The sequence below is a fragment of the Plecotus auritus genome (genome assembly GCF_963455305.1).
Source record: "Plecotus auritus genome assembly, chromosome: 1".
Taxonomy (NCBI): domain Eukaryota; kingdom Metazoa; phylum Chordata; class Mammalia; order Chiroptera; family Vespertilionidae; genus Plecotus; species Plecotus auritus.
This window is the reverse complement of record NC_137770.1, coordinates 147,873,131-147,945,219: the sequence shown is the minus strand read 5'-3', so window position 1 is coordinate 147,945,219 and position 72,089 is coordinate 147,873,131. Positions and strand designations below refer to the sequence as shown.

The following is a 72,089-nucleotide window of genomic DNA, read 5'->3' as shown; positions in this document are numbered from 1 at the left end:
AACTTTTGAGATTAAAAACTCTGAAGTGCTGTTTTCCATTTTTACTAAGAGGTATCACTAAATTAAAATTAAGTAACCTGATCTAAATTACTGTGTTTAATGTCTGTTGAAAGTGGTATTTCTGTGTTCCAAATATCACTGTGTTATGCATAGTTATGAAATTTAAAAAAACCTTAAGTTTTATGGGGACAACGAGTATGGAGGCACAGTATCAAAACTTCAGCAATGACACACTTAACAATGGATTGGAACCTAATAAAAAGCACAGTTTTACACATCTTAAATGGTTAATAAATATATGAATATTACAATAAATATGGCACTTGACCTTGAAAAAGACCTGAAGTGTGCCTCGTGAAGTGGGTGCTGGAAAGGTTGTAACTCGTGAGTTATTGTGAAGGTGGGAGGAAGGACTGCTGAAATTGGAGATCAGGTTGTGACACTGGATGTGAGTTTAATTCAGCCCTGGCAGTGAACCGAGGGTACTGGTGCTGGTGGGAGGTGGTGTGTGTGTGTGTGTGTGTTGTGTGTTTTGTGTGTTCCTGCACAGCTCATTTCAGCTGGGTGCGGTTTTTTACATTTCACCTAATGTTTCTCCTGGACAAAATCATGCACAAACAAACTGAAATCTGCATTTTACTGATGTTTCCTAGTATATCAATCTGCAACATGTTTGTGTTCTCCAAACAAATATATCAAAACTTACTCTAAAAGTTATTTAGAGATGGAGAATGAGTTGCTACTCCCCATTTGTTTCTAACTTTAGAAAAATACCTTTTTTGATTTTAAGCAATTGATAAGAATTAAGGACATCTAGGATATAAAATCTCCCTCTTATCAGATCTGAAAATATCCCAATTAAACAAGTGAGTACATTCAAAGAATAGTGTATTTTGCTTAAATACAGCCTGTGAGAAATTATGCCCTAAAATCCTGCCCTCTCCCCACCCTCCTAGAAAAATGGAAAGAAAAGAGCAAGATTAGTGATAATCATAATTTTCTGAGTTAAATGGGCATAGATATTACATCATTATTTTCATTAATTTTTATTTAACTATTCTTTAATTTGCTTGACTTTTGAGTGTATATCAGGTTTTCAAGGTTTACTAATTGCTTTAAAAATTTTTACATGTCATAGAATAAATATTGTAGGTATTTATTTAAATGCCTTTATAAATCAGAAAATATGAATGCAGGTTATTTACAAATTTGTTTTGATATCAGTAGATAAACTTACTAAAAAATAATAAAGAAACATACTAAATGTGGCCAGTCATGACAAAATTTGATATACCAGTAGGTAGGTTATGAGATCTTTTACATGTCATGCCTAATTTATGTTCCTTGAGCTTATTTGTAACCTAGTACTGAGAAGCATTTGAGTGACAATGTTGAACCAGTGATTAGAATGCCAGGCTAGTACCTAAACCCTGTTAAACCCATGATATAACCAAAGTGCAGCATTGTATTAATGGTGTGTTAAATTTATATATCACTAGAGGCCTGGTGCACGAATTCATGCACCAGTGGGGTCCCTTGGCCTGGCCTGCGGGATCGGGCTGAAACTGGCTCTCCGACATCCCCCGAGGGGTCCCAGATTGTGAGAGGGTGCAGGCCAGGCTGAGGGACCCCACCATTGCACGATTGGGGCTGGGGAGAGACATGGGAGGTTGGCCAGCCAGGGAAGGACCATGGGAGGGTTCCAGAGTCTATCCAGCCCGTCGCACTCAGTTCCGATTGGCTGGAGCAGCAAGCTAATCTACTGGTCTGAGCATCTGCCCCCTAGTGGTCAGTGCACATCATAGCTACTGGTCAACCTGTCGACTGTCTGCCACCTGGTGGTCAGTGCATGTTATAGAGAGCGGTTGAGCAGCCTTAGCATATCATTAGCATATTATGCTTTGATTGGTTGAACAGACGGCTAGAGACTGGACACTTAGCATATTAGGCTTTTATTATATAGGACTAGAGGCCCAATGCATGAAATTCATGCAAAAGTAGGCCTTCCTTCCCCTGGCTGCCAGCACCGGCTTTCCTCTAGCACCCAGGACCCGGGCTTGCTTCCCTCTGCTGCCCACAGGCACCCGAGACCTGGGCTTCCCTCTGGCCCCAGCTTCGTCAGGAAGGACGTCTAGTCTAATTAGCATGTTACCCTTTTATTGTTATAGATCAGTGGTTCTCAACCTTCCTAATGCCGCAACCCTTTAATACAGTTCTTCATGTTGTAGTGACCCCCAACCATAAAATTATTTTCGTTGCTACTTGATAACTGTAATTTTGCTACTGTTATGAATCGTAATGTAAATATCTGTGTTTTCCGATGATCTTAGGCGACCCCTGTGAAATGGTCATTCGACCCCCAAAGGGGTCGCGACCCACAGGTTGAGAACCGCTGTTATAGATGGTTGCTTTATAGGAAGACACTCAAGAGTCTGAATTTAGATTGCCTGGAGCAGATCTCCTAATTCTAGTTGGTGGGTTTTGAGACTTCCATCTGCTCATAAGCAGTGGGGCTTACCTCATTCCAGCCCTCGGAATGCCCAATTTGCTCTCCTGTTCTTTTGGAGAGTCACAGAGATGAATCTACCTGTCTTCCCCCATTTTCACAACTTGCAGCTCCAGGTCGTTTTCTCTTAACCTGACCCATTGGAGGACTAATGTCTCACAGCTCCTCCCTTGCTCCAAAGCACCTTTTTAAGTAGTTTTCCGATTGCAGCTGGAAGCACCAAGGCTGAACTGAAACAGAGGCCCCAGGCAGGCTAATTTGATGTCTGTTCAACATGATGCTTAAATTTGTTTACCTTTATTTCACAGAGGCTACACCTTGTATATTCACCTAGGGAATCCAAAGCACTGTCCAATTGGACTATTGAAGACTTGTAATGGAATAACAATTAAGGAACTGAATTTTAAATCTGATTTAACTTAAATTTAAAACCTGAAGCAGTGTGAAAATAGTTTTTCTGTTAGCTATCATTTTGGTAGGACTATATTTCACTGCTATTGTATCACACACATAAAGTAGTATTGTAATGTGTGCATTTAAATTTTTTTTAATGTAGCTATTAGAAAACTTAACATCGCACATGTGCTTCACATTCTATTCCTATTGGACAATGCTAATGTAAGGCCTCCAGGACCTGACCATATAATTCTCAAGAATGTGTCTGGTGCGATGTGGCAGACAGACTCCAGAGGGGATCCCCCATGATCCCATCCTGCTGATGTTCATGCCTTTGTTTAATCCCGTCCCTTTAAATGTGGGCAGGACTCAAAGCTTGCTAATAGCCAATAGACAGTGGGAAGGTGATGGGCTATTGTTCCTGTGTGTGTGCTATGTAGGCTCCTTCTTGCTAGGTGATGGGGCTTGGGAGCAGACCCTGATTTGTATCTCTGGAGGAGAACCGGGCTCTGGCCACCATCTCCCGTGCAGCGGGCTCAGCTGTGCCAGGCTCCTCACCCACAGAGTCTGAGATAATACTGTGTGTTGTGCTAAGGCTAAGCCATTAAATGTGCATTAATTTGTTATGCGGTAATGGGAAACATAGAGCCTGGGAAAGGAGGGGGCCCCGTGGAACTGTGGAAGTGTACCAAGAGGCTCTACTGGGAGCAGTGAAGCTTAGCCAGATATTTGGAGTATCCTGGCCCCTAAACTAAACTGTTCTTCTGGTCGTGCATAAGGCTTGGTTCAGGTTAGCTTACCTGCCTTGTTTTGGTTTCATGCTCACAGAACAATTTGTTGATTATTACTTGCTCCCTCTGTAGGCCCCCTTCAGGTAGAGGAAGTTCAGGTTCATTGGACTTTTGGTGGTGAAGCCTCGTGGTTTGCAGGATTTGTTTAACTGAGTGCAGGCTCTTGGGACATGGTTGAAATTGGCCTCATCCTCCTGCCTGGTTCCTGCTGACTATAGTTTTAATTAAATGTTGCATGAGGCAAACAGATTGATCCCAGCTTCTGTCAGGCACATTAACCATAGTAATTGATGGAATGTTAATATTCATGAAAATTTGCCAAAAACTAAGATGGTGTAGAAATGAAAGCTAGAAATTATCCTATATAACAAAAGCCTAATATGCTAAGTGTCTGGTTGTCCGGTGACCGGTCGACTGTTCAACCAATCAAAGCGTAATATGCTAATGATATGCTAAGGCTGCTCAACCGCTCGCTGTGACATGCACTGACCACCAGGGGGCAGACAGTTGACTGATTGACCAGTTGCTATGATGTGCACTGACAACCAGGGGGCAGACGCTTCAAGCGGTAGGTTAGCTTGCTGTTGGGGTCAGGCCGATCGGGACTGAGCAAGATGGGCTGGACATGCCCTGAAGCCCTCCCACAGTCCCTCCCCAGCCCTGATTGTGCACCAGTGGGGTCCCTTGGCCTGGCCTGTGCCCTCTTGCAATCTGGGACCCCTTGCAGGATGCCGGAGAGCCAGTTTCGGCTCGATCCCACAGGCTACTCCCCTCAGGAGGGCACCAGAAGCAGGGCTTACAGCTGGCGAGCGCTGCTGTGGTGGTACAAGCCTCTCCCTGATCAGGACTGATTGGGCGTGAGCCCGTGGCAGGCACAGTGGGGCCGAGATGACTAGGAGTGGCAGGTAGGAGCTGCGGGCGGCCTTGGACTGTGGGTTTTGTCCTGATCCCTACAGGCCACCCTGAGGGACCCTACCCATGCACGAATTCGTGCACTGGGCCTCTAGTTTAAAGATAATTCTCCATAGTTCTTTCATGGTTCTTCATATCTAGCATGCAGAGACACCAGCTTTTTTCTAAACTATCTTTTCAAGGATGTTTATATTGCACATAGCCTCAGAAGACAGAGATGGTGTCTCCCTTTAGAGCAAAGTGCTGGCAAGCTCACCAATGTAAAATATTGGGGTTCCTTAAACTCAGGGTTTCTCTTTTGTTTTGCAACTCACTCGTGTGCAGGTGTCAGCTGACTGTCTTCTTACATTCCTGTGCTCAGGGAACTGGCACAAGAAAATGCTGATATTTTAGCTACTGCTAATGCTATAAATAATACAGCCCTTAGTTTTGGACCCATGCATCCTGTATCTCTGTCAGCATTCATGGAATAGTGCAGGGCTCACTGTTAGCTTGCAAGTAAGGTAAAATCTCAGAGTCTTCATGTGGCTGACACTTGCATTGGATAATAATAATAAAGTTAAGACATTTCTAGTGAAATGGAAATTAATCCATTCATGACTAAACCTTTTCCAGAATGGATTGGGTGCCCATATATTTTCCTACTCTGAGAGAAAAAGATGTGTTTGTTTTGTTGGATAAGATCACGCCATTTCTTTCCGAAGCATCCTGTGTCAGTAGATCTTCCTAGGAGTGAGGTTATCTGGGGCAGTGACACCTTCTACACTAGCTTATTGCATTTACTTCTCCTGGGCTTCAGTTCTCTATAATAATAAAAGCGTAATATGCTAATTAGACTGGACAGCCGAACGACCTTCTGGATGAAGCTGGGGCTGCGAGGGCTGAGGCAAGCTCCCGAGCCTGCAAGGGCCAAGCCCCTTGCATGAATTTCATGCATCGGGCCTCTAGTATCATCTATAAAATGAAAGAATTAAGGTCATTTGCAGCTACAGCACTTCCAGGCAATGTAAAAACACCACTTCAGCCCTAACCGGTTTGGCTCAGTGGATAGAGCGTCGGCCTGCAGACTGAGGGGTCCCAGGTTCGATTCTGGTCAAGGGCATGTACCTTGGTTGCGGGCACATCCCCAGTAGGGGGTGTGCAGGAGGCAGCTGATCGATGTTTCTCTCTCATCGATGTTTCTAACTCTCTCTTCCTCTCCCTTCCTCTCTGTAAAAAAATCAATAAAATATATTTAAAAAAATAAATAAATAAAAACACCACTTCAACTTGGTGTATTAATAGGCATTTACATTGTACTTACTGTGGGATAGATACCACTTTAAATGGTTTTCAAATAACTTACTCAAACTAGGGTGGTGTTATAGGAGAGGAAAAATAAGCAGAGAGTTTAAAGATTTGCCAAGGTCATCTAGCTAGAAAGTGCCAGAGCTGGGTTCATATCTAGGTAAAGTTCGTGTTCTCATCCACTATGCTGTACTGCTCTCTGCTTGTCATTGAGAAATGATTCACTCCCTACCTGAGAACTCTGGAAGCGACAGGGGAGAATGAGAATGAGGCAGGTGCCTGCTCTCCAGAAGCTTCACATTAGGAGAATTCTGTGCTCCTGTGTGTGTGTCTTCCACAGGAGGACTCCCAGGTAATCATTTGTGCATGAGAATAACACATTATGATACAAAAACATACCCTTTCAGGTTAAGCAATTGGTTCCAGGTTTTTAACTGATTTAAATTATTTAAATAAACCTTAACATTCTAATCTGGGGACTATGGAGACATACTTGGCCAAAGGGTTACCTAATTGATGTCCAAGATTAATAAAATTCTAGAAATTAAATAGTTATGCTGAATCATTTTCCTTAAAAATTTTACTCAACTCAAATCTTATCTATGTGAGCTTCTTGAAGATAATAATGGGATATTTTTCATATTTGTATCTGTATTGTCCCTAGAGTAATGTTTTTTCAATTTAGTCACTTAAGTGTTGAGTGAATGATCAATTCAGCTTTATTGTATGCAAGATGATTCTCCACAGAGCTCTATGTATCTGTTAGGGCCCTGGCAGGAAGCAGAATTGCACTCAGGAGGTTCACCTGAACACGCTTTTGTGAAAGAACTATTTCCCGAGGACTAAAGGGACAAACACCCGTGACTGTCATGACTCCTAGGCCTAAGGGGCAGCTGTTTGAGTTACACAGCAACTGCTTGGAGCCCAGTGGGAGCTGGAGTTTATGGAGAGGGACAGAGTGACAGAGCTGTAACTAGCACAGCAGGCAGGACAGGGGGACAAGGGGACAAATATCCCAGTGTCTCCTGCTGCCAATCCTCTCATTGGATGAACCCAACTGAAATACCAAGTGATGGAGAATGCATCTAGGGGTAGTGGGACAAAAGGAAAAGAGCCAGTATCCTAGAGCAATATCTGGACATGTCTTAGTCCAGGCTACAAAACAATACCATAGACTAGCTGGCTTATAACCAACAGAGATTTATTTCTCACAGCTCTGGAAGCCTAGAGGTCCAAGATCAAGGTGCTGGCAGTGCTAGTGTCTGGTGAGAAGCCAAACTTCCTGGTTTGTAAACCTTACCTGGCAGTAGGCAACTCTCTGGGGCCTCTTTTATAAAGGCACCTCCCCAAAGCTCCACCAGCTAATACCATCACAATGGTGGTTAGGTTTCAACATGAATTTGGGGGGACACAACCATTCTGTAGCAGGATTGCAGCATGTACTGCTACCTAATGCAATTTGATTTGTCACCTGCAAAAATAACTAAAATCTTCCTCTATCAAATATGTACTTTTATGAAAAGCCAACATGTTCTGGGGGGTTTTCAAGTTAATTGTTTAATATTAACATTACTAAGAATTTACATAAAGTACTGAATTAAAATTATCAGTAGGTGGTGCTGCTGAGATAAAATCCTGAAAAATCTAAAATAGACATTTAACTGAAGATTATGTAGGATTCAGACAGGTCATTTGGGAAAGATAGGGTAGTCAGTTTATAACTCACTGTTTCTCGTGACATTTGTAAAGCATTACTTTTTACAATTTTGATTTACTTAATAGATGGAATATTTTGGACTTGCCCAAAAATCAAAGCAGCAGCAACTGATGTATCTTTACAGAATCGGAAAGATGGGCATGCTATAGAACATATTATGAACAATTTTCTGACATGTTGTATTGGGAAGGTGACTATTGCCTTTTTGCTCTAATTAACTTTTAGAGATATAAGTAATGAATCATGGGCATGTGTCGAGATTTTAAAAGTGATTCCATTTCCTGGAGAAGAGAACTACTTGCAAGGAACTTCACAGCTTTATTTTCTGGTAGCATCATCTCAGGAGACAAAAATGAACATTGACTTGTTGACACTGGGAGGTACCATTTTTCCTGTCAAACCCCAGCAAACAGAGATCATAATAAGCCCATAAAAATCATGGCATTTAAAAATATCTAACCTAGCATGGATTGTAATGATGCTTCAGTCTTCTATCCCCCAAATTACATCATGGGGTTAACTGGTAGAATACAGATCCCCAGGCCATTTCTGATTCTGTTGCTCTGGGATAGGACAGGAAATCTTTAATTTAACAAGTTCTCCAAGTGATCCACATGGTCACACTAGTTTGGGAAACAATGATACTATGCAACTTCCTTTTGAGCTAAGTTTCCATAAGCACTTGGCCCTTGCCTTCACAAAAATTCTGAGGTCACACTCACCTTTGAAAAGGTGAAGAATGGCACGGGCCCTCCCCCCAGAAATATGTTCCTACACAGAGTTTTACATGTAATTTTGGGTGCTTCAGAGACTTTTTGGTATCCTATCTTAAGAACCCCTGTCCTATTGAATTAGTTTGAAACTGCCAAGCCTAGATTTTAAGTCTTCATAATCTTTTTATAAATGTTTTTATTGATTTTAGAGAGAGAACAAGGGAGATGGAGAGATAGAAACATCAATGATGAGAGAGAATCATTCGATCAACTGCCCCCTACATGCCCCCTGCTGGGAATCAAGCTTGTAACCCGGGCATGTGCCCTGACAGGGAATCGAACCATGGACCTCTTGGTACATGAGTTGACATTCAACCACTGAGCCGTACTGGCTGGACAAGTCCTCATAATCTTGGTCCACCCTTGATCAAGTCTTTGCCCACTATGCCCATCATAGTCAGGAGCTATGGAGATGAATAGATTTTACCATTCATATTCCTGGACACATAAAAAAATAAAATCCAAGGGACTTGTATGAGTTCTATATGAGTTCTTAACAACACAGAATATAGTTTATTAAGAAAATGCTCAGACAAAATTTCATAGTTTGAGGTCATTGGCATCTTCCAGAAAAAAACAGAAGTAGACTGTATTGATCTGTCAAGGTGTGTTTCAATTTCCTTTATTTTCAAAGATAAGCCTCTCGTGTGGGGTATGTTATACCACAGTAAAAGTCATTCCTGCAGCACAGAGCTCACCGTCTTCTACAAAAACATCCTTCAGCATCAGGCTTGATTCCACCAGCAGATATATTGTTAAGTTACTCAAAGGTGTTTTTGTTTGTTTGTTTTTTATTGATGTTAGAAGAAGGGAGGGATGAGGGGTAGGGGAGAGATGGAGAGAGAGAGACACTGATGTAAGAAAGAAACATCAATCAGTTGCCTCCCACATGTACCCCTACCAGGGATTAAACCCGAAACCTGGGTATGTGCCCTGACTGGGAATTGAACCTGCCCCACCTCTTGGTGTACATGAGATGGCCCAACCAACGGAGCCACCTGGCCAGGGCTCAAAGGTTTTTAATTACTGAAACTAATAGGTTTGTTACTAGTCTAAGTTGGTTTATCAGCAGTTTGATAATGACTGTAATATAAGTTCAAAGTATTACAAAAGAAGGTCATATAGATTAAATACCTTAGGTCAGATCCTAAATAGATGTTAAAAATAGAAGTCATATCTAGGCCATTACCTCTGTGGGGTTGATTTAACCATTACATTTTGTTTACTTCTGTATTTAGTGTATTTAGCTATTTACATGAAATGGATTTATCCAAGCTTAAGTAATACAGGAAAAGTAACTCATAAAGTGGCAAGACACACGTGGTTTTTTAAAATATATTTTTATTGATTTCAGAGAGAGGAAGAGAGAGAAACATCTTTGATGAGAGAGAATTATCAATCAGCTGCCTTCTGCACGTCCCTTTTTGGGGATTGAGCCTGAAACCTGGGCATGTGCCCTGATTTCCTGGTTCATGGGCCACACCTGCTGAGCACTCCACATGGTGTTTGAAGCACCCACTAACAGTTTTAGCTGTAAACATGTTTATTTAGTTCCCAGTGTCTCAGTTGAGCAACAGCGTATAGTTGAAAATGGCATGCAGCTGATGTTTGAGCACTAGTAGCCCTAACAGTGACTAGGTGGGCAGGAAGGGCATGCATAGCAGGCCTGACTGCTGTTTTTGAAAGTCATGTTTACAAGATTGGCCCTTGGCTGGCATTTGGGAACTTGGATTTTGGGAGTGTTCCACCATTCCCAGCACTGATAAGAGTGGCTCACTGTGTCCAAACTATTTGCACAAACAATGTGGTTTCCTTCTGGCAGTCTGAAATTTGGGTACCTGACAGGCAAAGAGTGCTTACATGACCAATAAAAGCCCCAGGCACTAAGTCTAATTAGCTTTCCTGGTTGGCAACATGTCACATGTGGTCACAGCTGGTTGCTAGGGAAATTAAACTCAGCCGTGTCACTCTATTGGGAGAAGACTTTTGGAAGTTTGTACCTGGTTTCCCCTGGACTTTCCCTCATGCACCTTCTCCCTTTGCTGATTTCCTGTTGTGTCCTTTTGATGTAATAAGTCATAGCCATGAGTACGGTATGTTGAGCCCTGTGGGTCCTCCTGGTGAGTCATCAAAACTAAGGTGGGGGTTTTGGGGTTTCTGCAACACAGCAAGATACTGTCACTGTCTTTAAGGAAGTCATAACTGTGTGAGGAAATAAAAACATCTACATTTAAAAGTACAGCACAGGGTAGGATTTAGTACAGTGTTAAGTGCTACCAGAAGAGGTAGGGACTAATATTGCTCGCAGTTGGGAAGTCTGATATAGTCTTTAGTCATTTCAATGGAGCAACTTTGTTGAAGTAATAATCTATATATATAAAGAGCCAGTGTCCATAACATCCAAAATGACCAAAGGCTCGACCGAATGCCAGGCTACGCGCACAGCATGCTGAGCGGACTGAACTGCTGACCCCTCAGAGATAGAGAGAGGCGGGGACTTGCAGCAGTGACTTGCGTGAGGCTGCCTCATGGTACCGCGAAGCCCTCCCTGATGAACCACTGCGACTCCAAGCCAGCAAGGGCCACCTCCAGGCCACACCCCTAGGTCCCTCATCCGCACCCTAGGCCTGAGAGCTTGGCACCGGGCAGGGGCGCCTGGGGGTCCGGGAATGCAGCACAAGGGGCTGGCACGGCATGGGGGGGGCTATGTTTATACCACCAAGTTCCCCACTTCCACCCCGGCCCACACATCCCTCCTCCCTCCCCTCAGTGGCCCAGCTCCTGCCTACATGCTTGCCAGGCAGGCCTGACTGCACTGGGGAGTGAGTCATGGCGATTGGAATGGCTACTTCCTGGGATGGGATGGCCAGGCCGCAGCGATTCACGAGGGCGATGAGGCCCGCGGGTCACGCGTAGCCCTCGGGTGGCAGGGGTGGCCCGCCAAGCCGAGACTGGCTTCGGTGGGGCCAGCAGGAGCCCGAGGCCACCCAGCCCCCACAGGTCCCAGGCCGGACAGTGGCTCAGCGGCGAGTGGTGTCTCCATGCACAGCGCCTGGGGGCGACTGAGAGCTGCTGCAACCCCACCCTATGCTTCAGGGAGGGGGAGGAAGATCCTGGCCACCCGGCACCCTAGGCCGCACCGCCTGCACTGCCACCTGCTGGGCTGGCAGGTCCAGAGCGGGTGAGCTGCTCCCGCCCCCCACCCCCTGGTGGTGGAACAGGGAGGAGGGCGCTGGGTGCAGGAAGGGGACCTCAGCCGGGATTCTCCCGGCGTAGGGAAGGGGCCCGCCTGGGGCCCGGTGAGGAGCTTAGGAAGTCTGGCTGGGCAGGCGCTGGTTCATACCAACTCTTACTCTGCCATCTTCCTCCAGCTCTCCAAGCTAGCCCCCCTGCCCCACCTGCCCAGGGGAACAGGCTCTGGGTGACCTTCCCGAGTGCAGACTGTGGACCTGGAGACCTTAAGGAAGAGTGCCGGGTGGGGCCTGGGTGGGGGCCGGTGCAGAACTACCAGGGCAGAGCTGCTTCAGTGTTTCGGTGAAGTTTGCAGCAGACCCAAGGAGGAAACTGAGAGGGGAAAGACCGGGAGGCATGAATTCCCAGCACTTTAGCCACTTGAAAACAGCCCCATTTGGAATGTGAGGCGGCTGTATGTTCAGCTGAGAAGTGAGGGGGCTGAACCCCACCGTCGCTGGGCTCCTGTCGGTCCGAGGCCTGAGCATCCACCACAAGGAAAAAACGGAGGGAGGGGCTCGGAGGAAGGGAGGACAATTGAAGGAAACCGTGTCTAGACTTTCCCCAGCCCTCTCTCTCTTCCTGCTGCCTACAAAAGCTCCAGGCCCGGCCACAGTTTTCTCTCCACCTTTTAGTCCCCTGTTCTTTAACCACAGAGGAAAGAAATAAGGAAGGAGTCTGTGCTGCCTTCAGAAAGTATCTATATACCTGATCCGCCGTTTGCCTCCCATGGGGAGTGGGCCTAAGCTGTCAGTAGGACATACCGTGAGGTCTCCCGGACTGTGAGAGGGAGCAGGCCAGGCTGAGGGACACCACCTCCCCCAACCACCAGTGCACAAATTTTTGTGCACCAGGCCACTAGTTGGTATATAAAATTTGCACACAATATCTATAATTTTGTGAGTGTGGACATATGTACACACTCATGTTACCATCACCACAGTCGAGGTAATAAACATATCAATCACTTCCAAAAGTTTCTTGTGTTTTGTTTTTGTAGTAAGAATATCTAACATGAGATCAATCCTCTTAACAAATTTTTAAGTGTACAATATCTTGTTGTCTATTGGCATAATGTTGTACAGCAGCTGTCTGGAACTTACTCATCTTGTGTAACTGTAACTTTCTACCCATTGAACAATAACTCCTCCTAGTTACCTCCATCTCCTGATACCCACCATTGCCTACTTCCATACATTTGACTATTTTAGATGCCTCATGTGAAAGGAACATGTCGTATTTGTCCTGTGACTGGCATTTCAACTTGGCATGTCTTCCAGGTCCACCATGTTGTTGCTAGTAGTAGGATTTCCTTTTTCTTTTAAGGTTCATTAATATTCCATTGTATGTATATACCACAATTTCTATATCCATTCATCTGTTATGGACATTTTGGGGTATTTTCATATCTTGACTGTTGAGAATAATGCTGTGATGAACATGGGAGTCAACAATCTCTTCAAGATCCTGATTTCAATTCATTTGGAAGTATACCCAGAAGCAGGTTGCTAGATTATATGGTAGTCCTGTTTTTAATATTTTAAGGAAGCCCCATAGTATTTTCCATAGCAGGTGGACCATTACCAGGAGTAGTGTACAGATGTTCCAATTTCTCCATATCCATCCTAAATAATATGTATAAGATAGGCATCCTAACAGGTGTTGTCTTGTTTCAGATTTTAGGGCGGGTGGGGGGGGAAGGCAGAAGATTTTGGTTTTCTACCATCTCATACGATGCTAGCTATAGGCTTTTCATATGTGGCCTTTATTGAGTTGAGGAAAGTTCCTTCTATACTTTTTTTTTTTTTTTGACGAGGGAGTGTCATGACAAGCTGCTGAATTTCATCAAATGCTTTTTTCTGCATTTATTGAAATAATCTTGTGATTTTCCCCTTCATTCTGTTAACGTGGTGTGTCACATTGAATTATTTATGTATGCTGAACCATCCTTGCATCCCAGTGATACATTTCCCTTGGCCATGGTATATAATGCTTTCAATGTGCTGATGAACTAAATTTGCTAATATTTTATTGATGATTTTTACATCCATGTTTATCAGAGATATTGGCCTGTAGTTTTCTTGTAATTTTGTCTGGTGTTGTTATCAGGGTGATGCTGGTCTCATAAAATGAATTTGGAAGTATTCCCTCTTCTATTTTTATGGAAGAGTTTAAAAAGAATTGGTATTTAAGTGTTTGATAAAATTCACCTGTGAGGCCACCTGGTCCGGGGCTTTTCTTTGTTGGGAGGTCCTTAATTACTGACTAATCTCATTTGTTATCAATCTGTTCAGTCTTTCTATTTCTTCTTGATTTAGTCTTGGTAGATTTTGTGTTTCTAGGAATTTATCTGTTTCTTCTAAGTTGTTCAATTTGTTGGTGTGTAATCCTATCTAATAAAGAGGGAATATGCTAATTGACCCTCACACCATCACAAAGATGGCAGCACCCACAGCCAATACGGAGGGAATATGCTAATTGACTGTCCTGCCTTCAAAGATGGTGGCACCCACAGCCAATAAGGAGGGAATATGCTAATTGACTGCCCTGCCCTCAAAGATGACAGTGCCCATAGCCACAAGATGGCGGTGCCCAGTCCCCTCAGCCCCACCGGGGCAGCAGGTGCACGGCTGCTCCGAGCACCTGCCTCCGGAGTCCCCCAGTCCCCTCAGCCCCCCAGCCACCCAGGGCTGGCCTGAGGCACAGGCAAGCCTCAGATGGCAGCTGCCCAGCTGCCCAGGGCTGGCCCAAGGTGCAGGCAAGCTGTGGATGGCGGCTGCCCAGCTGCCCAGGGCCACCAGAGGCTCAGGTAACCAGGGCCGGCCAAGGCTTGTGCTGCTGGCAGTGGCAGCAGCAGAGGTGTGATGGGGTGTTGCCTTCCCCTGATCGCTGGGTCACCTCCTACCCCTGAGGGCTCCTGGACTGTGAGAGGCGGCAGGCCAGGCTGAGGGAATCCCCCTCCAGTGCATGAATTTTCATGCACCAGGCCTCTAGTTGTTTATAATAGTCCCTTGTGATCTTTTTTATTTCTGTGGCATCAGTTGTAAAATCTCTATCATTTCTGATTCTATTTATTTGGGTCTTCTCACTTTTTTTTTTTCATAGTAAGTCTAGCTAAGGGGTTGTTCATTTTGTTTGTATTCTAAAAAACCTGTTATTTTTTCAGTGTTTTTCTATTCTTTATTTCATTTTTTTCTTCTCTAATCTTCATTATATTCTTTCTTCTGCTAACTTTGGGTTTATTGTTCTTTTTCTAGTTACTTGAGTTGTGTAAAGTTAGGTTGAATCTTTTTCAATGTAGTTGTGCATCACTATAAATTCCCCTGTATCCCATAAGCTTTGGTGTGTCATGTTTTCGTTTTCATTTTTCTTAAGATATTTTTTAATTTCTCTTTTGATTTTGTATTTGAATATTATATTTGGCTACCTAGACTAGTGTCTTAAGCACAGTGAATGGGCCTTTTTTGCTGTTCAGAAAACTTAATCTCAGCGGTTCTCAACCTGTGGGTCACTACCCCTTTGGGGGTCGAATGACCCTTTCACAGGGGTCGCCTAAGACCATCGAAAAACACAGATATTTACATAACGATTCATAGCAGTAGCAAAATTACAGTTATGAAGTAGCAACGAAAATAATTTTGTGGTTGGGGGTCACCACAACATGAGGAGCTGTATTAAAGGGTCGCGGCATTAGGAAGGTTGAGAACCACTGCTTTATCTGAACCTTTAGGTTGATCAGATGCCTCTCTTATTTGCTCCCAAAATGACTTGGGCATACATCTCTCATTGTGCTTCTTTTGAAATTACTAATGGAAATATCAACTAGACTGTAATCTTGTAAAGGCAGAGAGAGAGTATTGGTCATTTTTTTGAACCCAATCATTAGCATAGTAGCTAGGATAGAGTCCACTCAGTTCGTTTGTGAATTCATTCTGTCACTCATTCAGTCAGCAAGTATTTATTGAGATCTTACTCTGTTTTGAGCACTATTCTAAATATGAGTATATAACAGAAATAAAAATTGGTAAAAATTCTTGCCATAAAAAAACTGATATTCTAGTTGGAGAAGCAGACAATTAATGTAATAAATTGTCAAATAAACATTTTATTATTGTTAAGTAATAAGAAAAAAATAAATCAGGGAGAAGGATAGGAAATTTGGGGTAAGCAGTCTTACTGAGAAAGTCATTACATAAAGCCCTAAGAAAGTATTTGGCTTTTTGGATATCTGGGGAAAAGAACAGCAGGCCAGAGGCTGGGGTAAAGAATGTGTGTTTAAAGAATATTGAGGATGGCAATGAGAGTGAGAGTAATAGGACATGAAGTTGGAGAGAGTGGTGGTGGGGGAGATATTGTGTGGAATATTGAAAATTCTGGGAAAGCCTTGGTTGTTAAATCTAAATGAGATGGGAAGCCACTGGGGTCTTTTGACAGAGAAGAGAAAAGTTGATGTACTTATTCAATGTTTGTAAAACAAAGTGGGTCAAATAAAATAGTATAAGAAGACATATTACTTATATACCCTTAGAGTTTAAGTTTTAAAGGGGTAATTCAGGTTAGGAGATACAACCCTCAATCTTTTAAAATATCCACGTAAAAACTGCGAGTAAAGCACAATCTGCACCACCCAGTGGAGTTAGGGAGCATTGCAGTTAGTAAACCATTTGGAAATGTTTTTACCTACATTAACCAAAATAACTGGATAGCTGTCATTTTTGCGTGCTTTGTGAGAATAGGGGCACGACTATTAATTTCAAGTTATTTTATGTTAAGTAAGGGAAAAATTGAAGAGCTTCAGACATCAAATTCTTAACAGTGCAGATTCAGGAAGTTTAGGTTAAATCATTTTTATGAACTTTGGGATGAATGTACACTAATTAATTAGGGCTGTATCTATATTTAAGTAGATCTTATTTTTTTCTTAAATTTGTTACTTTTCAATATTGATAGTCAGATTATTATTATCTCCTGAAAAATAAAATCTGAGAATCCTTGTACAAATGAAGTCACTTCCTCTTTTCTTTAACACTCTATTTCTATTTAAATTACATTTTATTTGAGCCAAACTTAAATGCCTAGAATCAAGATTTTAAATGCTCCTTTTAAAATTTTATTTCTAATTCTCAGCTCTTGTTCATTGATAACCACTACACACAATTTGTGTGATGGCCATGTAGTGGGATGGGAAGTCTTAATTCTTTCTTCTCTTTTCTTTTTTCCTTCCTCCCTCTATTCCTTCCATTTCAAGATCTGAACAATTATAATAGAAAAGCATATATAAGGGAGCATTAATATTTTTAAAAAGTAAGGACATTCTCTACATTTTGTTAAATTCAAGAATAGAGTCACTAGATAAATACTGGATATTAAAAGTGTTTCAAAAGTGAAGGCTTTGATCTTACAAATGTATTTAATAGCCAGAGAGATGTGGTTATAATTTATATTTATAATATAAATTTAGTCTGGACTATGATAACATAAATTGGTAAAAGGGGCCTATATCAAATGGTGAAGTAATCTTACTGAATTCCCTTCGAGTGAGTTATTTGGTGACACCTGCTTGTGAGAATCAGTAATGTATTTTGGGAATTGTAAATAACCAGCAAATTAGGCCCAGGGACACGCTGCCACCTCTTCCCCAGGCTCTCCGTAGATCCAGCCTGACCCGCAGAGCAGTCTCGCTGCCACCGCCTCCTGCCTCTTTGCACATCAACCCCACAGGATCACAGGAAACAAACCACAGATATGCCAGGACATTCCTGGAAGTTTGTACATTTTGTTTCACAGACGCTACACCGAAAACAATGAACAAACTTTGAGATTACAAATGGTCTTGCTAACAGTTTCAGAGACTTTCAGTTTTGACTTCCTGCCCGCAGGAAGGAAATGACAGCTGGGAGTGTGGAGAACAGGTGTTCCCTGGACAGCATATCTTCTGCTTACTAAAATAAAAAGCCCTGCATCAACACTCCCACATGGAAGTGCACGCTAACCGCAAGACTCAGTCTTTCCACCACAGGCCCAGCTTCAGAAAGCCAGATATGCTTCCTACCAGGAAGTTGTTAAACCCAGCATTACAGAGCAGAGTAGGGGCACGATTTTTTGAGTCAGTCTTGGATGAATCTAAGTAAAGAATCAGGGTGGTTTGAAAATGCACCCCTTCATGTCCTTCCAATTACTGGAGGTATAATTGCATGGTGGACTCATCAGGGGACTTAGAAGGGAAAGAATCAAAATTGGCATAAACTGAAGGGAAGCTGATTTTAAACCCTCTTTCTTCTCCCTTTGCCTTTTTCTCCAAGTCTAGGGTCTGGCATTATTTCCTCCCAATGCTGGCATGATGGTGCAATGGCGGTCTTTTCCTTTGCCAAGCTAGCGTATTCCTCTGTCCCTCATGAAGAAACCACCCCTGCCTCCCATCTGTTATGGAAAGTGTAGACAAATGACTCTAGAAGGACTGAGGACTAAAATAACTGAAGGCTGTACCTTGGACCGGACAAATACCAGACAGTCCTCTCCAGCCGCCTTGTTAATGGTTTGATCCATTATTGAACATGCCTTTTTGAGGACACATGGGTTGGAAAGGTTGGGAAAGATATTGTAACACTGGGACTACTAAAGTCTTTGTGAGAGCTTGCAAAGGGGCATAGTCTTTTCCTAACACGCATGGTGCAAGTAAGAAACTGCCATCCTCTATCCCTAGCCAGTTTGGCTCAGTGGATAGAGCATCAGCCTGCAGACTGAAGGGTCCCAGGTTCGATTCCGGTCAAGGGCATGTACCTTGGTTGTGGGCACATCCCCAGTAGGGGGTATGCAGGAGGCAGCTGATCGATGTTTCTGACTCTCTATCCCTCTCCCTTCCTCTCTGTAAAAAATCAATAAAATATATTAAAAAAAGAAACTGCCATCCCTAGGGGCTTTTCTTTTCTCTCTTTTCTATAGTGTCTCTAAGAAGCCATGGCCATGGAGGAAGGAGGCATGGGGCTGAAATTGGGACCATGCAAGGAAACTGAAGCTCGCAAGTGAACAGATTGTATTGTGACAGGTTGTACATGATTTCTCCTTCTGAAAGGGACAGCATTCCTTTGGAACAAAAGATGAGTTAGCCATTAGCAAAGCCTAACACAGACCCACTGCCCACCACTCACTCCTCTTACCCTTCATCTGCTCGTTCCTTCCTCCCACAGATGTGCATTGGTGGGAGGCACTGTGCAGAGACATGACGATACACAGTTAAAAGCAGATGTTCTCTGCCTTCGAAGAGCTTTCGGGGGGACCCAGTGCGCAAACAACAGGGAGGGGAGTGTTGCAGCAGAAGCCTGAACGATACAGAATACTCAACAGATGTGTGGACATAAAGGAGGAAATGCTCACTTCTGCTGGGAGGAGGCGAGCAAGGAGAGGATTCATACCGGGTTTAACTGAGGACTGAGGGCGAAGGCTCTCCTTCACTCTTCTCCTGTGAGATCCAAAGGCAATCAAACTCAAACCCAAATGCCCACCCAGGAAACAGTTCCTCCAGGTCTTCTCCCATCTTCTGTTTGCCCCTGGCTATTTCACTGCTCCTTAGTACTGCCCTTAAAGGGAGAAAGTGGAAGTGGAATTTGTTTATTTTGCTTCTACTGAGAAGTTAGGGAAAACAAATTAGTGGAGGAGAGGTAACAAAAAAATAAAGCACACCATTTTTATTAAGCTGGAATTGCTTTGTTTAATTGATTTCTATGAGTCTAAAATTATTTTCTATTTTTTTGCTTATAAAATGTTGCAACGATACAGATATTAATAAATAAAATGAAAACCCCCTTCACCCCACCTCACCCATTCTCCAGGGCCAGCACTGTTAGCAGTTTGATGAGCATCTTTCTGGATTTTTTAATCTCTATTTAAATCTACAACTATATTTTAAAACAAAAATGGGATTTTGTCATCCATATTGTTATGCATATTATCAACCACTTGCTTTTCTCTCCCAACCCTCTCCCCAACTCACTACATCATGAACTTTCTCAGAACTATTTTTCAAAGGAAATGTCATCATATGATACAGAGAAATGCTGTACAATATGTAGATACTGCTTTGAGTCAATAGGAAAATCAAGATATGTCTAAAGTCCCCTCCGCCAGAGGCTTTCTCTGATCAACTCTACTTGGACTTTTCTGTCAATCCTCTCCTCTGACTCATCAGTAGTTTTGCATATTGTTTCCATATGATATGGCCCCCTGATGGTAAACATATTCTTTTGTCTTATACTGAAGCTCTTTTGGTTGCAAAGAGCAAAGTCCCCATTTTGTAAGAATACCTGTGAACTGGAAAGTTCACCTAAGGGACTGGTCCTTCTTGCATCTCCCTGTTGATTTGTTCCAGTTGTCTTTCTGTCTACCAGCTCTTTTATTCCCTCACCATTTGGCTTCCACTTGTTCATTCATTCATTCATTGGTTCATTCATTCACTCAGCAAGTAGTTACCAAGTGTCATTGGCATGCTAGAAGTGGTTCTAGCACATATAGTTTGGGCTGTTCTAATCCTGACTTGATGAAAGTCATGGCCTCTTTTAATTCCACTTATTAAATTCTCCCCATGTTTCTTAGTTGTTCAAACTCCTAAGGGAAAGTGATTGGCCCAGTTTATGCAAGGCCAGACTTAGATATCTGGACATTCCATGGCCCAGAGCCTGTTCATCCTGATGAGGCCAGAGAAAGCCCTTCATAGACCTAACCTGCCCAGCTCACTCAGTAAATGTTCTCAAGCCTTACCTGTGCATTCGTGTCATCTCCCCAACCAGAGTGGAAACCAATACTAACTGTGGGCTACCATGACCTGCACACAGTAAGTTTTCAGTGAACAATGTTAACAAATCTTCCCTTTACATGGAGCTGGGCTCATGGTGGGCAGCGGGGGAGAATCAAACCTCTCTCCCACTCAGAGAAAGCACAGCTAGTTTTCACAGCACCCCACGTGGTAGAGAGCAGCAGATCTCATTACAGGAATGCTCACACTCTTGGGTGGTCTTTGAAGGTAAAGGTGGAGAGCGATCAGGAACCAGAGGAGGATTTATAGGTAAAAAATATAAAGTGAGTGTCAATGTTAGTTCCCATACATGGAAATAAAATGTAAGCATTTAGTATATAATTACAGACCTGGGCAAGGTTTCTTTTCTCTGGAGCCAGGATATTTTTATTCAACAACTGTCTTCAAATGATCAGGTCACAATTCCTATCAACACACAAAGTGTGTATAAGAAATTGTAATACAATATAGCATTGATGACTCAAGACAGAGGGTTAGTAGGTTAACATAATCTGTAACTAGTATAATTTATTTTTATGTTAATCTTCACCTGAGGATATTTTTTCCCATTGATTTTCAGAGGGATGAGGGAGAGAGAGAGAGAGAGAGAGAGAGAGAGAGAGAGAGAGAGAGAGAGAGAGAAACATCGATGTGAGAGAGACACATTGATTGGTTGCCTTCCACACACTCCTGGAATGGGGCCAGTGATGGACTTGCAACCCTTTGTTCGAGGGAACACGCCCCAGCCCCTGTAACTAGTATCTTTTAAATAGCATTTTTGTTAGGGATGATGTAGAGAATTAATGTCAGTTACATGATATTGGAAATAGTTGGCCACAGAACTGCTGCTCAGTTATCTTCCTGCCCCATCCTTCCATATCCTTGTCACCATTCTTCCACATCTCTTCTTTCATTTGAGAGGACTTCTGTCAAACTTCAGGGAATTCAAACTTCAAGTTCAAATAAAATAACTAGATAGCTTGAGGCCCTGGCTGACTAATCCTGCAGTGGGAGGGCAGCAGGTGCTACCTCTCAGAGCCACCACCAGAACCTGGGTCCATCTGGAGAGCCAGACAGTGCAGGGCCCCTTCTGCGAAGGGCCTGGGGACTGAGGAGCCTAGAGGAATATTGGCTTGCACCAGGCTGACAGCCCGTACGCAGAGCCATCTGAAGAGCAAACATGGGGGAGGATTCGAGTGCGTGTCTGGGTGCAGCGCTCTCCTCAGCACCGGGCTCCATGTGTTTGAGCCGACACTCTCATCTCTCCCCAGGCTCCTCCTCTGCTCCCAGCTGGCGTCCTGCCTCCAGATTAGTGTCGCTCCTGCCCTTCCTCCACACCTGCACTCCTCCTTTTTCCAGATGATTAAGTGACTCCTCTTCAGAAAAAAATTGCACACACACACACACACACACACACACACACACACACCCCAAATCCTTTATGGGACATTTACATTCTGACCCCAGCTGACGTTTCTAACATCACCTTCCCGTTTCCCGCAGCCACACTGGACTCTGTAACCCATTCCAGCCTCCTTGCTCCTTTTTACTGCCTGAAATGTCACTGCCACCCAACACCTGCCACCCATCCTTCTCGTTCCCTCCCCTTCCCACAGCCCAAAGAGGAAGTTCTCTTCTGTGTTACCATAGCATTTAGGCTATGATTCTGACCTTAGCTACTTTTTGTTGCTCGGGGGTTTGTTTCCTCCTGTGGACTGTGAGCATTTTCAGGGCAGAAACCTCTGTCACTCATTCATCCTCACAGCCCAGCACCTAGCAAAGTGCTCACTGCAGGTGCTATGAAAGGATATTCAGGGAAACTATTGTATTTTAAGCATTTGATATGCTTTTGGGCTAGATGTAAATAGCTCTTAACTTAGTGTTAATCCCGATAGTAGGGTTATATTGCCATGTTAGTTTCCTGACCAGCAAAATAAAAATAAGGTATAAAAAGAAATACATAGCAATTAGTGTGTAAGAACAAATAAACAATGGAAGTACCAGGAAGAAGTCTGGTTAGAAAGTTAGCAGAATAAATCCAAACTCCCTTTGCAAGCACACTGAAGAAAAATGAGGTGTTTTCCAAGATGAAGACTCAGGTTTGGGATAGTTTGCTTTGCGTGAATTTGCTATAAAATTAGATATAAAAATAGGGGATTGGATTCCCCTTAAACTGTAAAGTTATATTCTTCTGATGATTCTACTTCACAAGTGTTAAATGTTACATAAACTATTTTTGTGTTCAAATGAGCAATAAAAGCTCCATTAAGATACCTCTTTTTCACAGTGCTTCACAGCACGTTCTGAAGTCCATCTGACTTCTAATAACAGATGTGCAAACACACGAGGTGATCACTTCCACAACTGCTCTGTTTCTTTAAGAGACCTCGGTTGTTAAGTTGAAAGATCACTGGACCATAGGAGGGTCAATAAAAGAATAAAGTCACTGGTTAGTGATTCGAGTACAAGGAACTTGATCCTAGTTCATATCTGAGTGTCCATATGCTGCTCACAGTCGGAGGGGGAGTGCTGGGCCCGCGGCTGCTCGCTCTGCCTGGAGATGGCTTCTGGAAGACTCATCAAGCTCCTGGTGTTTGAGCTTCTTGAGTTTGCTGCTTTCTCCATTCCCACGCTTGTGATTTTGGAACAGTTCGCCGCTGCCTATCAAAGCTCAAGGAGTACAGGAGAAAAAACTCATTATTGGCTGATCGTTTCGTGTTCAATTGCCTATGTGGCTTCAGTGAGTCTATTGATTTGGGTTCCCATAAAAGTTCTCTTATACAAGAAACATCATCTTTCAAAAAAAATTAAAGGATGGTAAGTAAAAGAATTCTTCAGCAGGGAATCCCTCAGATGCTTTCAAAGATATTTTCTCATGTGCTTTGTGTAAGGAAATGTGCATAGTGTAAGATGAAGGAGAAGTAACAATCACTGTTTCTATAAATGTATTAATATTATAGCATCTTCCATATTTTGTGTGGGGTTCTTTTTACTGATTGATAGTAATTAATTCCATGTGCTCATAAGTTAGGCGTTAACCTGACTGCATGATACCAGGGGCAGTAAATGTTAGACTTAATTCCTTTGTACACCAACTGCATAAAGTTACAACAGTTAATTTACAGAAATAATAACCACAGATTAGAATATAGAATTCCACTTTTGTATAAAGCTGAAAGTAATGTGTATTTTTAAATGTTTTTAATGCCTGGTTTGCAGGTCTAAGGCATCCTTTGACTGTTAACCAACTGAGATTTTTAAGCAACTGGCTCCTTTAATTAGCTTTTCAAAAGTAATACTTTACTGTGCCCATAAATTCTATTACCCTGGTGGGGGAGAAGTATTTAAATAATAATACAAAATAGTTTAAGTAAATTAAGATTTAATATTGATTTAACTGACAGTTTAGTAAATGGCTGTACCGACTGACCCATGTGAAGGTATTGAGAACAATCTCTGATATTAATATATTTTTCTTTTTAGATGTTTAGATCTGATTCTTTCTCATCTGGGATATCTTTGTTTTCTTTGATAACTTAAATTTTCTTTCATTCAGATCTTTTATTTTACAGTTAAACAGCATAGAGTGCGTTGGAATTTTAAGATAACCAGGGGTAGAAATGAAAAATAATAAATACAGATATGCCAAGACACACTGTGGGAGGGTGCAGAAGGGGAGAGCTGAAGTGTGGTTAGTGAAGTGATCTTTAGATACTGATACTTATGTGGCCTCGAGAATCACACTTACCAGGGGGCTTCAGTTCCCTGTGGTCAGAGCTCTAGAGACGGGAAATAAAACATTTGGTTGGCTGCTTTTATCAGTGGCATTCAAATTGAGAAAGAATAAGGGAAAAGTTGGATGAGGTAGAGGAAATAGCACAGAATCAGGCAGATCTGGACTCTCAAATGTGAATTTGGGTATTTTAACATATGTGGTAATATAGAGTGTGTTGTGTATCTTAATTGCTAGCTGAAGATGATGCAAACATTGACTCAAAGCCTCTAGATCATCTGAGGGGTGGGTCTGGAGTTGAGCTGGGCCCTCCACTTCTCATACCCCCTGGGAGTTGCTGTGACTGTCTAAGACTCTGGCTGGGCCCGGGAGATTTGAAGGCATGGAGGAAGGTCCAAGTGACCACAGGGGTAAACCAATGAGGAGCTGGCCCGTGGCAGCCCAGGAAGGGGCTCTTTTATGTGTGTGTGTGTGTGTGTGTGTGAGAGAGTTTACATTGGCTCAAATTCCTAGGACCCCAAATTCTTTATATTATTCAGGCAGCAAAATTTCCCATATCACATATCATCATCATCATCATCATCACCACCACCAAGCTATAATTGCTTCTTTACTGATCTCTTATGTGCTAAGAGACTTATATATGAATTTCATTTCATTCTGTAACACCTCATGCAAGAAGAAATTGATGATTAGAGAGTTATGCAACTTTCCCAGTCAACTCGTGAATGGAAGGGCCAGACTTTGGACCTAGGTGCTTCTGATTCCATGATTGGTACTCCTAACCTCTACCCTAAACTGCCTTTTGAAGCTCCCAGTCTCCTGGGGCAACTGAGTGTAAGGGAGAGAGTAGGTTTCATTTCTACTCCCCAGTGAACATGTTTCTTTTGTACATCTGCCTTAGGTCATCCTCCTGTGTTAAGGTGTCTTGGGCTGTCACAACAATGATATCTTTCAGGAGTTTCTTTTGGAAAATACTCTTTCCTTTCTGTTTGTGGGTGTGGCTGGCTACAAGTGTTCTAAATAGTTCTAAATATGTGACAGGTTATCTATAATTTCAGTGAGACTATAAAACTATTTCCTCATGGCCTCATGCATGAGCACTATCATATTATTATCTCTTCCTGGCATAGGAGAGAAGAAATAGCTACTGAGCACTATTTTAGGAGTTTCATGCACTCCGTACTATTAAATTTGAACTTTGTGACAACTCAGGGAGATATGTGCTAGTGTTCTAATTTCATAGATGAAGAATAGAAACTCAAAGAAATGATTAACTTTGTCAGGTGACAAAGTTCGTAAGTGGTGGAGCTGGGATTTGTGAGTCCAGATTTGCCTGATTCTGTGCTATTTCCTCTATGTCATGCAACTTTTTCTTTATTCTTTCTGACTTTGAATGCCAAGTGTGTTTTAAGAAAAATTCAACCCTTTTAGTGTCATTCGGATACATTTCCCCTAAAGATGCATATTGGGATATTATATACTAGTATGTTTCCCAAATGTGTGAATTTGTATATTTTAATATATGTGGTAATATAGAGTGTGTCGTGTATCTTGATTACTAAGTGAAGATAAGCAAAAATAATTGCTACTATAGAAAGTAGGTATTAAAAGTATGAATTATTTTTTTAAGAATAAATAGCTGTTTATGTGAAATTTCATGGATCTTTAGCATTTATATACTGTTGATGGGCCTATTTGAGAACCTCCCTGCAGGTCTATGTTGGCATCATGAACCCACGAGGCTGGTTTCAGAAGAGAGTGAGTCATCCAGCTACTAAAGGGTGTGTCCTGAGAGGTACAGACTTGAGTCATCGACCTGCCTGCCAGTGTTGTGAAGCTGACCAAGTGGATGTAATTCCCATTTTATAAGGAAGGAAACAGTGTCAGAGAGCTGAAGACATACACACTAAATCAACAGCAGGGTCTGAACTTTAATACAGTGCTCCTTCCTTTACTCTTGTTAAACACTTCCTCATTCTTTTGGAATGATTGTTCCTTTTTAGGGATGCCTGTCATAATTCATAACAGACTAGGCAGATGGTTTGAGGAATGAAGAAAAGCTATTTGTATATAGACCAAATTGTATATCCCAATAAATAAGAAATCCTTTCCTGTAATAACAGTGAATGTGTGAAACCATTGAGCAAAGCTAGCCGGAAACTGGAGCAGACCTCCAAGGAGAGGGTACCTTGGGGCAGAATAATACTGGAGGATTCATAGGGATTCCTGCCCTGCCTTGGGACAAAGGGCTATATTTCAGGAATTCTCTCAAGTCTTTCAGAGTTTAATTGCTTTAGACATGACATGTCAGGAATCTTGGGCAGTGCCAAGTTTAAAAGACTCCAACATTTTGGACTACATTTTATCTTGCTGAAGTCCTTAACATATTCGATGAGATTTTGCTGTTGATTTGTTTAAGGTAGTGGTAGTAATAGTAGTTGTAAAATAAGAGCAAATATTTATTGAACAGTTACTATGTACCAGGCATAATTGTAAACACATTGCCTCTATTATTGTAATTAATTCTGTAACCTTTATAGGTAAGAACACTTGCAGTGCCCACTTGACAAATGAGAAAATGGGGGCACAGAGATTAAAAGACCACCTAGCCATTGAGTACTGGAGCCAACATTGACCCTAGGGTGTCTGTCTCCAGAGCCTGGTCTCCCGAGCACCTTACTGTTCCATAGCAGCACACATGCGTGATGGGCACAGCACCAAAAACATCTGGGCACTGATGGTCAGACTGGCCAACCTCAAGGAAATCGAGTTGTCTTTTCAGCACCTCTGAGAATGTCATCGTAAATTACCATGAACTAACAAACACTGGTGCTTAACAGTTACTTCTTCCCAGAGCACATCTCTCTGTGGGTCTGTCATCTTAAATTACTCAGTAGTAATAATTATGTGATACCTGACTATAGGCTTTCTCTTCCTTGTCCACCCCCTCCATAATCAATAAATCAGCAAGAGTATATTTACTTTTGCATTTCTTTCCCAGCACATGCAATAAGTCACCAGATTCCGTTAATTCTTCCTCTTTCATTTCTCTTGCATCAGCTTCTGGTTCTCCATGATTGTTTTCCACAACCCAGCAAGGCCCTCATTTCCAGAGCCACCTTACACTGGCACAGTTCCCCCAATTTCCATAAGTTCCAATTCATTGTCAGATCGTTGTCCTGGTTGTTTTGTTCATGGAAGCATGAGGAATATTGTATTATCCCAAGCTGGAATTGGGCAACCTTCACAAGCAGGTGTCCTTGTCCTTTGCTTCTCTCTACTTCCCCCTCTCCTCACAGTCCTTGTTGACAGAGCAATGATCTTGGAAAATGTTTTCTGCATGTCAGTTCCACCACTTAAAAAGCTACACTTGCCTTACTTGTATAATTCAGGGTTGACATTATACCACAGAATCCTAAAGCTGAACCACACCTTAGAGTTCGTCTGCTACACTATTTCTCACAATACAGATAGACAGTCTACCTCTGATTTTAAAGGGAATTCGCTACATTTTGATGTGATGTATTGATTTCCATGCCAACTGTCACTTGTTTCATGACTGAGGGTGTGATTGACTAAAATTCCTTGAAAAACTTGCTCTCAATGCATAGTTTCCTCATCTCATGCCTTGGCAACACCCATAAGCCTGTAAGTGCCTTAAAGCCAGAGTGTGTCTTTCGTATATTTCTAGCCTAGAACAAGTGTAGGACAACATTTAGATGAATAGGTCAATGGATAAATACTTGAAATATTTTTTAAACCTGAATTCAATAATATACTCTTATCCCTATGAAATACCATTGTACTGATTTTAGTCATGTTTTTAATCAATTGCAATCTTCTGGATCCTGGTTGTATCATTCAAAATGCTAGCGGTCCCACTTGATTTTGTGTCCTCTGCCTATGAGAGGACACATATCTTCCTCATGTCCCAGAGTTACCAGTAAAAGTATTAAATGACACAGTTTTACTAGAAATCCTCCAGGTTAACAGTGATCCACTAGTCCATTCTCAGGGTTTGTTAGAATAGCTGTGAATTTATCTAGCCGAACTTCCTTCCAGTTCCCATTTCTCACTCACTCTGTCCCTCGTTTAATAAACATTTACTGAATAGCTGTTGACTGCCTGGCATTCAAGACCATCCATTCTCTAACTTCTATTTTTCCAAACTACCTCCCTACACAGATTCTTCATTTGGAGACTACTGTTGGGGAATACCTGAATACACATTAGGTATTGTCTCCTTCCTCAGGGAGCTTGTAGTCTACTGTGGAGACTGCACAGTTACACATTAAAATATTGGAAAGTAATGTAAAACAACATACACTAAATCACTAAATATATGTGACCGCCACAAGTCCTTTTTGAGAAGAGAGTCATCAAAACTTTGTACTGATAGTGGGGAAGGTACCCTTTGGATTCACTTTTCCTACCCTCTCCCCCACATTCCATCCAATCAGGCCACCACACAATGCCCTGCACTCATAGGTGTTCAATAGATGTGTGTGGATTCAGGTTTGGAGTAGTCAGGGAAATTCTCACAAGAAAGCTAGATTTGAGCGAAGTTGGGAGAGGAAGACATTCCAGACATTGATTTAAGTAAAAGAGAACCTAGTGAGTTTCTGAGCAGAGTGGTTTCCCAAGTTATTATCTGGCCTTTCCACTCACCATGCTTCCTCTGTGAGAGATCTCAAAGTCAGAATTCTTGCTGCACAAACAGGAATCTATAACTCACGTAGCTTGGCTCAGGTCTTTCTTCACAGGCCTGCTCCTGGGAGAGTCCTTCTTTTTGACAATTTACTACTTACGCACACAACGCTCTACTAGTAGCGCCCTAATGCAGACTTTTATTTATAAATTACACCAAGTCCACAAGTCCTTCTCTTCAGCCAATCTGTCCTCTGGTTTCAGTCTTGCATTAGTTTTAGCCTCAGTACATCTTCAAAGAAGTGTTTATATTTCTAACATAAATTCTATTACTCATTGGATTTGTTTCCTAAGACTGCTGTTACAACATACCACAAACTTGGTGGCTTTAACAACAGAAATGTATTGTCTCCCACTTCTGCAGCCTAGAAATCTGAGGTCAAAGTGTTGGTGACATTGGTTCCTTTTGAGGGCCGTGAGGTAGAATCTGTCCCGAGCCTCTCCCCCAGCTTTTGCTGTTTTGCTGGTGCTCCATTGGCATTCCTTGTCTTGTAGATGCATCACCTGATTGATCTCTGCCTTCATCTCGTCACACGCCCTGTGTCTCCTCACATAGTCTTCCCTTTTTGCATGTCTATCTCCAAATCTTTCCTATTTATAAGGACATCAGTCATGTTGGATAAGGGCCCACTCTAATTTTAACTTATTACCTCTGGAATGACCCTTTTTCCAAATACAGTCATATTCGGAGGTGTTTGGGGTTGGGACTTCAATATGTCTCCTTTTGGAGACAATTCAACCTATAACAGTCTGCCTTTTGTCCCCTACCCCCCAATTTACATTCTTCCCATATGCAAAATAGATTCACTCCATCCCAACATCTCCAAATTTTTAATCATTACAGCATCAACTCTAAGTCCAAAATTTCATCTAAACATCATGAACTTAGAGTCCCAAAACTGATAATCTAAATGATCCAAATAAGTTATGGGTGGAAATTATGAAAGAAAATACAGGGGAGGAAAAAACTAAGAATAAAGAATATGAAAATGCAAACAGTAAAAAAGAACAGAAGGAAGAGAAAAAAGTATGAACAGATAAAAAGAAGGGGAAATATTAAATGAAAGAAAAGAAAAAAATAGAGTAAAAAAGGAAAGAAAAAAAATAAGAGTTATGAAAGAAACAAGAGAGAAAAGAGTAAAAGAAATATTACCAAAGTAATAAAAAAGAAAAAAATAAAGAAACTAATGGGGGTGGGAATGGGGGCGGGAGTCAAGTTCTTCACAGCAGATTTTAGTGCCTGCTATGATTTCCCTTTGGAACCTGCTCTTATGTTGTCTGAGGCTAACTTTCTTGTATGCCAGTTTTGTTCCTCCTGGAAGTTGCTTTTGTGCTAACCAATGTTAAAAGCTGTCCATGTTTGGTTCTTGGCACCCTGTTTGAAGCTTTAAGCAATCTACAGCTTGTAGCTGCCTCCATTGGGCTTGGTTTCCCATGGGAGGGGCCACGTTGAGCTCTTAGGCTGACGTTTTAGTAGCACAAGGACCTGGGGCAGGTCAGAAAATGTCCAGACTCCAGGGAAGATGGTTGGTGTGTTCCCCATCCCAGAGCCACATGTGTAAGTCTGTCCCAGAATATTTCCCTGATCTCAGCAGGCCAGTGGGGTCTAACGGAAACTAGGAGTTTCTATCAGTTCTCTCATGAGAGGGAAGTGCCAACTAGATTCCTGGGCATGTGGGGGGCATGTCGCCAACCCAAAGCTAGTCACTGACACTACCTGAGATTGCTGCCTCCTCGGCAGGATTTGAGATGCAGGGTGGAGTACACTGGATTCCACAGAGTGGAGCAGGTGGGATTCTTTGGGGGTGAGGGGTGTGAGCTGTATACCAGGGGGTGTGGTATTTGCCTTTCCCCAAGCTTCTGCTGCTGGGAGGATTTTGCATCTCTCAGGAAAAATGGCTGCTGGGATATCAGGGATGGATGATCCAGCACAGGTATCCTGGCAGCCACTCCTCTACAACTGTCCCCAAATTCCTTCTACTCCAGTCTCTCCTCAGGTGACTTCAGTACATACCACCCTCCCTCTACCACTACCTGGGGTGAGTGTCTTGGGAGTGGAAATCCTGTGCAACAGCCCTTTAAAAAAAAGTGGCTTTGTCTCCAGGAGGTTCAGATTCTCCCTGGTGGATGGAAGCCCTGCAGCCGGATGGTAAGTGGGTGGCTCTTTCCAACTCTGGCTGTCTGGGCTGGAGAGCCCAACCTGAGGTCCAGGCCTCTCTCCTTTCAGGGACAACCCCCAACAGTCAGCATAGCCCTCCTCACCCTTAGCTTTCTACTCCTGTGATCTGGGCCAGCTCCTCTTGTGACCCTGCCCTTCCTGCCAGTCTCGAAGTGGATTCTGCCCTTCCTTGTTTGAAAGTCTTCTGTTCAGCTAGTCTTCAGTTGCTAATTCAGGGTGAATATTCCCCAATTTAGTTTTAATTCCAGTTTGTTTCTGGGAGGAGGTGTGAGAAAAATCCACCTACTCCTCCGCCATTGGTGTATGATCTTTCTAATGTACTGCCAGATCTGGTTTGCTAATTTTTGTTGAGGATTTTAGTATCTATGTTTATCAAGGATATTGGCATATAATTTTCTTTCTTTGTAGTCTTTTTATCTAATTTTGGAATTAGAATAATACTGACCTTATAAAATGTGCTTACAAGTCTTTCCTCCTCTGGAATTTTTTGGAAAAGTTTGAGGATCGGTGTTAGTGCTTCTTTGAATGTTTGGTAAAATTTGCCTGTGAAACCATATGGTCCACAACTTTTATTTGTTGGGAGGTTTGTTTTTTTGTTTGTTTGTTTTTTTTTATTTTTATTTTTAAATTACTGCTTCAATTTCATTAGTTGTAATTGGTCTATTCAGATTTTCTGATTCTTTCTGATTCAGTTTTGAAGATTACACGTTTCTAGGAATTTATTCATGTCATTCAGGTTATCCAATTTTTGACATATAGTTGTTTGTAATATTTTCTTAGAATTTTTGTTCATGTGTCAGTGTCATTCATTTTTAATTTTAGCTATTTGGGTCCTCTCTCTTTTTTTCTTGATGATTGTGGTTAAAGGGTCATCAGTCTTGTTCATTTTGTTAAAGGACCATCTCTTGGTTTCATTGATTTTTTGTAATTTTTAGGCTATTTCATTTCTTTCTGCTCTGTTTATTATTATTTCCTTCCTTCTATTCACTTTGGGCTCTGTTGTTCTTCTTCCAGTTCCTTGAAGTTGAAAGTTAGATTGTTTACTTAAGATTTTTCTTGTTTTTTGAGGTAGGCTTATAATGCTCTGAATTTTCCTCTTAGGACTGCTTTCACTGTTTCCTATAGATTCTGGGTTGTTGTGTTCTTGTTTTTATTTGTTTCAAGGTATTTTTTGATTTCTTCCTTGATCTCATTGTTAACCCATTCATTCTTTAGTAACATTAATTAGCCTCCATGCATTTTTGTGTTTTTGAGTTTTTCCCTTGTAACTGATTTATAGTTTCATACTATTACAGTCAGAGAAGATGCTTGATATTATTTCAATCTTCTTAAATTTATTGATACTTGTTTTGAGTACTAGTATGTGGTCTAACCTAGAAAATGTTCTATGTGCACTTGAAAAGAATGTATATTCTGCTACTTTTGGGTGAAATGCTCTGAAGATATCAATTAAATTAATTGGATCTAATATGTCATTTAAGGCTGATGTTTCCTTTTTGATTTTCTGACTGGAGGATCCATACATTGATGACAACGGGGTGTTAAAATCCCCTACTATGACTGTATTACTGTTGATCTCTCCCTTTACTTATCAAGATTAGTTTTATATATTTAGGTTCCCCTATGTTTACAAGGATTTTATCTGCTTGTTGGATTGCTCCCTATAACATTATGTAATGTCCTTCTTTATCTCTTTTTATAAACTTTATTTTAAAGTCTATTTTGTCTGATATAGTATTGCTACCCCAGCTATTTTTAAATTTCCATTTGCATGAAATATCTTTTTCCATCCTTTCACTGGTAGTCTGTGTATATCTTTTATTCTGAAGTGGGTCTCTTGTAGACAGCATATACTAGTAAATGGGTCTTTCTTTCTTATCTATTTAGCTACCCTATATCCTTTTATTGGAGCATTTAAGCTATTTACATTTAAAGTGATTATCAGTAAATATGTGTTTATCACTATTTTATTCTTTATAACTATGTCCCTCTGCTTTTTTTCTTTAAAAAAATTCTTCTTCTTAAAGAAGATCCTTTAACATTTCTTGTAATATTGGTTTGATGTTAATAAACTTCTTTAACTTTTTCTTGTATGGAAAGCCCTTTATTTCTCCTTCAATTTTAAATGATAGCCTTGCCTGCTAAAGTAATCTTGGTTGTTGGTCCTTGGTTTTCATCATTGAATATTCATGCCAGTCCCTTCTGGCCTGAAATGTTTCTTTTGAGAAAATAACTGATAATCTTATGGTAGCTTGTTGTAGGTAACTCTTTTGCACTTGCTGATTTTAAGATTCTGTTTTTATCTTTAACCTTTGTAATTTTAATTATAATGTGTCTTAGTGTGGGTCTATTTGGGCTCATCTTGTTTGAAACTCTCTCCACTTCCTGGACTTGTGTGTCTTTTTCCTTTATTATGTTAGAGAAGTTTTTAGCCATTATTTCTTCAAATAGGTTCTTGATCCCTTGCTCTCGCTCCTCTTCTGATTACCCTATGATGCAGATGTTGTCCTAAAGGCCCCTTAAACTATATTTTTTAAATTCTTTTTTCCTTTTGCTGCTCTGATTGGTTTTTTTTTCTCTAACTTGTCTTCCAAATTGCCAATTTGATTGTCTGATTCATCCAACCTACTTTTTATTCATTCCAGTGTATTCCTGATGTCAGATATGGTATTCTACATTTTTGACTGATTCTTTTTCATGGTTTCTATGCCCCTTTTCATGCTGTTGTAGTTCTCAGTAAGTTCTTGGAGCATTCTAATTACCATTATTTTGAACTCTATATCTGACCAATTGCTTGCCTCCATTTCATTTAGCTCTTTTCTGGAGATTTCTTCTGTTCTTTCATTTGGGGTATGTTTCTTTGTCTCTGCGTTTTAGCTACCTCTTTGTTTCTATGTATTAGGTCAGGGGTCCTCAAACTTTTTAAACAGGGGGCCAGTTCACTGTCCCTCAGACTGTTGGAGGGCCGGACTATAGTTTAAAAAAAAATTATGAACTAATTCCTATGCGCACTGTGGGCCCGGGACGAGTCGGCTGCTAAGCAGGACAGGCAGCGGCACCCGGCGGGCCGGATAAATGTCCTCAGTAGGCCGCATGTGGCCTGCGGGCCATAGTTTGAGGACGCCTGTATTAGGTAGATCTGCTATGTCTCCTGGTCTCAGTAGGGTGGCCTTATGTAGTAGGTATTCTATGGGACCCAGTAACACAGTCTCCTTGATCACCTTGATGCTCCAGGAATATCCCTAGTGTGGGTTATGTGAGCCCTCCTGTGAAATTGAGTCTTGATTGCTAATGCCACATTTGTGTATGGGGTTGACCCTCAGGCTTGCTGACTGTGAAGATCTACCCTGACTGCAGTGTACGAGTTGCTGCGCAGGTGCCCACATGAAGTGGAATTTGCCTCAGCAGGTTCTGATGCCTCCCAAAATCTCACTTAGGATATGCCACTTGTGAAACTCATTGGATCCTGCTCTGATATTGTCAGGAGCTGGCTAGTAGATGTGTCTGCTTGGGGGCCTCTTGGGAGGGACTCTAGTGCAGGTCAATGTCAGACACTGCTTGTGACTGGCCAGGGTAATCTGTTTAATGCTACAATGCAATCTACCGTTTGTGACTGCCTCTGCTGGGCCTTGGTGTGTGTGGGAAGGACCACACTGCTCACTAAGGCTGGCTTCCATTAGCACTGAGCCAAGAGGCTCATCAGCAAAAGGCCCAAGGCTCCCCGATCCACCTCAGCCTGCTTCCATTTGCCAGCTGCCTGTTATACTTAGTCACTGAAACATCCTCTGGCAGTATTCAAGTTGCATGAGGTAAATTCTCAGTGAGTCATCAGGTAGGCACTAGTGGTATTCACCAGACTGATACAGGTTCAAATTCAGTGCTGGTGTGGGGTCTGAGGAAAAGTCCTAGGATGTGCCAAGTCTAACTGCCCCTCACCAGTTGCCCACATACCTTTGTCAAGGAGTAGGGTCTCAAAGAGTCATCAGGGTGAGGCCGACAGAGTTTATCAGGCCCAAACAAACGAAGGTTTTGGCCCAGTTAGGCATGAGAGGGAAAAATGGCCCCATCTAGAGCCATACAACTCAGTCTGTCCCAGATTCTGCTAGTAGACCAACCTTAGTAGGATAGGGCTGCCTGGAGTTAGGAGTGTGGGACTAGTGGATCTTTCATGTGGGGGAAGCATTGGACAGGTTAACCAGAAAGCGGGGGTAATGGTTTTCTGCACCAAAGCCACACAACTCAGTCACTGACACCCTCTGAGTCTTCCCAGACCTCCACATCCTGGCTCAGGCAGCTGACTCTTCATCAGGGCAGGGTGGTGTGACAGGAAGCCCAGAGGGTGGTGCTATTGCATTCCCCCAGGCTGATGCCATATGGAGGGAAGTGCTCCAGCAAGAGAGATGTCATCTGTGATATGGGAGAGGGACTCAGCACAGGAATCCTGGTGTCTGAGCCTTCCGCTCTCTCCCCAGAGCCACAAAGCCCAGTCTCTCTCACATGACTCCAGTCTGCTCTGCCCTCCCTCCACTGGATGAATGACTGCAAACAAGGTTTTTGTCTTTTGACCCTTTATGATGGCATCTATGTCTCTATCTCATTTCAATTTCTCCCTGGCAGACAGAATCCCCGCTCATTTTCACAGCCAGATGTTATGTGGGCACCTCTTCCTGCTCTGGTGCTCTGGGCTGTGGATCCCAGTGTGAGAGTGAGACCCCATGCTCCTCAGGGGGGAACCTTTGCGGCTGAGATATTCCTCCAGATTCTTAGCCATCACCCACAGGAGCAGAGCTAACCCCTTTTGCGTCTCTGCCCTTCCTACCAGTCTTGATGTGACTTCTGTAAATCCTTGGTTATAAGACTTCTGTTCAGCGAGTCTTCAGTTGGTTATTCAGGTTGATTGTTCTGTATTTTAGTTGTAGTTGCAGTTTGATCCTGGTTGGAGTTGAGTGTAACTTCTGCTTACTCTGCCACCATCTTGGGTTCCCTACAATTGTGCAGGTAATTCAAGATATGGTTTATGATCTTTACTACCCTGAACTTATGAGTGATTACAGTTACCACTAGTGATTACAGTTTTCACTCCAAAGAAAGTAAGAAGACACTGTGTTTATAGACAGGAACATTTATTAATATATCAATTTTTTAAGGTTTTGGATTACTTTGTCAACATAGTTGCTTTATTTTTAAATATGTATTTTATTTTATTCATTTTAAAGTTATATTCTTAGAAGCCTCGATGGGATGTTCCAGAGTCCTAGAAGTTTTATTGCACAAAAATGGCTGAAAAACAGTGATGGTGAAGAATAAGTAGTGAACAATTAGATAAGGCCACTGCTCCCAAGGAACTTATCTTGGATATGGACAAAGAATAATATGACAAACAATAAGCAAATAAAGAACTAACCAGCAGAATTTCAGGATATATAACAAGAAGCCAGACATGGAAGATCCATGCATAGAGAACCCCTGGCAAAAGGAATAGATAGCATGTGACTTGGAGGTGGGGCAACCTTTGTGTGAAATAACCAGGAGGCCAGAATGGACAGAGTAGGTGTTAGAGATGTAGGTCATTCTAAGTAAGGATGAGAGAAGGAGAAATGAGAGAAACCACATCATATAGAGTATGTAGGTAGGGTTATAGGCTTCAATTTTATTCTATTTGACTGCTAGGCTGCTATCACTACCATCCATCCACAGAATTCTTTTCATTTTGCCAAATGGAAACACTGTACTCAATAAACAATAACTTCTCATTTCTCTCATACACCAGCATTGGAGATTTTTGAGCAGGGCAGTGATAACATGTATTTTACATCTAAAAATATGACTGTTGGCTCTATGGAGAAAATACTGTTATATAAGAATAGAGTTACTAACAGGAAACTGGTTAGAAAATACTACAGATGAGAGATGATAGTGTATGAACTACTTACTGTGTTAGCAGTGGATGGATTCAAAATGCATTTTGTCAGTAAATCAGACAGGATTTCAGGATGGTAATAACAGATATGGAGAAGGATGTGGGTTCTTCCTCAGGAGTGTTAATTGTCAGTTGCCTTTTAAATATCTAGATGGAGGTGTCAAATAGTTGGGCATACACATCCAGAACTAAGGATAGAAGCCAGTATCTGTATATGATAACATGTTTGGAAGTCATTGGCAATTGTGTGGTATTTAAAGCAATGGGATTGGCTGAGATAATCAAGGGAGATAATACAGTTAAAGAAGAGGTGCGGGAATAGTTCCTGGGGTCAAGTTGGGAAGAGGACTCTCTATGAATGTGCTACTCAGTCTTAGAGAGCTGAGTACTGCAGGAACCTGGATCTGGACTCACAAAGGAGGCAAAGCTATGTATGTAAAATATGATCAGACTCCGGATTTTACAGGTTATACTGGGTCTAGTTGTGAGAGAGGGGATATCCCACCCCATAATTTATGTCTAAACCAGAACATCTGAGAGGGGGATGGACTTAGAAGGATGCCTGTCAGTAGTGAGAAATTCTTAGTCATTTGAAAGACCCCAACACTTTTTTAAATCCATTTACTTATTTGATTAGTTTTAATTCTGATAAAATGTACATAACATAAAATTTATTATCCTAACCATTTTTAAACATACAGTTCAGTAGCATTAAGTACATTCCCATTGCTGTGCAACCAATCTCCAGAATTCTTTTCATCTTGGAAAACTAAAACTCTATGTCCATTAAACAACAACTCCCCATTCTCCTCTTCTGCATCCCTTGCACCCACCATTTCTGTCTCTATTAAATTGATTATTCTAGGTATTTCATATGTTTGTCTTTTTGTGACTGATTTATTTCACTCAGTATAATGCTCTCATGGTTCACCCATTCCAATACTTTTTGTTATTAGATACACAATATGCTAAAAATGTAATTAATATATTTAAGAAAAAAGAAGGTAAATATTTCATTATAGAAAACGTTTGAGTATATTTTGTTTTCCCCAAAATTAATGGTGCTAAATGTATATTTAAACTGTCTCTAGTATAAGGTAGAATATTAAACACATATTATATCTCATAACTATTTGATTGATTGATCTTGAAAGGTTTAATAAGTGGTCCAAAAACAAGTTTGAAAAATTATGTGATTTTTATGTATATATGATTTCTTCGGGTTCAAGTAAATAACACCCATTTTTTTTTTCAATTTCTGTTGCCCTAAGTATCTAAGTATCATCTTAAATTTATTTTTTGAAAAATAAATTTTACAATAGGGTCATAATATAACTTGAAAAGTCATGCTGTTCTTTTTTCCAGTTGGTCACCAGAGCCTGAATTTTGGAGCAAGTTCCTAACTAATGAGTTATGAAAACGGTGCATGTCATGTGTCCGGCCTTGTGATGATTTCAGTTGTCTATGATTTGTTAATTATTTGGAAATCTCTCACCCTTTGTTCTAGAAAAGCATTCTGGTTTTTGCGTGTGTTCTCCTTTGCCATCTTCAAGCATTTGGGAAATGGAAATAGGGAAGCAGTAGCTTCTTAGAAAAACTATAGATGAATGGAACAGGAACTGCAAAATTAGCAAAAAGTAACAGGAACTGTTGATCTTGTACATTATTGCTCTTGCTTATTTTTTTTCTCCTTTGCTAGGAGACCTGTTATGATGATGTGTGTAGTACTCACCACACTCCCCAGTTTCAGCTTTTCTATAGCAGTGACTGAGGTATGGAATTTTTATTTCTTCTGATGCAAGATTTTAAAATTTCCTGTTATTGGGAGTTGATAGAGTGGCGTGCCCAACAGATTTCTTAAAGTTTATTTTATCCATTCTTCTTCCAAATGCAATATATATATTTGTCATTGTTACCTCCATAATTAAGGAGGAAAGTCTAGAAGCCAATTTAAAAGAGATTACTTCTGTGTTTGTGTGTGAGAAGCAGGAATATTATTTCAAAATAATTTTTAAAAGCAAGGAATTGGAATTTGAAAATAGATCCACATTTGTTTCTTCTAACCTGATGTTTCTCATGATCATATTCAATTATAAAGAAAAAAAACATTATTCCCATGAACAACCACTCACACTCTAAGACCTTTGATAATATACCCATTGACAAATAATTTGTGCATTATACATAATTGAAAATAACTTTATATTTTTGACTACATGCTGCTTTAATGGATGGAGGCATGCAGAACAAGAATATTATAGGCAGAACTTTCTGGATGTAGAATTTATTATCCAAGAATGCCCTGCTAATCTTATTAATTTGTAAGGTGCTGTGAAAGATAGAGTTTTCACTTCCACAAGGTGCACAATTTAAATTATTTTGTGATATTTCATTTATATGTTGACCAGATATCATTAAATGCATGTTACATGCCAGATGCTGTATTAGTTACTTGAAATAGACCCCTCAGGAAATTTGACAGACTCTGATCTTTAGTAATGTACTGATAATAGAGAGAAAAATAGACAATTAGGTTAAGTAAAGGTGCCGTGAGTACCCAGGTAATTTTCCACTCCAGCTTAACATACAAACAGAGAAGTGCACAAAACATCAATATACAATATTAATTCGATACCACAAAGCAAATCTCTGTGTAAACACTTAAGTAAAAAAATAAAGGTTTGCCAGCTGCCTAAAGCCACCCTATGTTCCTTGCAATGACTATGTCCTCCCTACAGGTAGCGCTCCTGTAACTTCTAATACCTCAGATAAATTCATCTGTGTTTTTATATATTCAGAGTTTAAGCCCTTTGTTGATTATATGTATTGCAAATATCTTCACATTCCGTGACTTAATACTCTTAATGGTATCTTTTTGATTAAGAGAGGTTCTTAATTTTAAAAATAGCCCAATTTATTAATTTCTTTCCTTTATGGATAGTGCTTTGGTTTGAGAAGATTTTGTCATATTGTGACTCTGAATCTTGAGGAACTGAAGATCTCCTATATTATATTTTGGGTCCTGTATTGTTTTGCCATTCTCTTTTAGATTAAAAATCCATCTGAAGCTAATTTCTGTACATATTGTACAGTAGGGAGGCAATTTCTATTTATTTTTTTCCAAATAACATCCAATGGACTATGTACCATTTATTAAAAAGTCTGTTTTCCAGCATCTCTCTATAGTGCTACTTTGTTACTTTTGTTATAAATCAGGTCTATTTCTGAATTTTCTGTTCTGTCCCCATTACCTTCTTTTCTATTCCTGTGTCAATACTGCACTGACTTAATTCCTGTAGCTTTATGATAGCTCTTTATAAACAGAAAAGTAAATCTTCATATCTTTTTCTTTTTCTTCTAGTGTCTTGCCCTTTGTATTTCTACATACATTTTAGAATCAGCTTGTCATTTTCCACAAAAACTTGGCATTTTGATTGAAGTTGCTTTAAATGGTATCTTTTTAAAAATCTTATTTACTCTTTGCTATTGGTCTGTAAAAATAATCCATTTTGGGAGGATTTTTCTTCATATGCACTCTTATAGTCTATGAATATTTTGTTTTTCTTTCTTGCCAAAGTTTATACTGTTTATTTCTTTATCCTGCCTTATTACACTGGCTGGAACCTCAAGTGCACTGTTGAACAGAAATGGTCATGGTGGCACCCACCTTTGTTTCATTCCTGATGTCAGAGGGAAAACTCTTAACACATCACCATTAATATGATGCTTGCCATAGTTTGTTTTTTTAATAGATGCCTCAATCAGATGAAGAAAGAGCCCCAAAGCCTAGCTGTGTTTCCCTAGGCTCTCCCTTCTTGGAAGATCCTAAACTCCAATTCGTCCTCCCAGGTCTTTGATATCGGACTTTCAGAGGCTGTGCTTACCAGTAGGCTGGGAGGAATTACCCATTTTACCACTATCAGAAGCCTGCTTTTATATTTCACATATATTACCTTGAACTGAAGGCTCATCCTTTGATATAAATACTTATTACATCTTTAGAAATGGTTCAAAACCTTGTGGGGATAAATATCTGAGAAGCTGAAAACCAAGCTTTCAGTATCTTAATAAATGTATAGCACTGCTTTCAGATAATTAAAAAAATTTTTTAAAAGAAAGCATATAAATTTAATGCTTCTCAATGGTTTTATGACAACAGGTTCAAAAGAATATTAATGGTTCTGCTAACTTGCCTGACACCTTGCCTGACCTACCAGTCTCTCTGGTTCTGACTTCCTTGATCGTGGTTGACATTATTGAAAAACTCAGGACATATCCTCTTAGAGGGAGGCAAAAAAGTAAGTATTCTTTTAAAGATAATTTTTTAAAAAGTTTGACCTATTCTTCACTTTTCTGCCACCCTGTTATCTATTGACATGTTTAATGATAACTCCGTAAAGCTAAAATTACAGATAGAAGATTACAAATGAAGATATCTAAATATAATTATTTTTAAACCTGCTTTGATAGCTAGACAATTATTCTTGTTTCTAATTTTCATTTTGATAATACTGATAAATGAACAAAGTTACCAAATATTTAATACCGAATTTTAATGTTTAGCAAGAAAATTATCTAAGTAAGTTATTATAGCTTTTTATTTTTAGGAACTCTTAAAACTTTATCCCTGGCTAATGTGGCTCAGTTGGTTGGGCATCATCCCATGCACTGAAAGGCTGCTAGTTTGATTCCAGGTTAGGGCATGTGCCCAGGTTGCAGGCTCAATCCCTGGTAGGAGCATGCAGGAGGCAGCCAATGATGTTTCACTCTCTCACTGATGTTGCTCTCTCTCTCCTTCTCCCTTCATCTCTCTCTAAAAAAATCAATAACAATTATTTAAAAACACAAAAACTTTAAGTTTAGATGAATATATAGTTTAGTATACATACTTTTGATACAGGAATTAATGTGACTATTGCAGTTATGTCCTGTATAATTATTTTTGATAGTGGATTGTCAAAAAGCTAAAGATCACACTAAAACAACAACACAAAAACCAAGATATGCCACATTTCTCTAAAGGGATCATTCAAAACTAAATAATGGTTGGCCTTTTTTAAAAAATATATTTTATGAATTGAGTATTTTGTTTGGTTAGTACTAAATTCCCTCAACTTTCATTGAATTTCATGTGATAGTATCTGTGTTTAATTCACAGTATTTGTATGCTACAGTTATTGTATGTTTAAGATTTTATATTTGAAATGAGTGGGTTTTGACTCATCACTTCCTGGTAGGCTGGATGGGGTAAAGTGAATGAATCATAGGAGAATGCTTTGGTGTAATAGGCGTGACTACTACAGCCAGGAAGGAAAAGACCAGAGACTCATTTTATGGGTTATGAGCCACCACCCTTCCAGTCAGCCACTCTTGATCCTCAAACTGAAAAGCAAATCTGAGTTGGAGGCCACCAGGAAATCTGGCACTCTGAGCTTCATATGTCGTACTTTGTCCTTTGGTGAGAAGTGATGAGCTATTATGTTTAACACACACATGTGACATGTTAGATAAGATGGCAGCCAGTGGCCATCTGTTGAGGAAAAGGTACTCCCAAGTTACATCTGCCCTTCACTGTCAAGTGTATTTATTTTAACTGAGGAGACTTGGGAATCGTCCAACCCTTTGCTACTTCTCTAGGCTCCTTAATTACATAAGTGTATTTTGAAATTGCACTTTTTTATTTTTATTGATTTTAGAGACAAAGAGGGTGGAAGAGAGAGAGAGAGAGAGACAGAGACAGAGATGTCAATTTGTAATTCCACTTATTTATGCATTCATTGGTTGCTTCTTGCATGTGCCCTGACCGGAGGTCAAACCTGCAACTTTGGTGTATTGGAACGATGCTCAAACCAACTGAGCTACCCAGCCAGGGCCTGCACTGTATTTAATGACTATATTTCCATGAGAATGTGAACTTTTCTGTTCCTACTTTTTAGTGCAATTTCTCTTGAAAATGCACATTTATATTTTTGGGAAGAAGTTATTGGAATTTTATATTTTAAGTGATGAGTTGGATTTTTTAAAGGGGAAATTTGCCTGTGTCAGAAGTCACGATGACACTGAGAATTGAAATAAGCATACTCCAAAGAAAAAGTCAGTCTTAGGGAGAAGACTCCAGGGCATCTTATATAACTGCTTCTCCTTCTGGAGCTCCTCTCTGTCCAAATTTAAGAGGGTTAATATCTGTTTTAATAGCTCCACCATTTAAATCACACTTTAAGAAAAACTAGCATTCACTCAAAATACCTTTGTAAATATTAATTATATATGCATCTAATTTGTATGCAAACTTTGAACTCAGATAGTCTCCAATACTTATTTTAACATGCATACTAATAAAATAAATTATGTGAATTTTGAATCCATGATTATTAATTTTGAATCCAGGAAATTCTGATTATCCTCTGGGACTTAAATTAATACACAAATTCATTGACATATAAATTGTACTGCATAAATCTTAAAGTAAGCAAGTGTGTTATAAAGATGGTTTCACTGCATGTGCTACTTCAAAGTCAAAGAAGTAGGGGCGGGTACGTGACAAGCAGGTTTGGCTCCCTTCAGGCTTGCAGCAGCTTTGACCTTCTGCTGATGAAGCTAAGGTCATCCCCAATGCTTACATGCTCTTGCACTAACCTAGCCCGTCTCAGTTCCAAGTCTGACCATCATGTAGCTTTTCCTTTTCTAAATTAAAAAAATAAAAGTTATTCTTGCTCAGTTGTTTGGAGCATCATCCCTGTTCACCAAAAAGAATTGCAGGTTCAATTCTAGTCAGGGCACATACCTAAGCTGTGGGTTCGATTCTGGTCAGGCATGTAGGCAATGGATTGATGTTTCTCACATTGATGATTCTCTTTCTCTCCCTTCCTCTCTCTCTAAAGTCAATGAAAAAATAAATATCCTCAGGTGAGGATTAAAAAAATATATATCAATATAATAGAGGAACATGCAAATTAGCTGGGACACCATAACATCATGGCTGAATAGCAGGGACCTCAGGCTGCATGGCACCTGGCCAGGGCAAGGGACCTCAGGCTGCACCCCCTGCCCCAGCGCCGGGCCAGGAGACCTCAGGCTGCACCCCCTGCTTGGCAGGGCTTGACAGGGGACCTCGGGCCATGACCCCCACCCCGGCATCGGGCCTGGGGACCTGAGGCTGTGCCCCCTGCCCGGAGGGGCTAGACGGGGATGGGTCTGGCCTGGTCTGGGTCTCACCCAATGGGGACGGGGCCGGCTAGGTCTCGGTCTCCTGTATTTTTGAAGTGCATGTGGGTGGTGGGTGGGAACTTGACTCTAGGTCCCACGGCGCACCCCAGACTCTGACAGGAGGGAGATTTTGATATACATTTTACTAATTTTCTTTCATCTCTGACACTTCTATTATAGAGAAAGGGCAAATAGCTATATTAAAATTCTTCCTCTAATTAATTCCCTTTTAATGCGCACGAATTTTGTGCACCAGGCCATTAGTAATAAAATAAAAGTTATTCTTAATAGGAAATATGCTTATGCTTAAAGTAGTGTTCCTGGACCACGGCATCCTTTGGTCTCACTTCCTATAACCAGTTGAAGTATTTCAGTATCAAGTGAATACTATGCCATAACGTCTCACATAGGAATGTTTTCTGGTAGGTAGATCTCTAAGGCATGGCAGAGTCACACATGTACGTAGTCCTCTAATAACGTTTCATTCAATGTCATAAAATTGTTTTTGGTATATGTCGTTTGCTTAAAGTCACAGAACAATGACAGTAAATGAGAACTTACTATAATGTCAAGCCCCAGTCTTGTGAAAAAAATAAGAAGAATATAACGTATAGACTGAATGTCTCCAGCTTTTATTATTTTTTCTTTGTCCCCAGCTTTTAGAAGTATCTGTGCACAAATGAGCATACTGTAACATTTCCATCGGAATTTTGCTAGTTCACTCCCAACTTATTATTGCCCGGATCTCCCCCTCTCCTCCTCTCCCATTGTTCCCTCTTGCTTTAAAACCAGACCCAAAGTGAGTCTCCTGAGCTCTCAAATGCTGTCTAGGTTATTGACTGCCCCAGGGCTCCTGCTTTCCTCCCAGTCATCCTCCTCACGCAGAGACAGCTTGGTGTGCTATTTTCCTACCACTCCTGCGGGACTCTCTGCTCTCAGCACTCAGTACTGCTGCTGCTCCCTCTGGAATGTTGCCTGATGTTCTGCTGAGGCTTCACACTGATAACCTTTCCTCTGCAAGTTGGATCCTGATATTCTTCCACTGAGTCCTACTTTCCTAGAGGGGCCCGATCAGCAGAATGGAATAGCTATTTTCCCTAGGAAACATAAGCCTTTTAGCCCCAGTGTGCTTATAGACTAGGGTTGGCTGAACTTTAATGATTTCAAGTAATGGCCATGCGATTCCCCTGAAACCACCATTTCTCCTCCTATCACTAGATCTTGTGGCTTCTGTTTTTTCCCCACGGGATCTCATAGATTCTCTTTAAATCAAACTTGCCTATATTGTCTGAACCCCAAATCAGGCTCACCTTTAGATTTCCTTTCCTGCCTCCTATATAAACAAGCGAATGCAAACAGACACATAAAGAAGTCCATGGATAGGGTGCACATTTTTAGTTCCACCTGCAGGACTCATTTGAATAGCATGAGCCCTGCTTGCACACCATATTGTCAGCGGTATAACAGGGTGTAATAGTTCAAATACTTTGGGGCCACAGGTGAAGGAAAGCTTTATCTTATCCAAGGGTTTCAGTGTACATGTTTTAGTAGTAAAAATAACTTCAGTTGGATTTCACACCCTGAATTGACAAACCTTGCTGAAATGGAAGTTGTCTTCTTACCACCAACTACTGTTTGTTTCCAAATGGTCAATTTGGAAATCTACAAAGCTCCTTCAAGAGTTACTCTGAAAACTTCTGGATGCCCCAAGACCTACTGGAACCAGATCAACAAAATTTTTTCAGAAGTTGGTGTTTTATGTAAGATTTCATTTGAATAGTGGATCTTCTGCTAATGATTGAAAGCCATTAATCTAGGCCTTCATTTAGAGTCAGAGGCTGTATCTATTTCTAGGGTGGTACTATAACTTGAGGGGCCAACTCTCTACCTCTCTAGTAGCTGGCTCTCTGGGAATCATGACACTGCACCCCCTAGGGATAAAGTGTGCCCACATCCAAAGTATTGTGGCTGTGGCTGCTCTGGGATACAATACAACAAAATACAATACAATGCAACACAACACAACACAACACAACACAACACAACACAACACACAATTGCTTTACAGGTAGAGCAGGCCCATGCCAGTAGAGTATTCACACACAGGTTTGTAGCCCAACACATACAAAACCCAGATAGCCTTTTTTAACATTCCATTTTGAATTGTCTTATTTCCAACATTTTCTGTTTTTCCAAAATAATACAAATTCATTTAAAATGTCAAAAAAGAAGAAAATGGAAATTAATCATAGTCCTACACACTAGAGAGAGCATCTTGATAGGCATTCTTCAGTTAAGAAAATCTATTTTGTAACTTCCTTTTTTCCTTAACAATATGTTGTAGGTATCATTCTTGTTATTACATCTTTTCTGCTGTGTCATTTTTATTGGGTGAATAATATTCCATTATATTAATGAACCATGACTTATTAAATAGTAATACAGTTGGTATGTGGATAGTCAGGGAGTCTGTGTGTAGGGGGACCCTGTGCTGTGTATGGGAGTGAGAAGCCACTCTACGAGGTGACTAGCCAAGCAGAGGCTGGGGACAGAGAGAGTTATGTTCGCAGCAGTTATGCCTCTGGACGACAGCTGAGTGATATCAGGATGATGACTGCAGTGTCCTCAGAAGACCCTGAGCATCTGCACATGCCCACACTCCTTGGCAACAATGCTTTCCAGAAGAAAGGGACTATTATGGACTGGCTGCACATGCAGGCAAATAAATACACAAGAGGTCGTGGGGGATTGTACAAACAGGATGGCAAGATAGTTTGGCTACATGAGGGATATCTGCACTGTAAGAAATGACTTGCTAGAGGTGAGATCAACAGGCTATTTGAGTAGAAAACATCAGAGCTTCTCAGAGGAGTTGGTTTCCACTATCACATCAGTAAGAGGTGCCAGACATGGTGTAAGGTTTTCAAATAAATCTGCTCACAGTGGCCCTAGTCCAGTTCCTTCTGTGCAGTTTCTTTAATACCCAGAGACTCGGGCCAAGTACGGCAGGACCTCAAAGCATAATGCTTATGTATTAGGCAAAATGCCTAGATGTAAAATTTCTGGCTTAAAGTATATGCAAGGTTTTAAGGTTTTTCGATGTGTCAATCAATCAATGGCTCCCTCTAAAGAATGCCCTACTTTACCCTCTAAACAGCAGTGTCAGAAAACACCTGTTTCTCCTCAGCCATGTAACATTAGATGATTTATTCCTTTTCATCTTTGCTAATTTCATAGGCAAAATAGTGTCTTAATGTTTTCATAATTTGCTTAAAGTAGTACTTGTGTTGCATATTTCTCATAGATTTATTGGCTATTTGTCATTTTAAAAAATCATATATTTATATCGTTGATCTGTTTTTCTATTGACACATCCATTCTTTTTTTTTTTTTTTTGAGTATCGATTCTTGAGTTCTGTAAGTAGTAAGAATTTTAAGCTTTGTATGTCCTAACTTATCATATATTTCAGGGATATATGCCTCTTAATTTCTTTATGTGTTTTTGCTAGAGGAAAGGTTTAATTTTGATACAATCCAGTCTATTAATATTTCCTTTATGGACTCTGTCTTTCGTGCTATGCTTAAAAAGTTTTTTTTCACTTCAAGGTGATATAAATATTTACCAATTATTTTATAAAAAATATATATTTTTTACTTTTTAATTGAATTTATTGGGGGTGACATTGTTTAATAAAATTATATAGTTTCAGGGGATAATTCTATAATACATCATCTGTATAGAGTATTCTGTGTTCACCTCCCAAAGTCAAGTTTCCTTCCATCACCATTTATCCTCCCTTTACCCTCTTCTATTTCCCTCCACCCCTCTTTTCCTCTGAGAACCACCACAGTGTTGTCTGCATCTATGAGGGTTTTGTTTTGCTTTGTTTTTTTGCTTAATCCCTTCACCTTTTTCACCTAGCCCCCCAATTCCCCTCCCCTCTGACAGCTGTCAGTCTGTTCTCTATCTGTGAGTCTGTTTCTATTTTGTTTGTTAGTTAATTTTGTTCACTGCATTCGACATATGAGTGAAATCTTTGGCACTTGTCTTTCTCTGACTGGCTTACTAGTATTTTGCTTATCATAATGCATTCCAGGTCCATCCATGCTGTCACAAAGGGTAAGATTGCCTTCTTTTTATGGCTGAGTAGTATTCTATTGTGTAAATGTACCACGCTTTTTTTATCCACTCATCTAGTGATGGGCACTTGGGCTGTTTCAAATCTTGACTATTGTAAATAACACTGCAATGAACTTAAGAGTGCATGTATCCTTTGTATTAGTGTTTTGGGTTTCTTTGGCTATATTTCCAGATTTGGAGTCACTGGGGTCATAAGGCAGTTCCACTTTTAATTTTTGAGGAAACTCCAACTGTCTTCCATAGAGGCTGCACCAGTCTGCATTTCCACCAGCAGTACACAAGGGTTCCCTTTTCTCCGCATCCTCGCCAGCATTTGTTTGCTGATTTGTTGATGGTAGCCATTCTGACAGGTGTGAGATGGTACCTCATTGTGGTTTTAATTTGCATTTCTCTGATGATTAATGGCATTGAGTATCTTTTCATATGCCCATTGGCCATTTGTGTATCCTCTTTGAAAAAGTGTCTTTTCAGGTTTTTTGCTCATTTTTAAATTAGATTGTTTGTTTTTGGTGTTGTTTTATGGATTTTTTATAAATTTTGGATATTAATCCCTCATCAGACGTATCATTGGTGAATATGTTCTCCCATTCAGTGGGTTGTCTTTTCATTTTGTTGATGGTTTCCTTTGCTGTGAAAAAAAACCACAACATTTTAGTTTGATGTAGTTCCCTTTGTTTATTTTTTCTTTTGTTTCCCTTGCCTGAGGAGATATATCAGAAAAAATATTACTATGAGAAATGTCCCAGATTTTACTGCCTATGTTTTCTTCTAGGATTTTTATGGTTTCGAGTCTAACATTAAGTCTTTAATCTATTTTGAGTTTATTCTTGTGTGCAGTGTGAGAAGGTGGTCTAGTTTCATTTTTTTGCATGTATCTGTCCAATTTTTTCAACACCTATAGACTATATTTACCCCATTGTATGATTTTGCCTCCTTTATCAAATATTAATTGACCATAAAAGCATGGGTTTATTTCTGGGCTTTCTATTCTGTTCCATTGATCTATGTCTGTTTTTATGCCAGTACCATGCTGTTTTGACTGCTATGGCCTTTTAGTATAATCTGATATCAGGTAGTATGATTCCTCCAATTTTGTTCTCCCTTTTCAAGATTGCTGTTGCTATTCAGGATCTTTTGTAGTTCCATATAAATTTTTGGAATACTTGTTCTAGTTCTGTGAAATACACCATTGCTATCTTGATAGGAATTGTTGAATCTACATATTGCTTTGGGTAGTATGGACATTTCATAATCCTCACTCAAGGACATGCTTAGATAGAGGAAGAGAGAGAGAGAGAGAGAGAGAGAGAGAGAGAGAGAGAGAGAGAGAGAGAGAGAGAGAAACATCGATCCTCAATTGGTTGCCTTTTGCACACTCCCCGGCTGGGCTCAAACCCTCAACCCAGGTACATGGGCTGACTGGGAATTGAACTAGCAACCTTTTCTTGCACGGGATGATGCTCAGCCAACTGAGCCACTCTGGCCAGGCAATATGGACATTTTAATGATGTTAATTATTCCTATCTATGAACGCAGTCTATACTTTTATTTATTTGTATCTTCTTCAGTTTCTTTCTTCAGTGTCTTGCAATTTTCTGAATACAGATCTTTTACATCCCTGGTTAAATTTATTCCTAAGTTTGTTTTTTTTTGTTTTTTTTTGTTTGTTTTGTGTTTTTTTTTTGATGCAATTGTAAATAGGATTGTTTTCTTACTTTCCCTATCTGGTGGTTCATTATTGGTGTGTAAAAATGCAACTCATTTCTGGATATTTATTTTATATCCTCCTATTTCACTGAATTTATTGACCAGTTCTAGTGGCTTATTGGTGGAATCATTAGTGTTCTCTACATACAGCCTCTTGTCAAATGCAAATAAGGACATTTTTACATCTTTCTTTGCACTTTGCATACCTTTTATTTTTTTATTCTTGACTAATAACTGTGGCTAGAATTTCCAGTACTATGTTGAGAAAAGTGGTGAAAGTGGACATCTCTGTCTTGCTCCTGATCTTAAGGGAAATACTTGTAGTTTTTGCCTGTTGAGTACAATGTTGGCTGTGGGTTTGTCATATAAAGCCTTTATTATGTTGAGGTATGTTCACTCTATTCTTACTTTGCTGAGAGGTTGTTTGTTTTTTTAATAATAAATGGGTGGTGGATTTTATAAAGTGCTTTTTTCTGCATCTGTTGATATGATCATGTGGTTTTTATCCTTTCTTTAGTTTCTGTTTTGTGTCACATTTATTGATTTGTGGATATTATACCAACCTTGTACCCCAGAATAAATCCCACTAGGTCATGGTGTATGATCCTTTTAATGTATTGCTGGATTCAGTTTGCTAATATTTTTTTGAAGATCTTCGCATCTATGTTCATTAGGGATATTGTCCTATAATTTTCTTTCTTTGTGGTATCTTTATTTGGTCTTGGAAAAATGCTGGTCTTGTAAAATGAGTTTGAGAGTCTTCCCTCCTTTTGAATTTTTTGAAATAGTTTAAGAAGGATAGTTGTTTCTCAAAAATATTTTATATTTAAATATTTAATGAAGAGGTTGGATTTTCTGTAGGGTAGGAACTCATTAATTTACAGGCAACTAATAAATTAGACATGATCATCAGTATATTTATTTATTTGATCTGGCAAAGCTTTTAGATCCCTGTCTTTATTATATTTCTGTTCATTTCTCCTGATAATTTCTACCATATAAAAAGCACTTAATAGAGTGCTTTAAAAATATTAATGCCAGCCTAGCCGGTTTGGCTCAGTGGATAGAGTGTTGGCCCATGGACTAAAGGGTCCCAGGTTTGATTCCGGTTAAGTACGCAACCACGTACCTTGGTAGCAGGCAACCAATCAATGTTTCCCTCTCTATGTCTTTCCCTTTCCCTTTCACTCTCTCTAAAAAAATATATCCTTGAGTGAGGATTAACAACAACAACAAATATATATCAATGCCAATCATAGTCACAACAGATGAATTGATTTAGAATCTCTGGTGATGGGACTTGGACATATGTAGATTTTAAAAAAGAAAACCTCATTGAGTTCTGCCATATCTCACATTAAGATCTGGCCGGTGGTTGAATCAGGAGGTCATGGTTCCATTCCTGGTCAGGGCACATGCCCAGGTTGTAGTCTCAATCCCCAGCAGGAGTTGTGCAGGAGGCAGGTGATTGGATGATTCTCTCTCATCATTGATATTTCTATCTCTCTTTCCCTCTCCCTTCCTCATTGAAATCAATTAAAAAAATTTTTTTAAAGAGAGCAATTTGTTCTCACTTTGGGCTGCAGGTTATAATCACCTAAAGGACTTTACATTCTGTTTCTTTCTAGATGGCACCCCACCTAATTAAATCATGGTTTGGGAAAGTGTGTGAGAACCAGGTACTAGGTGATTCATACTTGTGCAGTGTGATTGGAGTGGATGAGTAGAAAGAAACAGGGGCAATCTACACCTAATAATCCCCCAATATCTTTGTGAAATAGAAGACAGGTTGTCTGCTGAAAACAATGGTGATGCATGAACAGGAGAGAATCTGCAATAGGATGGGCAAGGTTTGGAGTAACTGCTGTGGGGAAGGGAAACAGAGTAGGTCAGGGACAGTGAGATGCATAGATGAACACTGATTAGGGTACAGAGGAGGGTGGAAAGCAGGATTTTGTCCTGGGTCCAATCAAGACTATGTGATTTTTCTTCAATGATACTCAGAAAGTTGGGCATTGACTGTAGGACTGATCCCAGTTGGGTTTTTAGAGCAGAAATGGAAGGAAGAAAAGGATCTGTTTTTGAGTTATTTTATCTTGTTATTGATTTACCAGAACATAATTCCTTAAATGAATGGCAATGATGATTTTTATTGAACATCTAAGCTGTTTCCAGTGAATCACCCACCACCTGTTAACATATATGCAAGAGGCTCTTACCCACAAGGTACCCATCAGAATCACCAGAGGGGTCTTTTCTATTTTTTTTAAATTTATTTTATATTTTTTATTGATTTCAGAGAGGAAGGGAGAGGGAGAGAGAGCTAGAAACTTCAATGATGACAGAGAATCATTAATCGGCTGCCTCTTGCATGCCCCCTACTAGGGATCGAGCCAGGAATCCGGGCATGTGCCCTTGACCAGAATTGGACCTGGGACCCTTCAGTCTATAGGCCGACGCTCTACCCACTGAGCCAAACTGGCTAGGGTCAGAGGGGTCTTTTCAAAATACATGGGCAGAGCTCTGCCTACTGATCAACAGCACATCAGGGGACAGCTGTTGGACCTCAGCATAGATGACTGACATGCCTAGATGAGCAATTTCTGGCTCAAAGAATGTTCAAGGTTTCAAGGCCTGGCATCTGTAACTTTTTAAAAGTTCCACAAGCGTACATCTACACAATGGAATACTACGCTGCAGTAAAAAAGAAGGAATCCTTACCATTTGCAACAGCATGGATGGAACTGGAGAGCATTATGCTAAGCCAGTGGTCGACAAACTGTGGCTCGCAAGCCACATGCAGCTTGCAAGCGGCGGTTTGCCGACCACTGTGCTAAGCGAAATAAGGCAGTCAGAGAAAGATAAATATCACATGATCTCACTCATCTGTGGAATATAATTAACAACATAAACTGATGAACAGGGACAGATCCAGAGACAGAGAAGCATCGATCAGACTGCCAAACCTCAGAGGGAAGATAGGGGAGGGTGGGGGAAAGGAGGAGAGATCAACCAAAGGACTTGTATGCATGCATATAAGCCTAACCAATGGGGGTTGAGGGCATGAGTCGGGGGGTGGGGGGGTAAAGGGCGGGGGTAAGGACACATATGTAATACCTTAATCAATAAAGAAAAAAAATTTAAAAAAATAAAATAAAAGTTCCACAAGCAATTCTGATGTCCACCCTGAGTGAGAGCCCTTGATATAGGAAGTAGGAGGAACTTAGACGAATACCAAGTTAAAAGCTGGGAGAACACATCTAGATTTTTCAAGGAACCTGCTTTCCAGATTTCCTTGAAATGGAACTCATCACACCTCAGAATAGAATGTGAGAGATTCCACAGAAGGTAACAGAAAAAAAAAAAAAAAAAAAAAAAAAAAAAAAAAGGATGCTGATTTTATCTGGAGAAAATGAATAGCATTTTGAGTTCCCCTTTGCTTCTTTTTAAGAAAAAGCTTATTATGCAATATGAGCCCAATGTGTGAGCTGGGTTTCAATAATGTGTTTTGCAATGTGTTTAGAGAGCACGTATGAGGAACACTGTGTTCAGGGCCATGCCAAGCAGGGGGAGTATTTCCTTTCATACCCTCCCTTAGCTATTCAGAAGAGGGAAGTTTCAGGAACCTGTGTCAGTTCTAGGATTTTTACCCCCTTCTCAGGAATAAGTAGCCACTTCCCAGAATGGAGTGATAAAAGGAAGAGTTTCTGATTTACACATGTCAGTGAAATACAGCTGTCAGGATAGGTCAGGGTGGATTGGGCCGGAAACTATATTGCAATGATTCCCAAAAGACACAGAACATCCAGGGTTCTCAAATCAGGAACCAGGGCTTTCTCTGGTTGGGGCAGATTTACATGATTTTAACAATTGGGCATTTGGAAAAAAATGAACAATTGTAGTATATAGTGTCAGATTCTTGAGAGTTGCAAAATAAATATTTAAGGGAGACTGATAGAAACAGGGAAACATGAATGTAGATTGCATACTTTATAACATCAAGCCGTGTTCTTTATATCATTATTAACCCAGAAAAGTTCATGGCCGCAGTTTGAAATTGAAAGCATAGGTCATTAATTTTCAGAATCTAGATTTTCTTGTCTAGGATGGAAGCGAGTGAAACCGGTTGCTGAACGGATGGCCTGTGCAATGTGCACACGCTTTGTCTTTTTGTCTACGCGCTGCGTGTGTTAATAGTGGGGTCCTATGTAGAGGAACACCATTTTGCTCAGACTCTGCTACCATGTGCTATTTTAGGACCCCAAGCCCCCCTACCTCTGGGTGAGATTGGGTTTTCAAAGGCTGCTTCCTGTGAACTCATAAGTGCTGTCTCCTCAGAATCACACTCTGGCACTTTTGTCCCCTGACTGCTGACTCCTGGCGCTGCCAGTGTCTGGGAAGCCTTTGCAATGCCGTGAACCACGGCTGCTGCTATCGGTGTCATCTCCCGTTGGTGTCAGCCCAAGTCCTGCTGGGCTGTGCGAGCGCCACACCACGCAGGCATGCGCTCCTGGGCCCAAAGCCATGTTACGTCTGAGCTACGCAGGTCCCCAGGCTGCCCTGCCAGGAGCTCCTCACATCCTCCAGGGCTCGGTAACCAAATCGGTCCTATGGACTTCTTTCTTTATTTTTTTTTAAATAAGTGTTTATTGATTTTCAGAGAGGAAGAGAGAGGGAGAGAGAGATAGAAACATCAATGGTAAGAGAGAATCATTGATTGGCTGCCTCCTGCACGCCCCACACTGGGGATCAAGCCTGCAACCCAGGCATGTGCCCTTGACCAGAATCGAACCCAGACCCTTCAGTCCACAGGCCAATGCTCTAATCACTGAGCCAAACCAGCCAGGGCTTCTACAGGCTTCTTTAAAGGGCTCTGCCTAGGGCCCAGGCCAGAGGCCGAAACTCCTTCTTCCTGTTGGCTTGGGGCTGAGGGTGGGGCATGGCTGTTGTTATTTGGCCTGGTTTTACGCTTTATTATTTTTTCAGATTCATTGAAATATAACATTGTATAAGTTTAATGTTATAATGACAATGTGCTGATGTGCGACACTTCTATATTGTGAAATGATTACCACAGTAGGGTCAGTTAACATCTCCAGCACCTCACATAATACGATTTGTTTTTTTGTGTGGCGAGAACATTTCAGGTCTACTCTCTTAGCAAGTTTCAAGTGTATAACACAGTTTTGTTAACTATAGTCACCATCTTGTACCTTAGGTCCTCGAAACTTATTCAGCTTATTTCTCCCACCCCCAGTCCCTGGTAACCACCACTCTACTCTGTTTCTTTGAGTTCACCATTCCTAGAGGGAACATTGTTTTCTTTCTCTCTTTCTTTCTCTTTCTTTCTTTCTTTCTTTCTTTCTTTCTTTCTTTCTTTCTTTCTTTCTTTCTCTCTCTCTCTCTCTCTCTCTCTCTCTCTCTCTCTCTCTCCTCTCTCTCTCTCTTTTTCTCTCTCTCTTTTTCTTTTCTTTCTCTTTCTTTCTTTCTTTCTTTCTTTCTTTCTTTCTTTCTTTCTTTCTTTCTTTCTTTCTTTCTTTCTTTCTTTCTTTCTTTCTTTCGAGTACAGTGGTTAGACATTTCATACACCTACAACTGGTTCTTGTGCTTTAGCTTACTTGCTTTAGTGCGGATTCCCCAACCCCCCAGGATGCCCATGGCTCCCTCCTGCCAATAGACTCCAGAGCAGGCATTTCCCCATCTTATTTTGTTTGTTTGTTTTGTCTTGAGATTTTATTTTATTTTTTTAATTAATTTATTTATTTAATTTTTTTTAACCAAACATAATAGGTTTAATAAGTATATATTATTAGTGCCTTCATACAGTGCCTGCCAAGAATTTTTGGAATAGATGTCACTTTTTTTGTCCTGGTGGCACGATACATGGATACATGCCATTGTGTTGCTTTAACTCAGTAAAAGTTTAAGCGTAATATGCCTATCACAGACTTCAGGCGCCTTGGAGGCAGAGTTGATTTTTTTTCACTAGTTGCTGCATCCACACAGTTGGGGCTCAGTAAATGTTGCACAAAAAAGTCAGTGAACTCATCTCACCTCTTCCTATTTGCTGACATAGGCCACATAGTATGGAGTTCCTTCTAGCATCTGCGATAAAGGTTTCCACTGCCTCAGAATTAGCAAATGAATCTCACCCTAGACCCGTGGTCGGCAAACTGCGGCTCGCGAGCCACATGCAGCTCTTTGGCCCCTTGAGTGTGACTCTTCCACAAAATACCACGGCCTGGGTGAGTCTATTTTGAAGAAGTGGCGTTAGAAGAAGTTTAAAAAATTTGGCTCTCAAAAGAAATTTCAATCGTTGTACTGTTGATATTTGGCTCTGTTGATTAATGAGTTTGCCAACCACGGCCCTAGACTATACCTCTGCCCTCAACAATAGATGTTCCTGCCCAATGGTGCTGTTCTACCTACAGTGGGAGTTGTCTAAAATAGGACTGCTGTCGTCTGTCTTGTCCTGGTGGATGAGAAATCTGCATACCCAGGAACCCAGGGCCACCTGTACTGGCTTTTAAAGGACTATTTACTTCAGGATCTCTTAGAACTGTGCTAGCTAGAATCATGTTCTAGAACCTCATTTTTAACAAGGGCTGTTATAGTGCTATGTGTTCATTTAAATGCATCCTAGCATCCTCTTATTGTTGAAAGAAATTCCATTTTTAGCAAATGTGTTTCTGAAGTCCAGGTGTGATACCCTCCCTCTGCTGGTATGATGTGTGCCCAGGTCCTAGGGACAAGGGGGAAGCACGGTCCCAGTAGGGACAGTCACTCTCGAGGGCCTGGGACAGTGAGATGACTGCTTTCCTAACGCCTTGTTTCAAATCAAGATCCCTGGTTTAGACATCCCATCTACTCCCCCCCCGCCCCCCCCCCGGCCTCTTCATATCTTTGAACGTTCTTGTGAATGGACAGAGTATTTATTTAAGTACCTGATGCTGATGGCACCATCACGGATGCCATGGCTCTGCTCTGTGCTCACATGCATTGCCATCTGAAGCCTGGTTATTTGGAGCCTTTTGTTGAACATTGAATTCTGAGAACACTTCATAATCGTTTCCACTGGAGCCAGGTATGCTTTGTTCTTTGTTCCTTTTTTTTTTTTTAATAAATCTTTATTCAGATTATTACAATTGTTTCTCCTTTTTTCCCCCCATAGCTCCCCTCCACCTGGTTCCCACCCCACCTTCTGCCCTTACCTCCCCACCACTGTCCTCATCCATAGGTGTATGATTTTTGTCCAGTCTCTTCCTGAACTCCCCCATACCCCTTTCCCCCTGAGAATTATCAGTCCACTCCCTTTCTATGCCCCTGATTCTATTATATTCACCAGATTATTCTGTTCCTCAGGTTTTTAATTCACTTGATTTTTAGGTTCACTTGTTGATAGATATGTATTTGTTGTTCATAATTTTTATCTTTACTTTTTTCTTCTTCCTCTTCTTTAAGGATACCTTTCAGCATTTCATATAATACTGGTTTGGTGGTGATGAACTCCTTTAGCTTTTTCTTATCTGTGAAGCTCTTTATCTGCCCTTCAATTCTGAATGATAGCTTTGCTGGGTAGAGTAATCTTGGTTGTAGGTTCTTGCTATTCATCACATTGAAAATTTCTTGCCACTCCCGTCTGGCCTGCATAGTTTCTGTTGAGAAATCAGCTGATAATCGTATGGGTGCTCCCTTGTAGGTAATTAACTGTTTTTCTCTTGCTGCTTTTAATATTCTCTCTTTGTCTTTTGTCCTTGGCATTTTAATTATGATGTGTCTTGGTGTGGTCCTCTTTGGATTCCTTTTGTTTGGGGTTCTGTGCGCTTCCTGAACTTGTAAGTCTATTTCTTTCACCAGGTGGGGGAAGTTTTCAGTCATTATTTCTTCAAATAGGTTTTCAGTATCTTGCTCTCTCTCTTCTTCTGGCACCCCCATAATTCTGATGTTGGTACGCTTGAAGTTGTCCCAGAGTCTTCTTACACTATCTTCAACTTTTTGGATTTTTTTTGCTTTTTGCTTTTTCGGTTGAGTGTTTTTTGCTTCTTTCTATTTCAATTCTTTGCCTTGATTCTTGTGTTCCTCTAGTCTGTTGTTGGGTCTCTGTATAATATTTTTTATTTCAGTCAGTGTATGCTTAATTTCTAGTTGGTCCTTTTTCATATCTTCGAGGGTCTCGTTATATTTATCAGCCTTTTCTAGGATATTCTTGAAAAGCCTTATAACCGTGGTTTTGAATTCTATATCCAGTCGTTTATTTTCCTCCATTTCTTTCATTTGTGTCTATTTCTTTGACGCCGCATTTTCACTGCTTCCCTGAGTTGGTAAGGTAGATTTGTGTGCTAGGTTTCCTATATGGCCCAGTGGGTCGGCCTCCCCAGTTAACCTGAGGTGGACACTCTTGGTGCACCCCTTTGTGGACTGTGTGTACAGCCTTGTTGTAGTTAAGTCTTGATTGTTGTTGGTATCACTGGGAGAAATTGACCTCCAGGCCAGTTGGCTGTAAGGATCAGCTGTGTCTACGCTGGGAGAAGTTCGGTGCTGGAGACAGCCTTATAGGATTAGACTTGCCAAATTGCAATAGCCTCTGTGCTCAGCTTGGATGGGGTGGAGTCTCAGGGCGGAGCAACAGTCTTGGCTTTTAGTCAGCTTTGCCCTTGCGCGCGTGCGCGCCTGCAGACCTCTGCCTTCCCCGGCTCCTGAGTTTCCGCCCGAGAGTCCAGATTCCCCCCACAAGAGCATGGGTCCCCAGGGGCTCGCCTGGAACTGGGGTTCAGTGCAGTCAGAACTGGGGCTCAGTGCAGTCAGGAGCTTCTGACTCCCTTCCACTAGGGAAAGCCTGTGGCAATCTCCGCAGCCTTTGTGTGCACTAGCATGTGCGCACCTGCAGACCTCTGCCTTCCCCGGTTCCTGAGTCTCTGCCCGAGAGTCCAGATTCCCCCCCATAAGAGTGCGGGTCCCCAGGGGCTCGCCTGGAACTGGGGTTCAGTGCAGTCAGAATTGGGGTTCAGTGCAGTCAGGAGCTTCGGACTCCCTTCTGCTAGGGAAAGCCTGTGGCAACCTCCGCAGCCTTTGTGCACACTGGCACGCGCGCCTCCAGAACCCTGCCTGCCGGGGCTCCCCCGGGTCTCCCCCGGGTCTCCGAGTCTCTGGGTGCCTTTCTCTCTACCTGACAGTCCAGACTCCCCCTGTATGAGCCTGGGTCCACGGGGTTTCGCCCGGGACTGGGATTCAGTGCAGTCAGAACTGGGGTTCAGTGCGGTCAGGGGCTTCCTTCCCCCTTCTGCCAGAGAAAGTCAGCCAGGCTCTCAGCCACCCTTCCTCTCTGCACGCACAAAGACCCTTTGCCGTACCTCCAATTATCTGTGAGCTTTTCTCTTTCCTTCTAGTTGTAGAATTTTCACTCAGCCAGCTTTCCTGTGGTTCTGGATGGTGTCCATTCTGTCTTTTAGTTGTAGTTTTGAAATTGTTGTGCGAGGCAGCAGTTTAGGTGCTTACCTATGCCGCCATCTTGGTTTCTCCTTTATTTTATTTTTTTTTAAATAAATATTTATTGTTCAGATTATTACATTGTTCCTCTTTTTTCCCCCATAGCTCCTCTCCACCCCGTTCCCACCCCACCCTCTGCCCTTACCCCCTTGCATGTCCTCATTCATAGATGTACGATATTTGTCCAGTCTCTTCCCACACCCCCCACACCCCTTTCCCCCTGAGAATTGTCAGTCCACTCCCTTTCTATGCCCCTGATTCTATTATATTCACCAGTTTATTCTGTTCATCAGATTTTTTTATTCATTTGATTTTTAGATTCACTTGTTGATAGATATGTATTTGTTGTTCATAATTTTTATCTTTACCTTTTTCTTCCTCTTCTTAAATAATACCTTTCAGCATTTCATATAATACTGGTTTGGTGGTGATGAACTCCTTTAGCTTTTTCTTATCTGTGAAGCTCTTTATCTGCCCTTCAATTCTGAATGATAGCTTTGCTGGGTAGAGTAATCTTGGTTGTAGGTTCTTGCTATTCATCACATTGAAAATTTCTTGCCACTCCCGTCTGGCCTGCATAGTTCCTGTTGAGAAATCAGCTGATAGTTGTATGGGTGCTCCCTTGTAGGTAACTAACTGTTTTTCTCTTGCTACTTTTAATATTCTCTCTTTGTCTTTTGCTCTTGGCATTTTAATTATGATGTGTCTTGGTGTGGTCCTCTTTGGATTCCTTTTGTTTGGGGTTCTGTGTGCTTCCTGGACTTGTAAGTCTATTTCTTTCACCAGGCGGGGGAAGTTTTCGGTCATTATTTCTTCAAATAGGTTTTCAGTATCTTGCTCTCTCTCTTCTTCTGGCACCCACATAATTCTGATGTTGGTACACTTGAAGTTGTCCCAGAGGCTCCTTACACTATCTTCATATTTTTGGATTCTTTTTTCTTTTTGCTTTTCTGGTTGAGTGTTTTTTGCTTCTTTGTATTTCAAATCTTTGACTTGATTCTTGCGATCCTCTAGTCTGCTGTTAGATCTCTGTATAATATTTTTTATTTCAGTCAGTGTATGCTTAATTTCTAGTTGGTCCTTTTTCATATCCTTGAGGGTCTCACTAAATTTATCGGCCTTTTCTAGAAAATTCTTGAAAAAACTTATAACCGTGGTTTTGAACTCTATATCCAGTTGTTTGCTTTCCTCCATTTCTTTCATTTGTGATCCGTTTCTTTGTCTCCACATTTTGGCTGCTTCCCTGAGTTGATAGAGTGGCTTTGTGTACTAGGTGTCCTATAGGGCCCAGTGGCTCAGCTTCCCCAGTTACCTGAGGTGGACACTCTTGGTGCACCCCTTTGTGGGCTGTGTGCACAGTCTTTTTGTAGTTAAGGCTTGATTGTTGTTGGTATCACTGAAAGGAATTGACCTCCAGGCCAATTGGCTGTGAGGATCAGCTGTGTCTACGCTGGGAGAACTTCTGTGCTGGAGACACCCTTATGAGACAAGACTTGCAAAAAGCCTCTGTGCTCAGCTTGGATGGGGTGGAGTCTCAGGGCGGAGCAGATAGCATTGGTTTTCCGTCAGCCTTGTCCTAATAGGCCCTTGTGTCTCAGTGTCCTGTCGTAATCGCTGCAAGCCCCTCTGAGAGAAAGCTGCCCTCGAGTTCTGCCTGCTGCCAGACAGTCCAGTTTCTCCCCGAATGAGTCTGGGTCCCCAGAGTCTCACCCAGAACTGGAGTTCGGTGCAGTCAGGAGATTTTGTCTCCCTCCCGCTTGAGAAAGCCAGCTGCGTACTCAGTTGTCCGCCCTCTCCGCACATACGCCTGGGTACCTCTGTCTTCCATAGTTCCTCTGAGTCTCTGTGTGCTTTTCTCTTTTCCTGACAGTCCAGTTTCACCCCGTATGAGTCTGGATCCCCAGAGTCTCACCCGGAACTGGATTTCAGCACAGTCGGGAGCTTTTGTCTCCCTCCTGCTTGAGAAAGCCAGCCGCACACTCAGTTGCCAGTCTTCTCCGCGTGCATCTCAGTACCTCTGCCTCCTGCAGCTCCTCTGAGTCTCACTGTGCTTTTCTCTTTCCTTCTAGTTGTAGAATTTCCACTCAGCCAGCCTTCCTGTGGTTCTGGATGATGTCCGTTTTGTCTTTTAGTCGTAGTTTTGAAATTATTGTGCGAGGCAACAGTTTAGGTGTTTACCTATGCCGCCGTCTTGGTTTCTCCTCTCCCCATCTTTTATTCAGCAAATCTTTATGAAGAATCTGTCCCACACCAGGCACTCTGTTAGGTGCTTCAGGTCCAGGGCGAGTGAGACCAGCTCACGGTCTAGTGGGCGAGCAGTACATCAATACACCACACTAACACATCTGCACAAAGCTAAGAGGAGTGCAGTGAAGGCAGCAGACCCGCTCATTCCCCTATGTCTATCTTTGCTGCCCAACTTGGGTTCAGGCTTTGGTCTGTATCTAAGCCAAGCATGTCAGACTCAAAGGCTAACACAGGCTGAATAAACAAGGTTTAAGTTTATGTGGGCTGCAGCAAAATAAAAGCTTCAGTTTTCATAGAAACGTAGGTTATTTCGATAGAGACATACAAAGGGCTGAAATAAATGAGTAATCATTAACATAAAATAATAGAACATTTTAATAAAAATTAATATTTTTTCTTGAACATTAACTTACCACACACTGTATAACAGCACAAATTAGTAAGTGTAATGCAAATAAACCTATTTTTCTTGTTCTCCAAAAGTGAAATATTTCCTGTTACACACACCAAACAAGTCAGTCCAAGACTAATGACATGGCAATCAGCTGCTAACACATTCGCTGCTAGTATTAGTGGAGAGAAATGGTGCGCCTACACGTAAGATGGGTAAGGGAAATGAATGCAACGCCATTATAGTAACCAGTCATCAGTGAATGCTGTAGTTCGTTATTAATAATTATGTATAACAGGATATTGTAAAAATTAAGTTACGAAATTTTTATTAAAATGTTTCTTACCTACCGTTATATTGGTTGGGCCGCAAAAATATTCATTGTGGGCTGCATGTGGCCCTCGGGCTGTGCGTTTGACATGCCTGATCTAAGCACTTAACTAGCAGAGGCATTGCAAACCATTTCAAAGTCTAGAGTTATTTATATTTGGAAATATATGCTTTTCAACATTTGACCTTACTGTTTATGTTTCATCTAAATATACTCAATATCATACTATATATATAAATACATATTATATTTCATATTAATTATTATTATCTCAATTAGCATAATTAACACAATTATGAATTATGGTATCTATTGTAATATATTAATATGAATATATAAAAATAATTTTTCTATTTAGATATTGTAAATCAAATCACATGCTCTAGTCTAAACACATATCAGCTAAGGAGAACGTCAGAATATCCCACATGAAAAACTGAAGATCAAAAATTTTAGATTACTAAATTTTCTCAGACAATCTTCAAAAATGGAATATTTAAAAATCTACAGCACTATCAGTTTTTAGCAATTCTTGTCCCTGGTTAGATGAGCGTACAATTTCACATTGCCTAGAATCCAGAAATGACAATATTTATTGTCAGATTGATGCAGTGCTTGATGAGGAACTGAAAGTGGGTCTTAGGGCTTGTGAATTTACTGGATAACAGTGTAATGCCTTCCTTAAAGTTGCCACAACTCTCTGTATGCCCATGGGCTCTTCCAGGACGGATGGTGGGTTGAATATTTGTCTTGAATTCATTATTATTATTATTTACTAGAGGCCCAGTGCACGACATTTGTGTACTGGGGGGGAGGTCCCTCAGCCTGGGTTGCGCCCTCTCGCAGTCTGGGACCACTCGGGGGATGTCCGCCTGCCGGCTTAGGGGCCTGTGGGAGTGGGCCTAAGCTGGCAGGCAGACATTGCCCGATGGGTCCTTAGTGCCATGGAAGCGGAAGAGGCTCTCACCACAGCCGCTGAGCTCGCCAGCCAGAAGCCGGGCTCACTGCACCTTAGTGCTGCCTCAGAGGTGGGAAAGGCTCCTGCCACCGCACCAGCCGTGAGCCCAGCTTCTGGCTGAGAGGTGCTCCCCCTGTGGGAGCGCACTGACCACCAGGGAGCAGCTCCTGAGTTGAGTGTCTGCCCCCTTGTGGTCAGTGTGCATCATAGCGACTGGTCGTTCTACCATTCAATTGATTTGCATATTAGGGTTTTATTATATAGGATTATTTACTAGAGGTCCAGTGCACAGATTTGTGCACCGGTGGGGTCCCTCAGCCTGGACTGCAGGGATAGGGACAAAACCAGCTATCCAACATCCCTTGAGGGGTCCCAGATTGTGAGAGGGCGCAGGCCAGGCCGAGGGACCCCATCGGTGCACAATCAGGGGAGGGACCATGGGAGGGCTCCAGGGTGTGTCTGGACCGTCTCGCCTAGTCCCGATTGGGGCCAATTGGGGCCGTCTTGTCCAGTCCCAATCAGGGCCGACCGGGGCCGGCCAGCCTGGGGAGGGACCGTGGGAGGTTGGCCAGCTGGGGAGGGACCGCAGGATGGCCCCAGGGTGTGTCCGGCCTGTCACGCCCAGTCCCGATCAGCCAGACCCCAGCAGCAAGCTAACCTACTGGTCAGAGCATCTGCTTCCTGGTGGTCAGTGTGCATCATAGCGACTGGTTGAATGGTTGAATGGTCGGACACTTAGCATATTAGGCTTTTATTATATAGGATTGGTGAACACTTGCCTCTAATTTTGAACACAAGCAGCAATGTTTGGTCAATACTTAAACAACTGTCTCTCCAGACAGAAAGAAGGCCCTGATTTGTAGAATTTTCCCCTTTTTCTGGTGTGAGTCCTCTCACCATAGCCAATTTCAGGCTATACAGGTGCTGCCACTCAACACAGACCATGGAATTGGAAAGAGATGCACACAGTAGGTTCTTGGTAGCTGCTGCGAGCTGTCTCTGCCTGCACAGGATGTATCTTGGGATAGCACTTCTCTTTGTGATGTGAACAGGCAAATATGAGAATTAAACTCATGGCCTTGGTTAGGCCCTATAGTGTGACACTATTTCTCAAACTTTCTGATCTCCCGGATAAATGCGATACTGGGTAGCAGTGTAGCTATAACCGAAGTTTAACAAACTGTAATTACTCTTACTATTTATCGCATTCTTATATTTTCTATTCTATTCTAATTTATTTAAAACTGTAAACTGTTTAGCGATTGCCACTTGTTATTTATTTAACATACACATGGCTATTTCTCTGTCAGGCACTATTTTAAATGCTTTCCAAATGTTGACTGTTTCCTTCATCATGACCAACCTGAGAGGTAGATGCTGGGTTCTACATGTATTACTTGGCACTGATGTTTCTTGTTTTACAGACCTCAGATATGCCACCAAAGGAAACAGGCTTATATACATAGTGCAGTGGTTTTAATCAATGGATAGTGTCAAAATAATAATGCTTATCATTTGTCCTGGTGTCTATTTTAATTTATTACATTTTCTCTTATTCTCTAAGAGTATTGTGACTAAAAGTACTTTGGGTCTTTAATGTTTTAAAAAATTTTAATAAGACTGTTAATTTTCTACTTTTCCAGATTTTTTTCCTAGAAGGTTATGTCTAAATCATTAGCATTTAACTTTCTCTGGAACATTTTTCTTTCAGAAAAAAATGGATTTGGGGCACTTGGAATAAAAACTTGCCAGAATTTTTCTGAGCAGTTCTATAATTTGATCTTCTAGCTGTTATGAACTGAGTAACAATTTCTTATCAGCTCCCTCGGCAGCCTCAGGAGCTTCTTTGCTGACATCACCATGATTTCCCTGGCTCCTCTGACTTCTATTCTCCTCATCTTCAGTGGCTCTCCATGGAGCTTAGAATAAAGTACAAAAACTTTATCATAGCCTGTAAGGATCTACAAAATCTGACTCAGCCACAGCCAGTGTGGTCTAGTAGTTAAATGTTTGAGGTTCACCGTGTGGTCTCTCTCCTTGCCAGTTGTGTGACCTTGAAAACAATTGTTCATCTCTCCGTGCCTCAGTTTACTGATCTTTAAGATGGGAAAATATAGTATCTACATCATAGAGTTTTCATAAAGATTAAGAGAATTAATGTGTAGAAAGGGCTTCCAGGGGTGGGCAAACTTTTTGACTCGAGGGCCACAATGGGTTCTTAAACTGGACCGGAGGGCCAGAACAAAAGCATGGATGGAGTGTTTGTGTGAACTAATATAAATTCAAAGTAAAGGAGCGGAGGGGAGAGCAAGAGAACCCTCCGCTCTTTTGGCTCCGCGGGCCGGATAGAACAGCCGAAAGGGCCAGATCCGGCCCGCGGGCCGTAGTTTGCCCACGCCTGGTTAGACCAATGTTGGTATATAGCAAACTTAAATATTAGCTCCTCTGTGCTGCGCCAGCTCCTCTCCAAACTCTCATTCGATCATTTTATGTGAAAGATTTTACATAAGCTCTTCCTGCTACCTGAAAAGTTCCTTTCTCCATTCTTCACCTAATTCATTCCTACTTATTCTTCACGTCTCTGCTTGACTGTCACGTCTCAGGTGAGCCTCCTGACACCCCGTCTAATTCAGACCCGATGTGATAGTGTCTCACCACAGAACTGACCTTCCTTTTAAAGTCCTGCCACAATTTATTCTGAGTTTATCGACGTGATCACAGGAGACAGAGTGGTGGAGGCAGGGGCTGTTTCCACATTGCTTGCTGCATCCTTGTCAATGCCCAGCCTACGCTTGGTACAGCTCTCTGCAGTCTGTCTGCTCATATCAGGTGCGAGCCTAAATACCGCCTTTTTAGTATCAGCTTCATTTCTGTCTTGATTTTAGGCACTTTTCCTTGTGACTCTTCTCTTTTTATTTAAATAACTTTTATTCCTCTGTGTATGTGTGTGTGTGTGTGTGTGTGTGTGTGTGTGTGTGTGTGTGTTAATCCTCACCTAAGGATATTTTTTCCATTGGTTTTTAGAGAGAGTGGAAGGGAGGGGGAGAGACTGAGAGAAACAGCTATGTGAGAGAGACACATTGATTGGTTGCCTCCTGCACTCCTGCACATGCCCCAACTGGGGCCAGGGATCAAGCCTGCAACCAAGGCATGTGCCCTTGACTGGAATTGAACCTGAGACCCTTCAGTCTGCAGACTGACGCTCTAACCACTGAGCAAAACTAGCTAGGGCTCCTATTTTTACAAAAGGAATACATACTCACTCTAGAAAATTCCTCACTACTTACCTGTTATGTTGTGCTTGTCTCTTCCCTGTAAGCCATCTAAAACTTCTGGGAAACAAGTTAGAGAGAAATACATCATTCTGAAGAAATAATAGAGTAAAATAGGTATGAGTTTCCTACTTAAACATTTACCTGTTGTATCAAAATTACATTTCCTTAATTATTTAGCGTGCACAGTGAAGGCAAAAAGTTGTTTTGGCAACTGGCATCTGATGTGGGGAACTACACAGAATGGCTGCTATTTTTAGTTTTTATTGGGCAATGTGAACCTCTAAGGGAGCGAGTGGATCTCTTTCTTCATGCTGATATCTTCTATGGATTTTGCACAAAGCAACATTGCTTTACCCAAACACAACACTAACAGCTAACAATAATAACACAATGAATTCCAGCTGTAAGTGGAAATTTAAAAAAAAAAAAAAAGTATTTCAGAGGGAAACTAATCATGGAGCCAAGGGGAATAGTATTAAATACATGAAAGTTTACATTGCCTGGGGATAAATTTGCTGGTCCATTCTAACGAAAAAGTGATTTCTTGATTTCTTCAACTTTATCATAGCCTCTGTGAGGCCAGGAAAGCTTTCCAGCTAATAAATCTAGTGCTTCTCACTTGGAAAGAGGACAGCAGAGTCCCTGTATCTCCAAACCTAAACTGGCCTCTATTGAGCCTGTGGAGAGATAGGAAGCTCCAGGCTCAGATTTCACCAAATATACATGGATTGGGGCTTTAGCTCTTCATTAAAAATTAACTCTGGCTAAGAATTCACTGTACATCCAACAGCTCACATCTACAGATATTCAGATTCTTACTGACTGTTTAAAAGTGTTAATGTGTCACTTCTTAGATTGCCACTTCCTGGTGTTGAAACAATGCTGAATTGGCAATCATCTTCCAAAGCCCAAATTATACACAGTGTTCTACATGTTGAAAAAGGAATTTGGACTTTCCTCAAACTGCTTTATCTTCTAAGAGAGGTGAAGGAGAGTTCTCTAGGACATGACATACCCTAAGAAACATTTTTTTATGTTGTAAAATGAGAGCTTTATGCCAGTGGGCATCTGCATTTAAAAAGGGATGATTTTATGAACATTAAAATAATAATAATCCTATATAATAAAAACCTAATATGCAAATCGACCAAGTGGCAGAACGATCTGTCGCTCTGACGTGCACTGACCACCAGGGGGCAGACGCTCAATGCAGAAACTGCCCACTGGTGGTCAGTGCACTCCCACAGGGGGATCGCCACTCACAGCTGGTGAGTGCAGCAGTGGTGGCAGGAGCCTCTCCCACCTCCGCTGCAGGTGGGCGGTAAGGAGCGAGAGGTCCCGGACTACAAGAGCCCCGGACTGCGAGAGGGATGTCTGACTGCTGGCTTAGGCCTGGGGATCAGGACTAAGCCAGCAGGCGGACATCCCCCAAAGGGTCCCAGACTGCAAGAGGGCACAGGCCGGGCTGAGGGACTCTCCCCCCAAGTGCATGAATTTTGTGCACCAGGTCTCTAGTTAGTATATAATTTTCTCTCTTACTTGAGTATTATTTATTAAAGTGATACTCATTCATGCTATGGTGACATTGAAGGTTGCTAAAGAAGTTTATAAGGGTCATGGATCCTGCCATTTATTTATGAATGGTTCATATCAGAAGTAAGTAATATTTCATCAATAATTTAGATTATCTTTTTGGTTCATAAATATACTCAACTCACAGTTAAAAATTTTAAATAGTTAATAGTATAAAAAGAAAACAGATTTATTTTTCATTTAAACAATACCTATTTACAGTAATCAAACATTTTATTAATCTTTAACCACAATAATGTAAAATGTTTTTACTTTAGCTCAATATATTTCAACAAATTTTTATTGATTTTGTTTCTTTAACTTTTATGGATATTCAATCTAATGACTCCCTTTAAATTTTATCTTATCAAATAATATGGAAGCTCAGCATATTCAGAGTAAACTTTGGTAAGGCCTGATAAATTCTTAGCAACAAAAATGATGCTTAAGTGGATAAATGTTGAAAATATAACGTGCTATACTTTTTTCATGTATAAAAACCATACCATCAACATTGTTAGTAAGTCTTGAGATTCGAGGATCTCTTCATAATCCCCCAACCTCAACACCCACGTGAACACAGAGAGGTGTGCAGGAGCGCACCACACACACACACACACACACAAAATGTAATGTTGATGAGAAAATGCCCTACTCATTTAGATGACTGGTATGTTGACCAGGCATAGTCTGTGGCCACAAATAAGATGCTTTTAGTCTAACCAATGTTCAAAAACTTTGGGGAAAAACAGGTTTAAAATCTTTTTAAAAGGTTTATTTTGTAATTACAGTTTGCATTCAATAATATTTTGTATTAGTTTCAAAATATTCATGGGGATGTAAAGTACAGCACAGAGAATATAGGTTTTAAAATCTTGGATTCAGAATGTCACCCATTACTAAGACTTTCTCATGGTTAAATAGCACCAAACTCCAAACCTGAAGATCTGGGTTGTAGAGAATTCTCTGTGCCTCTTATAAAATGACAAAATTGGACCATTGTACTTTGATTCAACCATTTAGCTAGATCCACCTGCTTTTATGATATCTGTGTGTTTATAATTATCTGTGTGTTTATAATGATATGTTGCCTCTAGGTAGGTAATAGCAGCCATAAAGTTAAGAGTTTATAAATTGGGGTCAGACAAGTCTGGGTGTGGATTCCAGCTCTGCTCATTCATTACTAACTGTGTAATTGAATTTTGGTGTTATTTTACCTCTTCCTCCCCCGCTTCCATGTATATAAAATGGAATAGTGATCTCTCTCTCTCAATTTCTCTGAGGATTTAATGACAGAATATGTGAAAATGCTTAGCTTAGTAACCAATAATGGCTCTTACTGTGAAATGGTAAACACGACTTAGGATCCACAGCCAGGATCCAAGGACATGGATTTTGCTTATTTTTTCCATATGCGACCCATTGCTATCTTGAAATTCGATGTGTAAAACAGACCTCAAATAAGAGAATACTTACAATTTTATTTTTCAATTTTAAAAATAAAAATGCTTCAAGTTATATAAACTTTAAAATTTAAAATCTATACTAATAAAAGGGTAATATGCTAATTAGAGTGGATGTCTTCTGGACGACCATCTGGATGTCCTTCCGGACAAAGCCGCTGCGAGGGCCGGGCCCAGGCTCAGGGCGGCAGTGGCAGCAGCAGCGGGGTAATGGGGCCGGCGCCTTCCCCTGATCTGCCAGGTCACCTCCTGCAGAGGAAGGCCAGACTGCAGCTTAGGCTGGGGGGCCAAGGCAGAGGCGGTTAGGGTTGATCAGGCTGGCAGGAGGGCAAGTTAGGGTCGATAAGGCCGGCAGGGGGGCAAGGTAGGGGCGATCAGGCAGGCAGGCAGAGGGGTTAGGGGTGATTGGGCAGGCAGGCAGGCGAGCCAGCGGTCCCAGATTGCGAGAGGGATGTCCGGCTGCGGGTTTAGGCCCCATCCCTGTCTGAACTGACAGTTGGACATCCCCTGAGGGGTCACAGATTGGAGAGAGTGCAGGCGGGGCTGAGTGACTCCCCCCCTCAGCACCCCTGCCCCTGAGCATGAATTTCACACACCGGGCCTCAAGTAATATAAACATGTTGCAGGTAATGAAGATACGCACATCCATGCCACCACTTTGCAACGCATAAAAACTGTGACGGTTCAAGAGAGGCAAAATGAAGGAAACCCTGCACCTCCCCAGCCAGCCCCAAGGACCACGGCATCAGCAGCCACAACACGGAGCCCGGCCCCCACGCAGGCCGGACCCGAGGAGCCCACCTTCCAGTCCGGAGTCCTGAGAGCCATGGCCCAGCGGGACGCTCGCGCGGAGATTTTCCTGTGGAGCTTCCTGCTGTGGTCTGACACCATCGAAATGGTGCGCGTGGCCGGCCACCAAGCCGTGTACAAGTCAGCCTGGGTCTACCCAGTCTATCTGTTCAGTTTCATTTCTCTCCTCCGAATTATACTCACTCCCCAGAACCCTCTTCTGAATTCCCTGGGCATCCTGCTTCAGGATTTACCCTTTATTTTTGTCAGACTTAGCTTAATCATTGACCTGGGAACTGTCACACCCGTACTGGGCCTTTGTAAAAATGTACTGGTGACTCTCTCTTATGTTTACTTCACTTACTTAACCAAATTCAGGGTTTTCTCCTCCTTTGAATTGTCTTCATTTTAAAAAGAAAATGTAATATAGTTAAACCGCTTTATTATGCATGTGTACACATTTGTAATCTTATTCTTTTCTGGGGTATATGTTTTTGCACTATATAAAGAAATGAAACTAGATTGTAGAAAATAAGCTATTTTTTTAAATGGTACCATCAGTTTTTTTAATGTGTATTAATGGTGCTAAATTTAAGTAAATTTATGTCCTTAAAAGTTGACTCCCCTGCATCTCTAGAAAATAGTAGTTAATTTTAGTTATTTTTGTGTATTGCACCTTTCTTAAAACACTCTTCAATAAAGCCTGTAAAACAAATGAGAACATGTTTCCCCACTAAGTTCAAGAGTGAGATTTTTCTTATTTAATTAAATTAATCATTATATTAAATATCGTTATAGGAATTAAATAATTAAAATTAATTTCTAGAAAATACACCTGGAGTTATTGAATAATTTTTAGGTTATACTTTTTAAAAATCTGAATTGTAGTTTTAGGGTCTCCTTCAAACATAGAATTATGTTCTTCATTCTACTTTGATAAGTGAATTTTATGGAATTAATTGATTTCAGCAGAAAAAGCAATTCTGTTATCAGATATTTGACTCGGTTTAAGGCTTAGCTTTTTCATTAGTACTAAAGTACTAACATAAAGATTGTTTAATATAGTAAAATCAAGGTACATCAGCAATACCTAGATGAAATTTTATAATAGGAAGCCATAAATTCGAGATGTAGATATCAAAGCAAAAGAATATTTTGTGGAATTCGATACCATCATAAAAACAATCACATACAAGTCCTGTTTAAAACTGGAAGTTCAACTTACAAATGCACTAGTTAGTGTCTTATGTGGTTATTATATAAAATGCATAACTTGGTGCAAATAATTAGATACATAATTATGCTATTTGCCTTCACTATGTTGGGATACTCTTGAATATTCATAGTAGGGGCTCTTCATTTTATATGAATTTTCAGATGCTAGAAGGATTTGTCAGAGTCTTATGTGTGCAGAATGTTTTACAGAGCCAGTCCCTTCAATGATCTGCGGGAACAAATAGCTTAAAAGTGTGTAACTGAACTTGCCTGCCTCCTCCTACTCTCCACCAATATCCCCAACTCACTGTTCTGTGCTTTCTGTTTTCCCCTCACACTGTCAGGTCTATTTGCAGCTGTTAAAA

General features: G+C 41.1%; 1 protein-coding gene across 1 annotated transcript; it reads left to right on the top strand.

Annotated features, from left to right (window-relative positions):
- The first annotated feature begins 22,887 nt into the window (after positions 1-22,887).
- Positions 22,888-71,243, top strand: TMEM236 (transmembrane protein 236). The gene is made up of 4 exons (XM_080663337.1): positions 22,888-23,218; positions 38,643-38,715; positions 41,103-41,241; positions 70,347-71,243. Exons 1-4 carry the CDS (start codon positions 22,962-22,964, stop codon positions 70,919-70,921), a joined length of 1,044 nt encoding a protein of 347 aa, XP_080519463.1. The 5' UTR covers positions 22,888-22,961; the 3' UTR covers positions 70,922-71,243.
- Positions 71,244-72,089: the final 846 nt, after the last annotated feature.

Bases quoted from the DNA above. Each gene is read 5' to 3' on its own strand.
- TMEM236 (XM_080663337.1), top strand. From the start codon at position 22,962: ATGGCTTCTGGAAGACTCATCAAGCTCCTGGTGTTTGAGCTTCTTGAG. The intron at 23,219-38,642 runs GTAAGTAAAAGA...CTCCTTTGCTAG, and splicing joins TCAAAAAAAATTAAAGGATG to GAGACCTGTTATGATGATGT. The intron at 38,716-41,102 runs GTATGGAATTTT...TTATGACAACAG, and splicing joins TTTCTATAGCAGTGACTGAG to GTTCAAAAGAATATTAATGG.